The sequence below is a fragment of the Phocoena phocoena genome, chromosome X (assembly GCF_963924675.1).
Source record: "Phocoena phocoena chromosome X, mPhoPho1.1, whole genome shotgun sequence".
NCBI classification, from domain to species: domain Eukaryota; kingdom Metazoa; phylum Chordata; class Mammalia; order Artiodactyla; family Phocoenidae; genus Phocoena; species Phocoena phocoena.
The window spans coordinates 23,362,153-23,434,241 of record NC_089240.1 but is presented as its reverse complement, the minus strand read 5'-3'; the positions used below and the strand labels follow the sequence as shown (position 1 = coordinate 23,434,241).

Sequence of the window (72,089 nt, the reverse complement as noted above, 5' to 3'; positions counted from 1 at the left end):
TCGCAGGAAGTTGCCATCATGACTAGAGCCCTGGGGTAAAGTCTAAGGAAGTAATAGTGTTACCAGGTGTCAGGAGTTGGAACCACCAGTACTTGAACCACAGAGGTAGAAGCTGCCCAGTTGGAGCTACAGCCAAGGAGGAAACAGAACTCTTTATGATTAGTATCTGGTGTACCACAAAAGTTTAAGCTCCTTAGGAGAGGAATCACAGATGTTTTTTGTTTTTAAGACTAAATAGTACATGTTTTATTTTATTTTTTTTTTATTGGAGTATAGTTGCTTTACAGTGTTGTGTTTCTGCTGTACAATGAAGTGAATCAGCTATATGTATACATATTTCCCCTCCCTGTTGGACCTCCCTCCCACCCCCCGTTGTAACTCTAATGCCTAGAATGGTCCGCCATAAATGTGTTGAATAGAATAAGAATCACTTAATCGATAAACTAACTCTTGTGATATTTTAACCACTATAACAAAATTAATCTGGTAGTGTATTCCAGGTATTCTAAACATATTTGGGAACCAGGACCCCTTTTTAGTAACTTATGAAAGTCATGAACCCTTTCACTAGAAAAACGCACATAAACATTAACAGTTTACAGTGATTTTTTGGAGAGGGGGTTCATAGACAGGCTACAGCCCATCCAGGAATTTCTTGTACTTCTAATCTAGAAGCAATAAGATCCTCTCTAGGTGGGTGTGGAATTGCATGGGTGTATTTTTGTTTTCCCAGTATCTGGGACCCACTACTGACATTTAGTGAGAGAGGAACAGGTAATACAAACTTCTCGCAGAGAAAAATTTTCTCACCCAAAATTCCTGTAATAACCTATCATGAATCTCAGGACGTCAGATTAAAATTATACTGGAGAGGAAAATTACTTGTCCATCAAATTCAAAGTAATGTTTCTTCTTTCTCTGGTGACAACGAAATTCACCATGAAAACAGCCTGGTTTAAAAATGGCTTCTGGGGGGACTTCCCTGGTGGTGCAGTGGTTAAGAATCCACCTGCCAATGCAGGGAACATAAGTCCGATCCCTGGTCTGGGAAGATCCCACATGCCATGGAGCAACAAAGCCTGCGAGCCACAACTACTGAGCCCATGTGCCACAACTACTGAAGCCCATGCACCCTAGAGCCCGCACTCCTCAACTACTGAGCCCGCATGCTGCAACTACTGAAGTCCATGCGCCTAGAACCTGTGCTCTGCAACAAGAGAAGGCCCCACTCACAACAACTAGAGAAAGCCCACATGCACAGCAAAGACCCAACACAGACAAAAAAAAAAATGGCTTCTGGGACTACATACATGTTTCATATTTACAAATGTTTAATTTACATAACAGCTGTCACTGAGCCTTGATAAATTTACACACAATAGAATTGTGAATATATAAAACGCAGTATAGTAGTGAATTTGGGGGGGGACTTTGCTAATTACCTAATTCTCCATGGCAGATTATCCCCAAACTTAGTGTTTAAAACAACACACATTTATTATCTCACGGGACCTGTAGGTCAGGAATCCAGATGCAGTTTACATGGGTCCTCTGGCTCAGGGACTACGAGGCTGTAATCAGAGTGTTGGACAGGGCTATGATCTCATGAGAAAGCTCTACCAGGGAAGGATCTACTTTCAAGTTTACTTACATGATTGTTACCAGGATGCAGTTCCTCGAGGGTTGTTGGACAGAGGGCTTCAGTTTCTTGCTGGCTGTTGGTCAGAGGCTACCTTCAGTTCCTGCCACATAAGCCTCTTCGTATGGCATCGTGTTTCATCAGAGCAAGCAAGAGAGAAAAGCCGAGAGAGTGCCAGGTTGAGAGTAAGCAAGACAGAAATCACAGTCTTTTATAGTTTCATCTTGAAATTGATGTCCCCTCACTTTTGCCATGTTCTATTTGTTAGAAGCAAGCCACTAGGTTGAGCCCATACACAAGTGAAGGGGGGTTACACAAAGGCATAAATACCAGGAAGCAGGATCATTGGGAGTCATCATATTGATAAAAGGCTCTGTACCATGGGGATGAAGCCATAAAGGCAAAAGGAAATAAGTGTCTTGAAAAAATTTAAGTTATATTTGAGCTGCTAAACAGTCAATTCTTATATTCCTAGTTTGTTTTTTTTAACAATTGAATTTCCTCTTCATCAAAAGACAAATACATAAATACTATCTAAGATTTCTCTCCATTCTCACTCTAGTAACTCTCACCTTCTCTGTATCTGAGCATTGTTTTAATGGCACATTTAAAAAGAAGAGGTTATGTTTTAAATGTTAAGATAAAATAAACTTGAAAAGTTATTACAGAATAGTTTGACTATCTTACTCCTGGGAGTGATAATATAATTTTACTTTTGAGAAGACCTTTACAACTCATTAGCTTATGAATTATGTATCTTTCATGCAAAGAAAGGAAATGTAATCCTAACTCTTTATAGGTGGGACATCCTATATTTATTTCTCTTAAAACAAAGTAGAGATGCCTTCAGATATTTCATTACTCTTAGAGAATTAAATGGCTTAGCAAAAGCCGACTTTCTCTTCTCAGTAGGCAAATTTAAAAAGCACTTATTAATCCAGGAATCCACGCTCCAACTTGTATATACTTTAATAACAAGAAGAGGAAATTTACATTTTCAAAATGATCTTTAATTTTGTATGTCCTCCATAATTAAAACTGCTACTGTGCAAAAAAGGAGTGAGTGCTAATACTTTATTTTAATTCAAAATGTCTGCCTTACCTGGAAGTATAGGGTTAACAATATTTAAAGCTCTGTATATAACTGAGAAAGAAATTCACTTGCTGGATATCAATTCTAAAAATATCCATCCCCCAAATAAGAGAATGGCAAAGCAGAATTGGACACGTGAGACTAAAGATTCATCGAAAATCATAGTTGGGAGTGAACTCAATTAAATCAATGGGGCCATTGCAACCAGGCCATATATCTCTACTTGGTGAGCTAAAAATCCACATTCTAGGCATTTTTCTAAAAGTAACTGAAAGATTTATAATAGAAGGCTTACTTGAAGTTTAAAATGTGGGGCATTTTTTAGGCTTGTAAGTTGTCTTTGAATGCTTTTACATAGTCTAATTTGACATTGCTTATTACTAAAAGCCCATTGAGCCCCCTTCCCCATATACTGTATACGCTGAAATATAGTGTCTGTAGGTTTTGGTGGCAAAATGGGTTTGGGGAACTTCTCGAATTCTTCGGCAGAAGAATACTGAGCAAATGGCCTGCACAGGAAAAGGTCAAAATAAAGTCCAAGAGAGACAGCTACACACACACAAAGAGAAAGAGAGAGAGAGAGAGAAACTGAGAAAGAAGCATTGAAAATAGGCTTATTTTTTTTTCCAGTTTTGCCTGGAATCATTTCTGTTCACTCCTTGTCAGAACAAGGAAGTCCAAATTCCAGACTTCCCCAGACCAATTACCATGCTATTTTAAATCTACTCAAAGAAAGCAGGAGGTTATGTCCTACATATCATTCTTGCAACTTTTCAGGAAAGGAAATGTAGAAGAGCTGGGAAGACAAATCTAGTTCTTGTTCACTGTTACTTCTAGGAGTTTAAGGGTGAGAAAAGAACACAGGCTGTGTCATCCTTGTTTCAATGAGTTGCCTACTATTCCTTTGTCCTAGGTGGTAATTGCTGGCAGAGGAAGAAAGAGAAGGACCACAGTTTTCAACTTTGCCTTTCACAACCTATGAAGCACATGTTTACCTGTTGATATGGCGATAGATTTTGGCCAGAATTAAACAGGAACTAACCTAAAAAAGAAAGAAAAACAGTGCTACAAGAAGAGAAGAGAGAGGCACAGGAGGTAAAATTAATCTCACCAGTTTTGCAGTAGTTCTTTTTTACTATGCATTGACACCTCTTTCTTTAGCCTTGAGAGTTACCTTGAGCTTTTCTGATGGAACAGCTCTATGCCATGAAAATATTCAGTTCATCATTTCTAAAGTCCCTCCAAACACTCTTTGCAGAGCATCACTGTGTCACATCCATGTAAATAGAAGAAAAAGATTAAATAATTATTTCATCATACCATAGCCCTATTGTTATATTCTGTCTTATAAGTACCTCAACCTCAATTTGTCCAAACTAAATTAACCTTTCCCTCCTAAACCTACCCTTGTTTCTAACTAAAACACATCACCATCCACCAAGTTGGCAATTATTTTTTATTGTGTCCTCACTTGCCCTGATTGCCTTCATTCTAATCGGAAGTTCTGTTAATTAAAACCTTTAAGTGTCTCTTGAATTTATCAATTTCTCCTTACCCTCGCTGCTAAAATTGTAGTTCAGATCACAACCATGTCTCACTAGATTTCTGCAACATTCTATTAAGATGCCTTGCTTGCTTTCCTTCTCCATTCTCCATACAATTCTAATATAGATAAGATACTGCCACGTTCATCCTTTCAAATTTACTTAGTTTACATGATTTTTATGACCTAGTACTTACTTTTCTTTACAGCTGTGGTCCCTTTTCCTCCTGCCCCCTTGCCACCCTCCCACTCACACATCCATAATTCCAATTATACTACAAGATACAACTTAATCATTATTTTCTCTGGGAAGACTTTCCTGATATGTCTATGTTGTCTTGTGTGCCCTTTAAGGTATTTACATTACAGGTGTTTAACTATCTCCCTTTCAAGGCTGAAGATTCAAGAGAGACTAAGGGTGAGCATTCTTAGCATTTACCTTTGAGTCACCAGCAAATTTCCTGGCTCATATTAGGCACTCAATACTGGATACTTGAAATAACTTCCTTTACTGTTCACAAATATCAGTTCCAATTTATTTTATTTATTTATTTTATTTTTTAAAATAGATTCATTTATTTTATTTTATTTATTTTTGGCTGCGTTGGGTCTTCGTTGCTGCACGCAGGTTTTTCTCTAGTTGGAGAGAGCGGGGCTACTCTTCGTTGCAGTGTGCGGGCTTCTCATTGCAGTGGCTTCTCTTGTTGCGGAGCACAGGCTCTAGAGCGCAGGCTCAGTAGTTGTGGCGCATGGGCTTAGTTGCCTCACAGCATGTGGGGTCTTCCCAGAACAGGGCTCCAAACCATGTCCCCTGCATTGGCAGGCGGATTCTTAACCACTGTGCCGCCAGGGAAGCCCTCAGTTCCAATTTTAAATGTCTAATCATTGACAGTGTGTTGGTTTGCATTTAAACACTACCACAATGAATTTTGTTAGTTGAGCATGAAATTCATTCTCTGGTATTTTCAGCTCTTGTATGCCAAAACTTAGAGGCCCACATATTTAAAATTTTATTTCCCAGGTCCAGCCTCAAAAGAGAAGTCTCATTATTATTCTAATCACGTCACAAAGAAAACTGAGGCAAAAAAAGGAGTTATGTGACTTACCCAAGTGACACCCTGACAATCCAAAATAAATCCAGGACTAATCCTCTGAATATTCTGAGTCCAATGTGATTGCTTAGCTCCTGAGTGTGCTCTTTAACATTGATGGGGGAAAATGTATTTTTCAAAACTGTTACACCCTTGAAGATGAATGTTATTTCTGTTTATAAGAGATAGGTAAATATCTTCAAATATAAAATGGCTTTAGATCAGAAACATCTAGCAAAATTTAGAAATTTTTAAAAGTGAATTGGTAACTAAAGAAAACATACAGGAGTTAGGAAACGACTTTGGTAATCAAAATATCATTGTAGGAAACTGTACAACTCAGGGTAGGGTACTTACCCCTGAGGAAAGTGGGTGTCCTGATCCTAGCGTTCTCAGCAATTTAAAGTCCTTTTGTTCAAGTAATAACCCATGAAAAGGTTGCGACTGCACAGATTGACTCTGCTCTGGACTCAAGCTGTAAGTGAAACCAAGCAACTTGACCTATTTTCCCAAGAAAACTAGTTAACAGCAAGGGTATTGAGAAAGGGCAGGATTACCTGGAGCACCGTGGGCTCCTGGGGACGAACCCTTACACAGCACTCACCAACTCACTCCAAATGCCCTCAGACCAGCTCCTCCTCCAAAGCTTCCCAGGCAGGGAGCCAATCCTCAGGTCCCTTTCTCTGAGGTTTTCCTTTGCTGCCTTCATCTCAGGAATGTGGGGAGAGCGACTTCCTGTCTCTAATGCAGTTTTCTCAGGTCTCTAAACAGCTTACCCTTTTGTTATACAGGGACACATCCAAGCCTTGATAAATTTGCATTTAACACCTAGGCACTCAGCTAAGAACAACAAAAAGCCTTCAGTTTCTTGGACCCATTCCCTTTAAAAGGGAGTGAAGTGTGTTAAAGAACACTTTTTGTTGTTGCTGTTCAGGTATAAGATTTGTAAATGAACCAATATGTTTAAATAATAACTTCACCAGGCATCGGTTTAAGTATTTTATATCTGTTACTTCTTTTAATCCCATAACAACCAAATGAGGTAGGTAATGGTTCCACTTTAGAGATGCAGAAATTGAGGCCCAGACATAGTAAGTATCTCGTCTATGTCACATGACCTGGCAGAGCCTCAGTTTCAGCTTGAGGTATCTATTTTTGCGCTTGAGCTCTTAACCACCAGGTCTGCTTCCTCTGACTTACAGACCGGATACATGTGCATATACGGGTGAAATATAAATATGGATGCAGATGTAGATATAGATGAATATAGCTATAGTCACTATATTTATCTTTTGAATATAAAATAAATAGTAAATTACGTCATTGTACTTTTTTCAGTGTGCTCCTTTATTTTCTCTGTGCATTTTCTTCTTTCAGTACCTTGTTGCACTAACTAGGTTTCTTCCTTTCTTTCCCTGAACTGTTTTCTGCGTGGAGATAATTGCTTCTTGTACCGTAAGCAACTGACACTTCCCTGAAATAACTGAAAAGACCTGAGGGACAGATTTATAGTCAGAAGCCTTAGGTGTTAAAATACCCTTGGGACTCCAATTGAGCCTGAACATTAGAGCCCTAGGGAATGGATATGCCTTATCATTTTTCTTCGCTTTCCTTTGCTGATTATTCTTAGTAAATGGCAAAGACTCCTGTAAGTATGTGCCCAGAACAACTTCAAGAATATTGCAAAAAAAGAGGGCATATTCCTCCCCTCATTTTTCCATTGTTGAATTAAAGTGAAGCACAGGCTTATATTCCCAAAGGCCATATAAGTACACATAACATGGAGATTAGATAATTAGGCATGTATAGTTTTAGAATAATGGAGGATTTCTTTAAAGATATTTAGAATTGCTATACATTAGAATGATATTTCTCTTTGAAATATACAACTAGAGTTAGTTGTTGTGAAGAGAGAAAATGCAACCCCCCAAAAGTCAAATTAACAGTCTGTTACAAAAGGGATCGTAAATGCCATGGTAAGGTCAGGTATGTGTGGCCTGAAGAAGACTGGCACTTACCTTCAGATGAAAGAAAGTAATTCAGCATATGTGAACCCTCGTTCTTGCCTCTGCCATTGAACAGAGAATAGTAGAATAGTAAGAAATTAAAATAGGAAGGCTTATTTGAGAGAAAAGGCAAGAAAATGTCCCGCTGGTACAAGCTGAATGATACTAGAAGATATTATATATGAAAGTTATCTCTCTGCCTGGAGGTCTTTAAAATGAAAGCCAAAGGAATAGCTGCTCAGACTAATACAGCCATTTAAGCAATCCAATTCTAGCTGTCAAAGGCATGTGTTTGTGTGGGAGAGAGGAGAAAGGTATCAGTTAGATAATCTCAAATAGAAAATTTTAAAAGGGGCTCTCCATATACAACTGCATTAAAAGAGATGTAACTGGAGAAATTAATGGCAGGCTCCATAATATAATTAGTACAAAGAATGATCCTGTTGAATAAGGAAAAAGACAAATGGCTATAAACCCTATGTTTACAAAGATCTTTTAAGAGTCCACAGTAGAAAGAAATACAGAGAGAAAAAAAAAAAGACATATGGAAAGAAAAAAATGCGAAAAGTAAAAGGGGCAAGATATTGCTAAAGGGGAAACTAGTGTTTCTATTGGACCTTAACACAATTAGAGGCAAGAGAAAAAAGAATTAAATTCAAAGTTAGTTTATCTCTCTTTAAAGCAAAAATTGTAAATAAGAATGTTTCTCTTTGGCGGTGGGGGGGGGGGGCGGGGGGTGGTCAAATACTTTAAGTGAGAGGTACAACCAAGTAGAAGCACTAGATATCTAACTGTTCTCTGTGCTTTCCATTAAAGAGAAAAAGAGGGGGGTGAGGGATAGGAAGGGCAATATAGAGACACATATTTGCTTGTCCCAAAATGCTTAGGATTCTAACTTGGTGATTGTATACCATAGATATAAAACATAGCTTCAGTATCTATTTAAAGAAAAGGAAAAAAGAATGGTGACTTGCTGTGTAGCAAAGAGCTTAAGTGCACAGATTCTTGAACCTGACTACTGGGGGGACTTAAATTCTTTTTATAATGAAATATTTCCACCTAGAATTGAACACCGTTCAATATAATAGAGATAGAGATAGGTAGATGGATGGATAGATAGGTAAATAGATGGAGATTTATATGTGAATAATATATAAATAGATAATATAAATCTCTATCTTTCTATTCACCATCCATCTCTTGCTGCAGGTACAACTATCTATAGTTGAGAGATAAAGCAAGTCTAGAGATTGAGTGCAAGGCATCCATGATCTTGAAGAAATTACTTATTTTTGATGTACCCTGATTTCTGTATCAGTAAAGTGAAACTAATAATTATATCTACCATATGAGGAGTAAGTGAGAGCACCTATGGAGTACTTAGAATGGTATCTGCCACACAGCAAACATTAGCAATTGTTAAGAAATGGTTAATGAAGGAATCTTAATTCTGTGTGTCTGCTATGTACCAGGCTCTTTTCTAGACCCTGGGAACACAGCAGTGAACATCACAGACATTTTTGCCGTCATTTTAGGGTAATCAGTGTTACTGTTAAAGTTATGAATGTGATTCTTGTTTTGAGAGTCTGTTTGTTTTAAGATGGAAAACACTTGAACCCATTTTATTGAAGGGGGAAAAGAAATTACTGCTAGCCATAGTTTAAATATTGAAATCACAGAATAATTTATGGCATAAGAGGTTTCAGGAAGCCAGAAAAGGGCATGATATGTAAAGTACAGGTTAAGAGGTTATTTTTTTTTTCATAATGCTCCCAACTTTATTACAAGGATGTCATAAAATATTTAAGATATACAAAAAAGTGTAAAGTATAATACAATGAACACTCACATATCCAACTCCCAGTTTAAAGATTCAAGCATTAGCAAATGCAGCTGAAGCTCTGAATTCCCTCCCTAATTGTAACCCCTTCCCAATCCCCACTAATCTGAATCTGGTGTTTTATCATCACCAAGCATTTAAAAAATACTTTTATTTTTTAAGTATGTATCCCTCAAAACAAGTAGCACTGTTCAGAGTGTTTTTACACTTTAAGTCAGTGGTATCATACTTGGTTTTTTTCTTGCCTTTTTTGCTCAAAATTGTTGATATTTATCCCCTTTGATGCTGGAGCTCACTGATTATCTGTGTGCCATTCCATCACTATTCTGCATTTGTTCTCCTGACGAAGTACATTTCACGTTGTTTCTACCCCTCCCCCACCTCACTATCACTTTTACTAACAAAGCTGCTGGGAACATTTTTTTTTTTAACATCTTTATTGGAGTATAATTGCTTTACAATGGTGTGTTAGTTTCTGCTTTATAACAAAGTGAATCAACTATACACATACATATATCCCCATATCCCCTCCCTCTTGTGTCTCCCTCCCACTTTCCCTAACCCACCCTTCTAGGTGGTCACAAAGCACCGAACTGATCTCCGTGCTGTGCAGCTGCTTCCCACTAGCTATCTATTTTGCATTTGCTGAGAACATTCTTGCATACCCTCCTTGGATTCATTATACCTTAAACTACAAAATATGCACATGCATGGAAAGCCAAGCCTTTCAGACACAGTTCCTACATAAAGTCATTATTTTCAGAGTGATTTACTATCACTCATGTTTGACCCTTTATAATGGCTCCAAGGTGGATATTTTATAAAAGGATGCAATCCGCAGAGGGATAGAATGACTTAAAAATCAGAATTATGGAACTTTTGAAAAGCCCTGCAAAGTACCAAGGAGTCATCTAATCGAATACCTTCATTTTATAGACGAGGAAAGTGATTCCAGGACAGGGAAGGGGCCTCCCCAGTGGTGAGCACTGGGCTTCAGAGTGGATCCTATACTGGTCTCCACCATTATGGACATACGTGTGAAATTAATATAATATAAATAAATCCCTTGCTTTTTCTTCTGTTCACTAAGACCCACTAAACAATGCACCATGGGATGTGGACCACTCGTAAGTCCTTCCTGGTTGAATTATGACTGTGCTTCCCTTGGTCAATTCAAACCACGCTCTTAATTTTTCAAAAGTCAATTTCACCGTAGCTTTGCTGGAGTCGAAGCAAACATCAGAAGATAAAATAGATTTTCTAATCAAACACAAAAATAATTGGATTTGCAAAGGGAAATAAAATCATAAAGGAAAAGGAGTTAGAACATAAATATGTTTGGAAGAATTTCTCAGAGCAAGAGAGTTATTACAGTTGGGAAACTATGGGTTTCCTTGGAGAAGAGTGAATTTTAAAAGCTGCCTGTCATTTGATGAGATTCCGTAAGAATTCCCTCTTTGACTAAACTTCAGTCAGGCTCCTTTGAGTCCGTCCTCTCCTTAACAAGGCCTCATCCTCGGCTGCAGTCTCTGTCCCACTGGGCCCAGCTCAGCAAGTATTCCCATGCCCTTCATACCTAACCAATTCCCCTTAATAATCTTCCATCCACTGACCCATCCCTGCCCACTGGCTACACCTCCCCAGCTGCCCCTGTTGTATTCAGCGTGGAGGTCAATCTCTCTCCCCTATTGCAGTAGTCTTGAGTAAACACTTCCTTGCCTGTTTGATTTCTGCCTGGTGCAGTTTTTCTTGGACAGATTCACGTCTCAATGCCAGAATGTCACTGGGTCCCAGAGTACAAACTGCCCATAATTAGGAGAACCGTGTCTTGGTTAACCTGAAAAGGTTTTAATTTCTCTGTCAAATCTGAATGACATCCTTGCTGGGTAGAGTAATCTTGGTTGTAGGTTTTTCCCTTTCATCACTTTAAATATGTCCTGCCACTCCCTTCTGGCTTGCAGAGTTTCTGCTGAAAGATCAGCTGTTAACCTTATGGGGATTCCCTTGTATGTTATTTGTTGCTTTCCCTTGCTGCTTTTAATATTTTTTCTTTGTATATAATTTTTGACAGTTTGATTAATATGTGTCTTGGCGTGTTTCTCCTTGGATTTACCCTGTATGGGACTCTCTGTGCTTTCTGGACTTGATTGACTATTTCCTTTCCCAGAAGTTTTCAACTATAATCTCTTCAAATATTTTCCCTGACCCTTGCTTTTTCTCTTCTTCTTCTGGGACCCCTATAATTTGAATGTTGGTGTGTTTAATGTTGTCCCAGCGGTCTCCCGAGACTGTCCTCAATTCTTTTCATTCATTTTTCTTTATTCTGCTCTGCAGTAGTTATTTCCATGCTTTTATCTTCCAGGTCACTTATCCGTTCTTCTGCCTCAGTTATTCTGCTATTGATTCCTTCTAGAGAATTTTTAATTTCATTTATTGTGTTGCTCATCATTGTTTGTTTGCTGTTTAGTTCTTCGAGGTCCTTGTTAAACGTTTCTTGTATTTTCTCCATTCTATTTCCAAGATTTTGGATCATCTTCACTATCATTACTCTGAATTCTTTCTCAGGTAGACTGCCTGTTTCCTCTTCAATTGTTTGGTCTGGTGGGTTTTTACCTTGCTCCTTCATCTGCTGTGTGTTTTTCTGTCTTCTCATTTTGCTTACCTTACTGTGTTTGGGGTCTCCTTTTCTCAGGCTGCAGGTTCGTAGTTCCCGTTGCTTTTGGTGTCTGCCCCCCGTGGGTAAGGTTGGTTCAGTGGCTTGTGTAGGCCTCCTGGTGGAGGGGACTGGTGCCTGTGTTCTGGTGGGTGGGGCTGGATCTTGTCTTTCTGGTGGGCAGGGCTGCATCCAGTGGTGTGTTTTGTGGTGTCTGTGAACTTACTATGATTTTAGGCAGCCTCTCTGCTAATGGGTGGGGTTGTGTTCCTGTCTTGCTAGTTGTTTGGCATGGGTTGTCCAACACTGGAGCTTGCTGGCCATTGGGTGGAGCTCGGTGTTAGTGTTGAGATGGAGATCTCTGGGAGAGCTCTCGTCAATTAACATTACGTGGGACCGGGAGGTCTCTGGTGAACCAGTGTCCTGAACTCTGCTCTCCCACCTCAGAGGCTCAGGCCTGACACCTGGCCGGAGCACCAAGACCCTGTCAGCCACACGGCAGATGAGTGGTTTATTACCAAGGATATTAAAGAACAGGAACCAACAGCCAGATGAAGAGATGAGGTCGAGAACAAAGAAACTTCAGTCCTCTTGGAGTTTGGAGCCCAGCATGGTGGCACGTGGAGGCATTCTGCTTCACCAACCTGGAAGCTCTCTGAAACCCCTACTTTTGGATTTTAATGGTGGCTTCACTACACAGCATGGTTGATTAAATCCCTAGGCACTGGTGATTAATTCAACCTCCAGAACCTCTTGGTTAACCTGAGATGGTCCCTGTGCCTGCCTGACACAGAAGCACTATCACCAATGGTGCACATTCCATTGTCAGAAGGGTCCTGGTTTAGACAATAAATTATATGGCCACCCACATGTGGTGTGAAATTTACTGGCTAAACTGTCACTGAGGACCTTAATGACAAGAGGACCTGTTGGACTTAAAAACGGTGTTACAGCAGCTACAAAGGACACAAGAGAGCAGACTCTTTAAATGAGAACATTCCTTTTTAGTCCTGACTCCCTAGGCATAGTTACGTTTGATTTTATGTCCCAAATTAAAATGTTTCTCCATAAATAAAAAATGATTTTCGTCACTTCGTATTTCAAACATGTTCACCCATTGCCTTTATTATACCTCTCCCTTGATGACTACAGATGGGTTTATCACAGTACATTTTACTAGACATGCATTTCAGAGTGAGAGGGAGGGAGGGAGGAGATAGAGCCTGGGAAAGCCAGTGAGGCACAGGCCTTAGTAAAAACAGCAGAGATAACGGGGAGCACTACCTCGCTCTTGTTCTTCTCCGCTGAGTATCATTAAAGGGCTGAAATGAATTTGCAAAACAATAACTGAGGCTGACACCTGCTGTTGACAGGTGGGAGCAGATCAAAATTGAGCTGTGCTTTTTTACTGCTGTGGACAGAGGGCCAGGCAGGAGGGAATCCCCTACTGCCTCCCACCTGGAAACGCTGCGTTTCTTGTCTTCTTTCCTAACACCAAAGGAGGAGACCCCTCATTAAGGTGAGGTTTGTGAGAAATTTTGAGCAATGGTTTTTGAGTTGGTTTTTTTTTTTGCTTTTTAAAATTTTTATTGAAGTATAAATTCTTTTATTGATTTACAATATTGTGTTAGTTCCAAGTGTACAGCTAAGTTATTCAGATATATATATATAATATATATATACTTTTTTCAGATCTTATCCATTATAGGTTGTTATAAGATATTGAATATAGTTCCCTATCTTATACAGTAAATCTTTGTTGTTTATTTTATATATAGTGGTGTATATCTGTTAATCCCATACCCCTAATTTATCCTTCCCTTCCCCCTTTCCCCTTTGGTAACCATATGTTTGTTTTCTATGTCTGTGAGTATGTTTTTGTTTTGAAAATAAGTTTATTAATTTCATTTTTTTAGATTCCACATATAAGTGATATCATATGATTTTATATTTGTCTGGCTTACTTCACTTAGTATGATAATCTCTAGGTCCATCCATGTCGCTGCAAATGGCAATATTTCATTCTTTTTTACATCTGTGTAATATTCCATTGTATGTCTGTGTGTGTGTGTGTGTGTGTGTGTCTATATATATATATATATATATATATATATATATATATATAGACACACACACACATATATATACACCACATCTTCTTAATCCATTCATCTCTCAATGAACACTTAGGTTGCTCCCATGTCTTGGCTATTATGAATAGTGCTGCTATGAACATTGGGGTACATGTATCTTTTGAATTAGAGTTTTTGTCTTTCCAGATATATGCCCAGGATCATATGGTAGCTCTATTTTTAGTTTTTAGTTTTTTTGGTTTTTTGTTACTCACATCACTCTGTTATTGGTCAAATCAGTCATACAATCAACTGGGTCATTCCATCATTGGATGACTTAAATAATATATATATATATATATATATATTTTTTATACAGCAGGTTCTTATTAGTCATACATTTTATACACATCAGTGTATACGTGTCAAACCCAATCACCAAATTCATCACACCCCCATCCCCACGCCCCCCGCCGCTTTCCCCACTTGGTGTCCATACGTTTGTTCTCTACATCTGTGTCTCAATTTCTGCCCTGCAAACCAGTTCATCTGTAGCACTTTTCTAGGTTCCACATATATGCGTTAATATACAATATTTGTTTTTCTCTTTCTGACTTACTTCACTCTGTGTGATAGTCTCTAGATCCATCCACGTCTCAACAAATGACCCAGTTTTGTTCCTTTTTATGGCTGAGTAATATTCCATTGTGTATATGTACCACATCTTCTTTATCCATTCGTCTGTCGATGGGCATTTAGGTAGCTTCCATGTTCTGGCTATTGTAAATAGAGCTGCAATGAACACTGTGGTACATGACTCTTTTTGAATTATGGTTTTCTCTGGGTATATGCCCAGTAGTAGGATTGCTGGGTCATATGGTAATTCTATTTATAGTTTTTTAAGGAACCTCCATACTGTTCTCCATAGTGGCTGTATCAATTTCCATTCCCATCAACAGTGCAAGAGGGTTCCCTTTTCTCCATACCCTCTCCAGCATTTGTTGTTTGCAGATTTTCTGGTGATGCCCATTCTAACTGGTGTGAGGTGATACCTCATTGTAGTTTTGATTTGCATTTCTCTAATAATTAGTGATGCTGAGCAGCTTTTCATGTGCTTCTTGGCCATCTGTATGTCTTCTTTGGAGAAATGTCTATTTAGGTCTTCTGCCCATTTTTGGATTGGGTTGTTTGTTTTCTTAATATTGAGCTACATGAGCTGTTTATATATTTTGGAGATTAATCCTTTGTCCGTTGATTCGTTTGCAAATATTTTCTCCCATTCTGAGGGTTATCTTTTCGTCTTGTTTATGATTTCCTTTGCTGTGCAATAGCTTTGAAGTTTCATGAGGTCCCATTTGTTTATTTTTAATTTTATTTCCATTACTGTAGGAGGTGGATCAAAAAAGATCTTGCTGTGATTTATGTCGACGAGTGCTCTTCCTATGTTTTCCTCTAAGAGTTTTATAGTGTCCGGTCTTATATTTAGATCTCTAATCCATTTTGAGTTTATTTTTGTGTATGATGTTTGGGAGTGTTCTAATTTCATTCTTTTACATGTAGCTGTCCAGTTTTCCCAGCACCACTTATTGAAGAGACTGTCTTTTCTCCATTGCATATCCTTGCCTACTTTGTGATACATTAGTTGACCATAGGTGTGTGGGTTTATCTCTGGGCTTTCTATCTTGTTCCATTGATCTATGTTTCTGTTTCTGTGCCAGTACTATATTGCCTTGATTACTGTAGCTTTGTAGTATAGTCTGAAGTCAGGGAGTCTGATTCCTCCAGCTCCGTGTTTTTCCCTCAAGGCTGCTTTGGCTATTTGGGGTCTTTTGTGTCTCCATACAAATTTTAAGATTTTTTGTTCTAGTTCCATAAAAAATGCCATTGGTAATTTGATAGGGATTTCATTGAATCTGTAGATTGCTTTGAGTAGTATAGTCATTTTCACAGTATTGATTCTTCCAATCCAAGAACATGGTATATCTCTCCATCTGTTGGTATCATCTTTAATTTCTTTCATCAGTGTCTTATAGTTTTCTGCATACAGGTCTTCTGTATGCAGAATAAACCTAACCTAGTTAGGTTTATTCCTAGGTATTTTATTCTTTTTGTTGCAGTGGTAAATGGGAGTGTTTCCTTAATTTCTCTTTCAGATTTTTCATCATTAGTGTATAGGAATGCAGGAGATTTCTGTGCACTAATTTTGGATCCTGCAACCTTAACAGATTCATTGATTAGTTCTAGTAGTTTCCTGGTGGCATCTTTAGGATTCTCTATGTATAGTATCTTGTCATCTGCAAACAGTGACAGTTTTACTTCTTCTTTTCCAATATGTATTCCTTTTATTTCTTTTTCTTCTCTGATTGCCATGGCTAGGACTACTAAAACTATGTTGAATAATAGTGGCGAGAGTGGACATCCTTGTCTTTTTCCTGATCTTAGAGGAAATGCTTTCAGTTTTTCACCATTGAGAATGATGTTTGCTGTGGGTTTGTCATATACGGCCTTTATTATGTTGAGGTAGGTTCCCTCTATGCCCACTTTCTGGAGAGTTTTTATCATAAATGGGTGTTGAATTTTGTCAAAAGCTTTTTCTGCATCTATTGAGATGATCATATGGTTTTTATTCTTCAATCTGTTAATATGGTGTACCACATTGATTGATTTGCATATATTGAAGAATCCTTGCATCCCTGGGATAAATCCCACTTGATCATGGTGTATGATCCTTTTAATGTGCTGTTGGATTCTGTTTGCTAGTATTTTGTTGAGGATTTTTGCATCTATATTCATCAGTGATATTGGTCTGTAATTTTCTTTTTTTTGTATCTTTGTCAGGTTTTCGTATCAGGGTGATGGTGGCCTCATAGAATGAGTTTGGTAGTGTTCCTTCCTCTGCAAGTTTTTGGAAGAGTTTGAGAAGGATGGCTATTAGCTCTTCTCTAAATGTTTGATAGAATTCACCTGTGAATCCATCTGGTCCTGGACTTTTGTTTGTTGGTAGGTTTTTAATCACAGTTTCAATTTCATTACTTGTGATTGGTCAGTTCATATGTTCTATTTTTTCCTGGTTCAGTCTTGGGAGGTTATACCTTTCTAAAAATTTGTCCATTTCTTCCGGGTTGTCCATTTTTTTGGCATAGAGCTGCTTGTAGTAGTCTCTTCGGATGCTCTGTATTTCTGCGGTATCTATTGTAAATTCTCCTTTTTCATTTCTAATTTTATTGATTTGAGTCCTCTCCCTCTTTTTCTTGATGAGTCTGGCTAATCAATTTTGTTTATCTTCTCAGAGAAACAGCTTTTAGTTTTATTGATCTTTGCTATTGTTTTCTTTGTTTCTATTTCATTTATTTCTGCTCTGATCTTTATGATTTCTTTCCTTCTGCTAACTTTGGGTTTTGTTTGTTCTTCTTTCTCTAGTTCCTTTAGATGTAAGGTTAGATTGTTTATTTGCGATTTTTCTTGTTTCTTGAGACAGGCTTGTATAGCTATAAACTTCCCTCTTAGAACTGCTTTTGCTGCATCCCCTAGGTTTTGGATCATCATGTTTTCATTGTCATTTGTCTCTAGGTATTTTTTGATTTCCTCTTTGATTTCTTCAGTGATCTCTTTGTTATTTAGTAACATATTGTTTAGCCTCCATGTGTTTGTGTTTTTAACATTTTTTCCCTGTAATTCATTTCTAATTTCATAGCATTGTGGTCAGAAAAGATACTTGATATGATTTAAATTTTCTTAAATTTATTGAGGCTTGATTTATGACCCAAGATGTGATCTATCCTGGAGAATATTCTGTGTGCACTTGAGAAGTGTAATCTGCTGTTTTTGGATGGAATGTCCTATAAATATCAATTAAATCTATCTGGTCTGTTGTTTCATTTAAAGCTTCTGTTTCCTTATTTATTTTCATTTTGGATGATCTGTCCATTGGTGTAAGTGAGGTGTTAATGTCCCCCACTATTATTGTGTTACTGTCGATTTCCTGTTTTATAGCTGTTAGCAGTTGCCTTATGTATTGAGGCACTCCTATGTTGGGTGCATATATATTTATAATTGTTTTATCTTTTTCTTGGATTGATCCCCTGATCATTATGTAGTGTCCTTCCTTGTCTCTTGTAACATTCTTTATTTTAAAGTCTATTTTATCTGATAAGAGTTTTGGTACTTCAGGTTTCTTTTGATTTCCATTTGCATAGAATATCTTTTTCCATCCCCTCACTCTCAGTCTGAATGTGTCCCTAGGTCTGAAGTGGGTCTCTTGTAGACAGCATATATATGGGTCTTGTTTTTGTTTTTTGTTTTTTGTTTTTTTGAGTTCACAGGCTTCTCATTGTTGTGGCCTCTCCTGTTGTGGAGCACAGGCTCCGGACACGCAGGCTCAGCGGCCATGGCTCACGGGCCCAGCCGCTCTGCGGCATGCGGGATCCTCCCGGACCAGAGCATGAACCCATGTCCCCTGCATCGGCAGGCGGACTCTCAACCACTGTGCCACCAGGGAAGCCCTGGGTCTTGTTTTTGTATCCATTCAGCAAGCCTGTGTGGTTTGGTTGGAGCATTTAATCCATTCACGTTTAGGGTAACTATTGATATGTATGTTCCTATTACCATTTTCTTAATTGTTTTGGGTTTTCTTTTGTATGTCCTTTTCTTCTCTTGTGCTTCCCACTTGGAGAAGTTCCTTTATCATTTGTTGTAGAGCTGGTTTGGTGGTGCTGAATTCCCTTAGTTTTGCTTGTCCGTAAAGCTTTTGATTTCTCCGTCAAATCTGAATGAGATCCTTGCCGGGTAGAGTAATCTTGGTTGTAGGTTCTTCCCTTTCATCACTTTAAATATGTCGTGTCACTCCCTTCTGGCTTGTAGAGCTTCTGCTGAGAAATCAGGTCGTATCCTTATGGGAGTTCCCTTGTATGTTATTTGCCGTTTTTCCCTTGTTGCTTTCAGTAATTTGTCTTTAATTTTTTAAATTTGATTACCGTGTAGCTCTCGGCATGTTTCTTCTTGGGTTTATCCTGCCTGGGACTCTCTGCCCTTCCTGGACTTGGGTGGCTATTTCCTTTCCCATGTTAGGGAAGTTTTCGACTATAATCTCTTCAAATATTTTCTCTGGTCCTTTCTCTCTCTCTTCTCCTTCTGGGACCGTATAATGTTAACGTTGTTGCATTTAATGTTTTCCCAGAGGTCTCTTAGGCTGTCTTCATTTCTTTTCATTCTTTTCTCTTTATTCTGTGCCTTGGCAGTGAATTCCACCATTCTGTCTTCCAGGTCACTTATCCTTTCTTCTGCCTCAGTTATTCTGCTATTGATTCCTTCTAGTGTATTTTTCTTTTTAGGTATTGTATTGTTCACCTCTGTTTGTTCTTTAATTGTTCTAGGTGTTTGTTCTTTAATTCTTCTAGGTCTTTGTTAAACATTTCTTGCATCTTCTCGATCTTTGCCTCCATTCTTTTTCAGAGGTCCTGGATCATCTTCATTATTCACTTCTAAATTCTTTTTCTGGAAGGTTACTTATTTCCACTTTGTTTAGTTTTTTTTCTGGGGTTTTATGTTGTTCCTTCATCTGGTACACAGCCCTCTGCCTTTTCATTTTGTCTATCTTTCTGTGAATGTGGTTTTCCTTCCACAGGCTGCAGGATTGTAGTTCTTCTTCCTTCTTCTGTCTGCCCTCTCCAAGGCATGCCTTTAAATGTTAATGGAATTAAGTCAACAATGTTAAGTTGAAATTAACTGCTGCCTAAAAAATGAAAATTTATATTTTATAATATAAATATATATAGCACTATACTGAAGAAATGAAGATGGTTACTATCTCTAAGTAAAAATTGAGCAGATTTTAACTCCAAATTATGCTCATTGCTATTACTTATATAACATGGTTGTAGGGTAATTAGTAAGTAGACAGCTAATGTTATTGCTGAAGATCTAGTTAGAAAAAGGAAATAATATGGTCTATCAGGATAGAGATGAAGAGAAGATCCATGAATTATGGAATTTGAAACAAAACTCAAAAGGAGTCTAAGAAGTAACTATTGAAACAGAAGAAAAAGAGGAAAGCATGGCATTGACGGTAAAAGTTTTAAATTTACATGAGGCTAAGAGAACAACATTTCCCTCTTTTCCCCCTCCTTTAAACCCGTGCTGTATGAGCAAAAGATTTTAGAGCTTCCAAGGAAGCCAAGCATATAATGGAGAATGTGCTACTGCTAATAGAAACTGCCTATGGATCCAAGAAAGTATTTAAAGTTGTTCTTACCTCTCAGCATTGGGAAGATAATAGCTGGTACTCCTGCAATGCACACACAACAGGGTGATGTTTTAAGCTAAGAATAAAAAGTTGTAAATATCCACACATTCTAACATTCTCTAAATAGGGCGATCATACACATCCCTCATTGCCCGTTAAAGTTCTGAGTTATATCTGTTTTATCCAAGCTTGTGGAAGATTGCCTTAATGTCCCAATTCTTCACCCTTCTTTTTACCCACATCCTTTGCTTTGCAATTTTGCTATGATCCCCACTCTAGGTGGGACATACTTTCCCATCCCCAAACTCTAGTCTTGGCTATGGACTTGCTTTGGACAATACATGACCGAAACAGAAGCTTGAAATGGGCTGGAAATTTTAATATCAGAAAATTTGGGTTCTTTCAATACCTAATTACTGATGGAAAAGCTGTACTTTCTACCTGACATTTAACCCAGAGATGGGGAAGGAATGTTTGACAGAACATGGAGGAAAACATGTGGCTTATTCAATAAAATAAGTTTTTCATGCAGTTAAAAGCCTAATTAGGAGAATATTGCTTCCTTGGTCACCATCAATAAGAACAAAACTATCTAAAAGAATGGGATTAGGGCAGCAGGGGAAATGCCATATGTATCTTGTAAATTAGAAATATCTCCTGTTAAAACTACCTATCTATTGCGTAAGAGGACTGAAAATAAATTTCAAATTCACTGTTTTTTCCCCAGTGCTTGATATACGGCCTGTACATAGGGGTTGTTATATAACAAAGTGAGGAATAAATAAATGGATTATTGGAAGTCATCCTAGAAGCAATGTGTATTCATTTATGTATTTATTCAATAAATAATTTTTGAGAAACTACTGTGTATCATGCCTTATGGCAGGTGCCAGGCAGTGAGAAAAATAAACAGTAAGAAAAATAAACATAAATCACAGCCCTCATACAGCTGATAGTCTGGTTGCAAAAAAATTTTTTAAATTAAAAAAAAATAAAAACACAAAATAAATGAAGTACAAAATAGTCAGATGATGCTAAGTGCTATGGAGAAAAGATACATCAAAAAAAAACGGATGGATAACTTGAGATGGAGGTCTCTGCAGTTTTAAAGAGGTGGTTAGGGAGGGTCCCACTAGAAAAAAAAAGAGCATTTGGGGGAATTCCCTGGCAGTCCTGTGGTTAGGACTTGGCACTTTCACTGCAGGGGCCCAGAGTTCAATCCCTGGTTGGGGAGTTAAGATCTCACAAGCTGCGAGGCTTGGCCGAAAAAAAAAAGTTTGTGGGGAGTCCAGTGGGCCGATTACCTGGAAGTCCAACTGATACATAAAAGATAAGTAAACTGCCACTTTATAAAAAAAAAAAAGAGCATTTGAATACATTTTTGAATGAGGTGAAGGTATAAGTCATGTAGATATTGAGAAATAGTGTTCCAGGTAGAAGAAAGGGCAGGTACAAAGGCCCTGAGGCAGGAGTGTGCCTGATGTGCTTCAGATATCGCAAGATGGCTAGTGTGGCTGGGGCAGAATAAAGGAGAGACTACCAAGTGAAGAGCTCACATACGTCAAGGGGGCCAGGTCTTACTGGGCCTTATAAACCATGGATAGAACTTGGGCTTTTATTCTGAGTGAGGTGGAAGCAGGTTGATTTGGTGCAGAAGAGTGGGAGGAAACAGCATATTTTAAATGAATCCTCTCTGGCTATTGTGTTGAGAATATACTAGTTGGGGGAAAAGACAGAAGCTGGGGGAGAAGACTGTTACAGATTTCCAAATCAGAGATGATGGTGGCCCAAAAGGACAACACTCCACTAAATAAGTTACAAGGAGAACTTGTAGGGAACAAGCATGTGTGTTTTTCACTAATGATTTTGATGTTGAAAATTTTAGAGCAGGTACATTTGAATAATTGTATTTTAATGTTATTTCATAAAATTAAAAACAACCTTGCTTTTCTCACTATGAAATGTTCTCTCCTCTTATAGATAGAATATTTAGCTATCTAAATGTTCTATATGTATACATGTGGTTTGAGTTACCTATAACTAAAATTAAGAAATGTGTGACTCATTTCTTTATTCTCTTCTAAACTAACTCTGAGAAATATAAAATTTAAGCCCTTAGTTGCCATAAAATGTGGATGAGTTACAAGATCCTTACCTAAAATTATTTTCAGGGTGGAGTCATCAAGACCTACTTCTTAGTACCCTAAAGTCATGGGGAGGAAGCATGACAGAGACAGGCATCCAAAACAGAAGAGGAATCCAGAGTTTTAAGATTGTCTGTCCATTTTGATTTTTGATGCCAAAAGCACAGCTTCTCTGTGCCGAATCGAATCTCAGAGACAGAGTTTGGGGCAAAGTAGAAAAGTACAGCTTTATTACTTTGCCAGGCAAAGGGGGACCCAGCAGACTCCTGCCTCAAAAAACTATATGTCCCAACCCAGTAGGATTTGATAAGGAGTTTTATAGCAGTGCTTCCCAAGGGTGGGGTTGCTGACAAGATTAGGGTGTGTGCAAGGTCTCTGGTAGTCCTGCCTCCTAATCTTGATGAGCTTCTCTGGTCCCTTTAATCTTGCCTCAGGTGGTTTCTTGGCTGCTCCTCCCTTGATTAGTAACTGTTCGAATCTGCCCCTTGGAACTCAGGGAAGGTCATGGAGGCTGGAGTCTTGTCTACAAGAAATGGGGGACAAAAAAAGAGGCCTCCGTGCCTGGGAGCCTCACAGGGCCCCACTCGGTTTCACTTGGTTTCATTTTGAACTGGCCTCAGTGATTTTCCTTCCTCCACCCCCCCACCCCCACCCCCACCCCAAAAAAGGAGAAACATCAAATAGCAGTGATAGTTGGGATAAAAATCACATTGTCATTGTAGACTGAAAAAAAAAACTAACAACCTAAAAGCTGAGAATTTTGTTTTATTCGGTGGACTTTCTGAGGACTTAAACCTGGGAAGCAGCATCTCAGATAGCTCCAAAGAGGTAAGGGAGAAGCCAGGAGATACAGGAGTTTTGTGACAAAAACCAGGTAGTAGTCAGAACATCAAAAGATTACCTTTGATTAAAGAAAACCAGATATTTCAAGTTAAGGAATTTGGTGCTTTTCTATTTATGGGAAGATGCGAAAGTCTGGGCTCATTGAGATCATTCCTTTGATATGCACCTTAACTATCTAGGGCCAGTATCCTGCTTTTCTCCCTCCTAAATCCCTCAGGGTGCACAGTTGGGGGTGGCTGCAGTGGCTGCTGGCTTGATGGCACAACGTCCTTTGTTTACTGATATGGCAGGTGACATTCTTCATCCACATTATAAACATCTGCTGTAACAATTTAGGCATAGCCTAAGAGAAAGCATTGCATATTGGGAACAGTAAAGTGGAGAGTCAGAACTATACAGGCCTACTTTCAAATCCTAGCATCATCACTTACTGCAGAGGTCTGAACCAAATGTTTGATTCAGTTTTGGAGTTTCAAGTTTTTTTCCTCTTTAATATGGTAGAAATAATACCTTCCTCAGGCCATTATTGTACGAGGATTAAATAAAAAATAAATAATGCCTTTAAAAGGGACTTACACAGCTCCTAGAGTATGGCATTTGTTTATTCACATTACCCTGCTCTCTGTAAAACAACAAAACACCAAAAAAATAATAATCTTAAATAGGTAGAACTACTGAAACAAAAAAAGGGCATTGTTCTACTTCCCAAGCCAAATAAGACAGGAACTGAAAAATCTACTGCAGAAATAGCAATAAGAAATTCGGACTTGAGGCTCTTTTAGACTGTAAAGAGATTCTAGTTAACCTAATTAAGATAAAGGGACCTTAATTGGCCTAAGGGAAACTCCCTGTGATAAAATTGCAAGAACACATAGATTTGTGCTGAATGCCTCTCAGAATGGAACCGAGGGCATATTCAGACACTTGACAGTATTATAATTGATGCTAGTAGAAACTTTAATATAACCACAGCAGAGAAAAAAATTGGATCATTAGCATGCATGTCATTATTGTTATTATATATTTGCATATTCTCTTTTATTGAAATAAGACGGGAGCTTTTAACTAGCACACATGCCAAATTTTGTATTAGTCATTTATGAGTTCTTATGTTTAAGTATTATTCATAATTTGTAAATGTTTCTAAACCAGCAGTATCCTGGCACTGATTTAAATTTTCTCATGAAATGATTGTCATTTGCATTCAATTCCCAAAGAGCCCTGACTGTACTGTCCCAGGGAATATTCCTGTACAGTAACCTCCTGGAGGCTACATTGCAAGAGAGGTGTGCGGAAGAGTTTTTCTGTGCTCTACTTGAGAATGGTCGCACATCTCCAATGCTATGTAAAGTGAAGTGATTGTTACAAATAGGACTCTTCAAGTCCAAATGTGCTTGATGCGGCCCAATTCTCAGTTTCTCCTTTGCAATAACAGGGTTAATGTTTTGGGGAAAAAAATTGTTTTTTAAGAAAACTGCAGAAGTTGCTGCTACATCAAAAATCAACTTGGTTACTATTAAAATTATATTTAACAGAATTGCCATATACAAGCTTCTATTTTTCCACTGGCTGTACACAGATGTGGATCTAAAGGAGGAAGTGCGTGACTTTCATCTTCTCTTGATAATTTTATGTTGATTACAAATTATACAGATGGAAGGAATGTAAAATAAAGTGTAATGAAGGCCAAGAAAAGCAGGGGATAGCATACTTCAATGGCTGAGAAAACCAATTTTGTAATCAGAAAGACATGTGTTCAGAGTTCCTCAAATTATTAGCCATATGATCTTTGACAATTTATTTAACTTCTCTCAGTTTGTTTTCTGAAGGACACTTAGTACTCCTATTTCACTAGGTTATTATTAAAATTAAGTAAGAAAATATATAAAAGTTCTTGTCACAGTGTCTTGAACATAAGCGCTAAATTATTATATTTGGTCAATGATATTATTACCTTTCTTTATAATAATAAGCAGTCAAGTTATCATTCCTTAGTTATTGTCGTTGCTATTACTACCATAATTATTAAGAAAAGAAATAAAACAGTTGATCTGTGGTGTTCAATACTCACTTTTGGCTAATTTCAACTGAGTTTCCCTCTGGCCCACTCCTTCCCTAGCAATAAAGAGTGTGGTTATAGAATTGGGAAAATTTGAGGAAATGTTTTCCCTGTTGTGCTGAAAGATAGAGCTTTAGCCTGAGCTGAACAGAGTAAAGGAGTTGCCAGCTCCTTCTTAGAACAATATCCTCTCCCAAGGATGGGTAAGTTAGTGATACCGACATTGGCTAAGCCTTTTAGAGAAGGCCTACCTACAGATCTCTAATCATTGGTAATGGTCTACAGTACACTTGTTCCTGCTTCTTTGGGGAGAGGGTCAGAGTTGGGGGGAGCAGGGCTTGTGGGGGGAAGTGTTTTCCTTTGACACACGGTGTTCGGTGTTGACTTGCTCAGGACATAAGTGATTAAGCTTTCTTTTGTCTAGGGTCCTAAGTCTCCATCCGCACACACTTGATGAGTGAAAATGTTTCTCGGGGACAAAACCTTTTATGGAAAGAGCAGTGCCCTTTGCTCGCATTCCTAAGCCTCCATTGGTAGGCTTGGTGGCATCTCGCCTTAAGTGTAGAACGTTCCTTTTGGGTAGAATCCTGGGGGAATCATAAGAATCATGACATAATAGAGGCTTTCCTAGACAGCAGCGAGAAGGCTCAGTGACTCACTGCTTCAATCACAGCATGGAAGGAGGGGCTCCAGGGATGTGAGTGAGTAGTGGGACTCCGGGGAAACCCTATTGAACTGAGGAGCTGCCGGGGTCCCTGTGGCCATTATTTATCCACCATGTTCTAATTATGATTTTCCCCACTAGCCACCTCAACTACTGTCGCTGCCACCACAGAGCCAGCCATCGTTGAGTCGGGGCATAACAGAAGCAGGGACCAGCGCCGAGACCAGGGCTGGTGTGAAGAGACCGGAGGTCACCATGGTGGGCAACCAGCGCTACGTAAAAGTCTACACCCTGAAAGATGAACAACAATGGGTCATTCTAGGCACAGGGTACATCTCATCCACTTATGAGGAGGGGGCCCAGGCCATGTGTCTGCTAGTTAGATCCAAGTCCGATGACTCACTGATCTTGGAGTCAAAGATAAATCCAGACATGTACTATGAGAAAGACGGAACGTTAATTTTTTGGTTTGAGGCTGAGAACCGTGGTACAGCGATCCATTTCCAGGACACGGCAATTTGTCATAAGGTCTGGAAAGCCATTTGCCAGGTTCACAATAAAGTCCCATGTGTCGAAATGATACATGACATCATGGATGAATCAGAAGCCAAAGAGGGTGATGACTCGCCAAAAACCAGTGAACTGACTGACCTGCCGAACTGCGAACTCGGTAAACTTGGAGAGATTGTTGACTTAGTTACCTTGGGTCTCACCTCACCTGTGGATAAAGAAATCCTGGCTCTGCTCTTGGAAAGGGAGGACTATATTCAAAAACTACTGCAGTTGTTCCACACTTGCGAGAACCTAGAGTATACTGAAGGCTTATACCACTTGCATGAAATTATTAAAGGAATCTTATTCCTCGACAATACATCTCTGTTTGAGATCCTGTTTTCTGGTGAGTGTATCATGGATGTGGTGGGATGCCTTGAATATGACCCTGCTTTGGCTCAGCCAAAAAGGCATAGGGAATTCTTAACCCAAAATGCAAACTTCAGGGAAGCTATACCAATAACAGACAGTGAAATTCGACAAAAAATACATCAGACATACAGGGTACAGTACATTCACGACATCCTTTTGCCTACACCATCCAAGTTTCAAGACAATATTCTTTCTAATCTTACAAGTTTTATTTTGTTTAACAAGGTTGAGCTAGTCAACATGTTGCAGGAAGATGACGAGTATTTGGCTGAAGTTTTTGCACAGATGAGGGATAAGACCACAGATGATGATAAACGGCGTGACCTGGTTTTTTTTTTAAAGGAATTCTGTGTATTTTCTCATCTATTACATTCTGAAAGCAAGTGTGCACTATTCACAACACTGACAGAATTGGGAATTCTTCCTGCTCTTAAAATTGTAATGGGCATGGATGATTTGCAAATAAGGTCAGCTGCTACTGATATACTTGCTGATGTAGTGAAGTATACTCCATTCATTGTCCAAAGATTTATGATGGACGAAGCCCAGCAAAGTGAAGATGGCAAACTTTTCACTAACTTAATAATTGAAAAAATGATCTGTGATACTGACCTTGAGCTAGGAGGTGCTGTTCATTTAATGAGACTTCTTCGTGCTCTACTTGATCCAGACAACATGCTGCCAACGCATAAAAAATGTAAAAGAAGTGAATTTCTAAATTTCTTCTATAGACATTGTATACATAACTTCACAGCACCACTTTTGTCAGCTACTTCAGAAGATATATGTGAAGAGGATAATATAGTTGGATCTGACAAAAACAACAAAAATTGCTTCAATAATTACCAAACAGCAGAGCTGCTTGCCTTAATTTTAGAGCTGCTCACATTTTGTGTGCAACATCACACGTATTACATAAAAACCTATATTTTGAGAAAAGACTTGCTAAGAAGAGTCTTGATCTTGTTGAATTCAAAGCACACTTTCCTGGTCTTGTGTGCTCTTCGCTTTATGAGAAGGATGATTGGCCTTAAAGATGAACTTTGTAATTTTTACATCATCGAGGGAAACCTTTTTAAGCCAGTTGTAAATGCCCTTCTGGATAATGGAACTCAGTACAATATGTTGAATTCAGCTATTGTTGAGCTGTTTGAATACATAAGAGAGGAAAATATCACGTCTCTTGTTGCACATATAGTTGAAGAGTTTTATGAAACACTTGAGTCAATTGAATACGTTCAGACATTCAAAGGATTGAAGATTAAATATGAAGAACAGAAATACCGGAACAATCAACTATGGAAGAATTTGTATCCTGTACAGTATAGTAAGATATTTTGCAGAGGTGCCAGTGTCTTGAAGGACAAGGAAGAGAAGAGTTTTAAAGAAAATATAGAGGAAGGAAAAGCAAGTATGTCATCATCAGAAAGTGATTTTCAAGATCATTATGATAAATCTGTGGAGACTGAAAAAGCAAAAGAAAATGAAGACAAGGTAGATCTTCCCCCCAAAACATCTTTGGGTGGCTCTGAATTTACTTCATTCCATTCTGGTAGTGATGCTAGTGGAGCAGGTAACCCAAACGATAGCAGCATGGTGGACTTAGTGGATTATTCAGATGACGACAAAGAAGATAAAGAAGGTGACCCCCCCCCCAATAAAAAACTACATGTAGCTCATAAAGGCTTAAGGGAAAACGCTTAACATTACTAAACTCTACGTTACTAAAACTCTGTACACATCAAAGCATTAATAAAATTCTGTAACATTAGCTGAAACATCTGAATCCAAATCTTTCTCATGTGAACTTATAACTATTCAATAAGTAGCAAAGATGCTCAGTGTTACCATCTAGGAGAATTTATTTCTGTAAAAATAACCAAACTTCCTAGAATTCAAAAAAAGAAAGAAAAGAAAAAAGCTAACCAGAACCTGAGCGATAACTTCTTAGCAAGAAAAAAAGTCTTGTTTGAGGGGAGAAAACAGGTTGATTATCTAATATTAATGTAGTTCTGTTTCAGGGGTGTATATTAGAAACAACTGTTAACAGTATAACATTATTTGCCCAGTGGTTCTGGCTATTGTTTTCTTTTTTCAGTTGCCTTCTTTGAAATAAAAATTTACATTCATGTTTATGTGGAAAGCTAAGTCAACCGTAATAAAAAATAAATGTTAAGCTATTCACATTTCTGTGAAGATTTGACAAAAATTCACCCTTATGAGTAATTAGAGGGAAGTAACTTTTGGTATGTATTTTCATGAACAAAAAAGGAAGCTGGATTCAAAATGTGCTGTTCTTAACATAATTTTTTGTTTGTTTAGATGAGATGTGAAGAATCGGTCCAGTAGTATTCTAAAATAGTGTTCTCTAAGACCTTGGGAGTGGATAGAAAAGAATACTTCCAACTGCCTAAATTGTGAAAGATACTTGGAAGTCATTTCCTGATTCATTAATAAAGTTGTGTCTGTCTTCAGAGCAGTGGGTAACATTTAAAGTGTAATTTACAGAGACTAACAATTTACAAAAAATAGTGCTGAATGAAGTGGCACTTAATATGTAGAAACCATTTTGGACAGTTTTTTAAGAAAAAGTTACTTGTGTCAAAGTACACACACAGTACATGAAGTTTTTTTTTCTATAAACAAACAGAAATATGAAAGGTGCTTTATTAAAGAGTGAATGCAAGTGAATTTCTAATAATAAGTTGTAACAAAGAATTAAGTGGTTTTATTTTTAGAGGAGGAAGTTAACTGGGTCCATTTTTCCTGGAATTGCTTAAATTAAAGCAGTTTCTCCTACTTGAAGATTTTAGAGTTAATTTTAATTATGACCATGGTTTGAACAAGATAGACTGTGTAGATAGGAAGTATAGTTTTCCAGAAGACAGATATTTCTCTTGTATTAAAAATACCACTTGTTTTGTACCATTTGCTGATATTTATGCTGAGCTATACAATTCAGGAATTTAAAAGTGACCCTGTAATTCCAAAAATAAAAGAGACCATTTTAAATGTACTATTATGCCATAGGAGACACATCTTATGAAAAACTGAGAGATTGTTGTGTTAGAGCTACAAAAAGAGTGTATTCCTAAAACAACAAATAATCATTTCATCATCAAATATAAAGTCTGATAAAGTGTGGACCTCACCTCAGGAGATATAATCAGACATTACTGAGGACATGACAGGGGAATGTTATCTGTAGTACACACATTTACATGCATACACAGCGTTTTATCTGAAAAAATTATACTTAACTCTTTGTTTTGGTGGTAGTAGCTCCCGTTCCTTAGCAGAACAGATATTTACAACCAGACAGAGAAAAACAATTCTTTGGTGCTCTCTCTGCTTATTCTCTTCTCTTCAGCTAGTTTTAATCAGCCATAAAAAATGGACACTAGGAGGAAAAAAAAAATGAATATTTTCATTTCTTGTTGTATTGTCCCCAGTGAGTGTGTAAGGAAAGACGAGGGAGGGCATAGCTGTAATGGGAAGTTAATAAAAGGTAAAAATAAAAACAAGGAAAAAAGAACAAGAAAAGAAAAACAAAAGAGAAAAGGACAGGCATTCTCTTGAGCTGAGCTGCGTAACCTCCGTGAGCCCTTTTCTAGTCACAGCAACTTAACATTAGGGAAACAACATGACAAGCAAAATGGTGCAAAGGCAGATTGCCCATCAGATGGCATAACCTACTATTAAGGGAACATTTAAGAGGGCAGCAAAACACAGACGAGCAATCCTTACTGTCTGCACACTGAGTGAAAAATTGACCAAAATGTTCAGTCTCTGTAGAAAGTGTGTGTGAGACGATACATGTCAAAAATGTTTACTTTCACCTTTAAGTTGTTAAGAAGTAATTTTAAAAGTCCCCTTAAGTGGATTATTTATGAAAAGAAGAAACAGTTTGGAATGGCCTTGTACTTACAACAAAATTCAGATGAGCGTTTTTGAAGAGGTGCCCTGGATTTGTCAAGGTTTCGGCTTTAAACACGTGACTTCCAGTCACCTTTATGGCTTAGTGACTTTCTAAACACACCAACAAAGGGAGGGTGATATAACAGATAAAGCAAAAGCTTCATATTTAGACAGCCCTTGATGACAATGCAGGCTCCGATGCTTACCAGTTCCATGACCTTAGGCAATTTACTTATTTTCTCCTTTAGCCACAATCTCTCCATCTTGTCTTAAAAAATTAGAAACTATATATAAATTACCCAGAACATATTTAGTACTCAGTAAATAACTTTCAAAACTCATTATCGTCATCAGGAGCAGTATAATAATTTCCAAGAAGATGGAGGATAAAGTCAGGTATAAGCCCTTATATCACAAGTTACGCTCATAAATCAATAATCCTATATTCTTGATCAAATTGATAGCAACATGATACATTAAAAACTAATGAGTTCAGTTCTGGTTGGCAGACAAGTCTATGTATATGTATCATGCCTTGCTGAGAAACAACTGAAATAAAGAGCATAAAAGTAGACAGAAAAATAAACCTTCATAGCAATGAAGACAGTTGGGTGGAGTGGTGTCTGAGGTGTTAACCAAAGAGTGAGAGATGTCAGGAGTGAAGGATGGGATTGAAATTAGAAAAGTAGGAGGGAAGATGGGGAGGGCATCGAAGATTTGTAAAAGAGGCAAGAGTCACTGAGCCCGGTTCCCCTTGTCCCATCCCAGCAAGCAGGGTAGTCAACTAGAATGTGTCCCTAGATAACAGCCCGAATGTCCTTGCCCTACAGCCCCTGAGATAACAGGCAAAGCTGAAGGCCCTGTTATGGATGTTGTTGCCTCAGAGTTAAGCCCTTCTCTTTGGGGTGTTGGAGGATCCAGGATGCTGAAAGCTTACCACCCAGAGGTGCAAGTCCGTGTTTTCAGGAGAGAGACATGTTAATGCATGGCTCCCACCCAAGAAGTACAATCTCAAGACCATAAATGGAGCCCATGGAAAGAAAATCTTTACAACTGGCAGGCCTGTCCGGTGGTCCCAACACCAGTCAGGGAACACAGTTTGAGGATGCTAGCAGGTCAGCCTTCAGGTTCCCAGTTCAGTCACAAAAACAGCCTAGTCCTTGTTTTGGAGGGTTTGCTAAGTGCAGTCAATCCAATTTTCTTGTTTGTCCATGCCACCAGCATGGTGGCATGACCTTAGTCCATCCCATGGAATGACTGAGATTAGGAGTCAAATGACATCCAGAGGGGTGTGTGTGATCATCCCCTGCTTCTCCTGATAGATCTCTCAGTAAGGTTAAGGGAAAGGGTGGTCAGAGCTGCTTAGCTGGGGCTGGCAGACCCAGCAGTCAGTTAAACTGAAGACTCCTGCAGGAGTTTGAGGGAGCTGCACCAGAATGTTTCCCTTGGGGAGGAAGTCTCCAGAGGCAGCTCTGAAATGCATGGGTCCTTAATGCCCCTTCCTCCCCTGTGCAACCCTGGGTGCTGGGTTGTTGCTCTTCCTCCGCCTCCACAATACCTGAGTGCCCCTTTGTGGTAACTATAACGTTGCCCCTTTTTCCGTTCATTCCCTACTCTCACCCAAACTTTTTATCTAGAAGGATCAGGTGTGAGAGGCACAGGACATTTATATAAAACCAGAATTAAGTTTGAATCATGTAGTTCCCATTTTTGCCCTGCTGCCACCATGGCTATACCAGCCAGGCTGGTCTGGGGAAAGAAATATGCATCATGCCCCGAAATGGTCATGTCAGAACCCTACCTTTTCAAAAGAGGCCTATATAATTTCCCGTCCCTTTAGTCCGGATTTAATGACCAAATTGCCTTACTCTGATGTAGGGCTTCTCAACGTCACAGCTGTTGACGTTTGGGGCCAGGTCATTCATGGTTGTAGGAGGCTTTCCTGTGCACTGCAGGATATTTAGCAGCATTCCTGACATCTACCCACGAGATGCCAGCAGCACACCCTCAGCTGTGACAACCAAAAATGTATCCAGAGATGCTATATATCCCTCAAGGGGACAAAATCACCCTTGACTGTGAACCTCTAGTCCAAAGATGTGTGGAGCTTAATTCAAGGGCTTGCTTCTCTTACTTTGTGGATATTGGGTCCACATCCAGTAGGCTGAGTCATCTTCTCTTTTTACCCACTACCTGAAAGACCCCAGCACATACAAGGGTCAGGTACATAACATACTTTCATAGAAAGAGAACGGACTTTGATTGGAATCACAGAGATCCCAGTTCTGCTTTTCATTACAAGTGTAATCAGGGCATCTTATTTGACACCTCTAATCTCAGTTTTCTTATCTGTAATATATGGCTAACCACACTGTTATGGCTGAATTGTGTCCACCAAAATCCATATGTTGAAGTCCTAACTCCCAGTACCCAGTCCCATACAAATATATGGGACTATATTTGGAGACTTGGTCTTAAAAGAGATAAGTTAAAATGTGGTTATTAGGCTGGACCCAACTCCAATATAACTGGTTTCTTTAAAAGAAAGAAATTTGGACACAGACATACATACAGAGGGAAGACCATGTGGAGACACAAGGAAAAGATGGCCACCTACAAACCAAGGGAATGGGCCTCAGAAGAAACCAACTCTGCTGACACTTTGATCTTAGACTTCTAGCCTCCAGAACTGTGAGGAAGCAAATTTCTGTTGTTTAAGCCCCCCAGTCTGTGGTACTTTGTAATGGCAGCCTTAGCAAACTAATACAAATATCTAATAAGAAGAAGTTCTGCAAAAATGAAAGAATACATATCTTATGAATATCACAGAGTTATTATGATAATGAGTTCGAAAATGAGATATGACAATAGCAACTCTTTATTAAGTATGTGTTATATGTCAAACACACCTTCTTAGGCAATTTACCTACATTATTTCTAATTTCACAATAAACCTGCAAGGTTGATGTGGTGACCAGGAGAGTGCACTTTGTAGAGAAGGAGAATGATTGAGTAAACTAAAGGGCCTTAGCCACTGTGCTCTGCAACCATTGCCCCTCTTTCTCCCAGGCCGCACTTGCTAGCCAGTGGTTAGCACGGCGTGGGTACTAAAACAGGCTTGTTCCTGGAAGAAGAGAAACTCCTCTGACTGGAGACTTTGACTTGAGGACTTTCTGAAGGCCTTCCTGAGCATTCTTAAACTGCATGGTGATCTAGGATGCTGCCATCATTCTCTCTCTCCGTCACTTGACGTCAGAGTGTATCATGGTCCGACGGCTCTTCCAACATTCTCCAGCTTGCTCTCCATTGCCTCTCATTAGCTTTTCCCCTAATAAAATCCTTACATGCTAAATCCTCTTATGCTGACTGTTTCTTGGAAAACCTGGACTAACACAGAATGTATTTTGACTATTTGACAGGAGAAATAGAGGCACACAGAAGTGTGTTCCCAGAGTTGCATAACTAGTACTAGTGAGACTATTCAGATATGTTTGTCTAACTCCATAGACTGATTCTGCTACATATAACGTGTCTTGAAATATATGGTGAAAGTACTTTAAACATTAAAACCATTATATGCACCTACCATATAATATATATTTATTAATAATAAAGTAGAAATCTGAAATCAATATCTCATGTCTTTGAACAATCTATGCACATAAATAGTAACAATGTCCCTCTTTCTGCTTTACCCACACTTCCAAATGTTAAGCTAACACTGCTTGAATCCTCCTCCATGAAACACTGTACTGTGCAAACCACTGTCATCACACTTATCACAAGAGTTGCTAAAGAGGTGACTGGTGAAATTTTCCCTCTCGCCTCAGAAGTCAAGACAGGTAAAACAGCTAACTTTCCCTGGGTGCTAAGCACCATGCTACTAGATACTTTATATGGGTGGTGGGACACATTGACATTAACCTTGGCGGTCCATATCACCACTTCTCACGCATTTGCTCATGCTAGAATTTAGTTGGTAATCTGAGAAAACTGGCTGGCATAGGGATTTACTTGATGTACTGAGATTAACTTTCAGCCCCATTGAAGAACGGAGGCTGGAAATAGAAATTATGTCCAATTATGTACAACTTGAAATTAAACCCCTTGCGTTTCAGAGTGTGTAGACTGAGTTTCCTAACCACTAGACTTGCACCAACTCATGTTCCTTTCTACCCTTCTATTGGATTGTTTTCATGTTTGTTTGTTTTTCTTTTCCCCTTTATTGCTTTCCAAGGCATTTTTTCAATTCTAATCTGGTAATTAGTTACCTTTAAATTGTAACATGCACACTTTATTTTATAAAGACTAAATTTAATCAGTCTCTCCTTCCCTGGAGTAATTAAAGGAAATTGTTTTATATGCATGATCTCTATAGTATTTCATGTGATTGCTGTTCTGCTATATTTGCCACTTTTAGCTGTTTTCAATGCAGGTAGTATTTGGAGAACACTGCAGAAGACTACTTTGGTTGGAGAGTTACTACGGCAACCCTTCAGAAAAGGAGGACCTTATGGGCTGAGGAGCCTGATAAGCTACCCCATAATATTGGGTTGCTGTACACATTAGGTACCTGAAATCTAAGATCTATCATTCCTACAGTTTGCTCAGGAGCTCATCCTTATCAGTCTGATGAACATGAATTTGGTGTTCAACGGATTTTATATGAATATACTCATAACAAATTCATATTATAGTTATGTGTGTATGTACATAAAATATATACTTTACTATGTAACATTGATAGACATTTACTCTTTGTCTTTTCCATTCTCCCTCCATTTCCCTGAGAATTATTCTAAATTTGCAATAGGAAATTCAACTTCCAATTCTTAGCCAAGCACTTGGAGTGGGATTGACCCTACCCCATCACCAGCCCCAGGGACATATTAGTGTATGTATTTCTTGACATTTGCCACTGTTACATGGATAGATATACAACAAAGACAGAGCAGATGAAATGCATAAGTTCTAGGAATTCTATTCTATGAGATCTACTTGAGAAGATTCTCTTTGCTGCTGGATGTAAATGAGAAATGTGTCGCTTTGGGAGCCAGTGGCAGCCATAATTTGAGAACAAGGGAAAAAACATACTGCAGAAGAAACCAGTAGCAAAGAAGCAAGGCAGATAATTGTATAGAGAGAAATCCGTCTACAACATTAATCCCTAAATCAAGCTGCAGCTAAAGCTTTACTTTTGGATTATTGAATAACCAGAGAAAATGTTTCCTTTGTAATTTAAGCTGATTTACATTGGGTTTTCTATTATTTGACATATTCTGAGAATATTACAGGTGAACTCTGTTTAAGTGTCAAAGATAAAAATTAACTACAATGTTATTTTAACCGCTTCAGGGCACAGAGAAAAAGAATGTCCAAACACTTCAAAAATTGGATTGGAATTTTACTAGAAAAAAAACAAACAAACAAGAAGATTCCCCAAAGAAAATTTTAATTCATATTGAAGCAAGTTCCTAAATAAAATACCACCAGTTGTAACCTATCAGTACATCATGACTATTTTTCTAGTGAGTGAGGTGTTTTTTATATTACTATTACAAATAAAAATATTCATCTCGGGGCTTCCCTGGTGGCGCAGTGGTTGAGAGTCCGCCTGCCGATGCAGGGGACACAGGTTCGTGCCCCGGTCCGGGAAGATCCCACGTGCCGCGGAGCAGCTGGGCCCGTGAGCCATGGCCGCTGAGCCTGCGCGTCAGGAGCCTGTGCTCCGCAGCGGGAGAGGCCACAACAGTGAGAGGCCCGCGTACCGAAAAAAAAAAAAAAAAAAAAATACTCATCTCGTAGAACACTAAAATAATTATAAAATTTAATACCCATTTCTGATAAAAAGTTAACACTTTCTTAACTGTGTGTAGCATGTATCCATAGAGCTGATATGTAGCCAGTACGTACATACTGGTAAGGCATACTAGGTAGTGTACAATTTGACTGGTTGCTCAGTGCTCATTGATAGAGGTCAAAGTCTGTTGGGTAGATGCTGTAGTATGTTTTGAACTTCATTCCATTATACAAACGTCTGTGTTAATGTGTGTGTATTAATGTAAAATATGTTCTATATGTGTATATGAAAATCAGAATCATATTTAATGGTGAATCCTTAGGGAAATATCTATTATAGTCAAGAGCAAGATAAAAATACCACTAACCAGTCATTATTTTACATTGAACTGTTGCTCCTAGCCTATCCAATTAGATAAGAAAGGTAGAAAAGAGAGCTATAAATTTTGGGAAGAAGAAAGACATTATCTTTTTCAGATTTTATTATTGTATACTTTGAAGATCCAAAAGATCTGAAAAACAAAAAGCGAATTCAGTAAGGGTGTTGATTATACAATTAGTAAATGACAGCCAGTAACTTTCCCTTATCTTTTCCTTTAAGCACAGTAGCTACTTAAAATTAAATGTCTATAATAAATATAAGAAATGTGTAAAACCTATATGAATAAAGCCTTAAAGTTTCTTAAGACACATTAAATCCTTTACTAAGATTTTTAATAAAAATCCTTTAATAGGGCTTCCCTGGTGGTGCAGTGGTTGAGAGTCCGCCTGCCGATGCAGGGGACACGGGTTCGAGCCCTGGTCGGGGAGGATCCCACATGCCGCAGAGCAACTGGGCCTGTGAGCCATGGCTGCTGAGACTGCGCGTCCGGAGCCTGTGCTCCACAACGGGAGAGGCCACAACAGTGAGAGGCCCCCGCTCGCTGGCAACTAGAGAAAGCCCATGCACAGAAACGAAGACCAAACACGGCCAAAAATAAATAAATAAATAAAATTAAAAAAAAAAAAATCCTTTAATAATAACATGCCTTGATTTTGGACAGGAAATTAGCATTGTGAGGAATTCCATTTTCCAAACATAAGTTCATTAATGTAATGCAATCCAAGGAAAAGTACTATGAAGATTTCATTTTTTTAATATAAGATTATTCTGAAAATTATCTAGAGATATTACTAGTTGAGAGTAACATGGACTTTTATGAAAAAAATAATGTTAGAGGATGACTTCTACTAGATATCAAAATATGTAAGTCCAATTTAATAAAAACCTTACTGTACTGGTGCAGCAAGAAAGAAACATTTTAGTGAGAAGAATAAAATTTAGAGATATATTTATGGGGTTTCTCATATGCTAAATATGGGGTAAGCTAAGTTATGCAAACATGGTGTTGGTTCAGCAGTCTAGACACTAACAGAAAAATGAGACTTTATCTTATATTATTAAAATAAATTTTACAGAAATACAGTATTTCAAGAAAATAAATCACAAAACTACTACTTCATTTTGTGATTTTACTAATCATAGGTGGTAAAGACTTCTTTTTTCATAATGACAGGAAATCCAAGTGGTGACAAAGGGAAAGACTGATATATTTGATGACACAAAAATGTTCTGTGGTAGTGGGAAATAAGCCAAATATATATCTGTTTTTCTATGGGTTATACTTTCTTTTTTACAATCAAAGAAGAAAAACATAAATGACTAAATTTACTGGTAGAAAAAACATAAATTAGCAGTTCACAGAAAATGAAATACCAAAAACCAGTAAACATGTAATCCTATAGTCTGTGGCAAGCTGAAAAAGATACGCTCCCCCAAAGATATTTACATCTTAATCTCTGGAACCTGTGAATATTACTGTATATAAATAACAGTCTTTGCAGATGTGATTAAATTCAGAATTTGGGGATGGAAAGATTTTCCTGGGTAATACAGGTTGGCCCTAAATGCAATCCCATGTATCCTTACGAGAGGAAGGCAGAGGGAGGTTTGACACACGTACAGAGGAAAAGGTAATGTAAAGGCTGAGCAGAGAAAGATTCGAAGTCTTAGCCTTGAAAATTGGGATAACGTGGCCACAAGCCAAGGAATGCCAGCAGTCACCAGAACCTGGAAGAGGCAAGAAACAGATTCTCTCCTAGAGCCTCTGGAGAGAATGCAGCCCTGCTGACACATTGATTTCCCCCCATGATGCTAATTTTTGAACTTTTGTCCTCCAGAACTGTGAGAGAATTTTTTTGTTTTTTTGTTATTTATTTATTTATTTATTTTGACCGTGCCGCACGGCATGCGGGATCTTAGTTCCCTGACCAGGGATCGAACTCGTACCCCCTGCAGTGGAAAGGCAGAGTCCTAACTACTGGACCGCCAGGGAGTTCCCTTTTTGTTGTTGTTTTAAGTCCCCCAGTTTGTGGTGATTTGTTACAGCAGCCACTGTAAACTAATCCATGCCCTAACAATTAAAAATATAAATTAAAATAACAATGAGATATTATTTTACATTTCTGGGCAAAGATTTAAAACCTTGGTGAAGTATGGTGATAGAAGAAAAGTGGGGTACTTTTATTCTATTCCCCTGCAATTTTGAAATATGCATAGAAAGAAACACAACCCTTGATTCATATATTATTTTCTTGGAATTTTTCCTAGTAACATATTCAGAAACCATGAAGAGACAAATGTACCTTGATACTTACTGCAGCATTGTTTAGAGTAATACATTCTGTAAGTAGCTTAAATGTCCATCACCGAGTGACTAGAATTACACATTATAGCATAGTATGCACATATGTTATATTATTTGAAATGAGATTTTTTTTCCTGAAAGGTTTTTCTTTAATTGAAGTATAGTTGTCTTACAATGTTGTTAGTTTGTGGTATACAGCAAAGTGATTCACTTACATATATATTCTTTTTCATATTCTTTCCCATTATGGTTTATTACAAGATATTGAATATAGTTTCCTGTGCTGTACAGTAGAAATGACATGAGATTCTTTTGTCTCAGTTTCAGCTGAGGTCCTAACACTGGACAACAAAACAATAGTTGCCAAAGTGAGGCACTAGTCCATTTATGCAGTTCACATAAAGAAGTTGTATGAAAAAAGGTTTTGTGACTCACACTTGAGACTTTAAATTGAAGTAAGGTAGAGAGAGAATTTCTTTGGAGATGTTTGCTATAGGACTCTCATACTTCTTCTTATTTCTTCATTACACTACTCTTTGGAAAGAGAGGACAAAGGTGCTTTTCATTGCTATTCTAGTGAGAGGGGCTTTATTTAAGGAAACCAGCTGAAGATTTTGAAAAGTGTCCACTGAAGTTTGGGGAACACAGTGCCCTGGCGTTTTGACTCATACCTGAGAGTTCTAAAGAGGCTGTGGAATTATCCAGAGAGAAAAAGGGTGATATTAGGAGCAAACAGAACTTCCACCTACAGAATGCACAAGCCTGTGAGTGTGTTTTCCACAAATTGGTATGTTGATATGCCATCAGAGAGCTAAAGAGAAAATAGCTTGAAGCCATCTTAGCAGGAACTTGGCCCAAAATAGCTACCTGAAAGAGGGCAGGAGCTCCAGTCTGGAAAGTCTATGGAGTAGCTTACCAGACACCAAGGCACTTAAGAGCCATCACACATCATGCGGATGAATTTCTTAGAAATCCTTAAAATCACCCCAGGAGTAAATAAGCTGTCTTTGAACAGCTGCCAAACCCAGAGACTGCTGGCTGAATATATCTGTACTCTAACCCCACTCCCTTCCTGGAATGGCCAGAAACTATATAGCTAGTTAAGAAAAGAAGAGATGTGGGAGAGAGAGAGAGAAAACTGATTGTCTTTGCAGATATTCCCCCCGAAACCAAGTTAAATCAAACTTGGAGGTTCATCTTGGGAGGTTCATCACACTGAACAATTTATTATTTAAATGAGACAGGCATAGTGTCTACAACGTACCAGAGGACTATTGCTATTAATATCTGAAAGTGACTGGAAAAGTTATCACTATTATCCAAGAGGCAGGCAAGAGAGTCCACAAAGCAGGTAGGACGGTGTCGACTGAAAAAAATTGAACAACCTGAAAGTTGAGAATTACATTTTATTTGGTGGACAAGACTGAGGACTTAAGCCCAGGACGCAGCCTCTCAGCTGTGAGAGACTGCTCTGAAGAGGTAAGGGAAGAGCAAAAAAAAGGTCTTTTTGCGACAAAGACCAGGTAGTAGTCAGAACATCCAAAGATTACCGTTAATTAAAGAAAACCCGGCATCTCAAGTTAAGGAATTTAGCGCTTTACTATGTATGGGAAAATGCAAGAGTCTGGACTCATTGAAATCATTCCTTTGATATGCACCTCAGCTGTCTGGAGCCAATATCCTGTGCTTTGTCATCCTGAGTCTCTTCAGGGTGCACCCTCAGGGGGTGACTGAAGCGGCTGATTGCTGGATGGCTGTAACGTGATAGCTTGATGGCTGCAACATCCTTTGTTTACTGATATGGCAGGCAACATTTTTTCATTGATAATGGCACCATGGTAATGCTTGCACCCTGTCAACCTGAACATATTCAATAAGACTGTTAAAAAAATTAGAGTAAAGTTGACTTCAATATGTAGACCCAGGAAAATACCTCAAAGGTACATTTTAAGTACTGTAACAAAATATAAAATGGATGTAGAAGAATATGAATAGTAAGATCCCATATATGTACTTTTACAAACATGCACGTCTCTAATTGAAGATTTCCATAAGGAAGACAACAATGACGATGAAGACTGGCTGCTATGAGGCTGATGACAAAGATGAAAAAGAGGCAACATATTCTACCTTTTGCTCCTACAAGATTGCCCCTTGCTCTGTTTCCACAGCACCAGCTTATTGCCTCTACTTTAAGAGGCTAGCCAATAAAAATAAAGTTTGTCCAAACCTTACATGGATTGGATACCAAGCACTGTTCCCGCTAATCCTTCTTAGTAGTTCCTTCCCCAGCCTTGGGTAGTGTGTGCTCACGTGAATCTGCTGCTCAGTAATCAGCCGAATACTTAAGAGGTGCCCCCTACAGATCTCCGGGGTTCTCTCTCTGTAGAGCTCCCTCATCTCCAATACTCTTTTCTGAGAATAAGAGCCACCCTGGTCTCCCTGAACTGTCAGCTCCATCCCAGGGGTCCTCCAGTACCCTGCCTGGAAACTCTAAGGCCAAGAAACTCTCTCTCAGGACTAAGCTCAGGCAGTTCTAGGGTCTCACTTTGTTTATGTCCCATCTCTCAAAACTATTAGGTATAAAATAGTCAACAAGGATATATTATACAACACAGGGAATGTTGCCAATATTTTATAATAACTATAACTGGAATATAACCTTTAAAAATTGTGAATCATTATATTATACACCGGTAACTTTTGGGGGGGGGGGGGCGGGTGGTGGCTGCACCACGTGGCTTGTGGGATCTTAATTCCCCAACCAGGGATTGAAACCCAGCCACGGCAGTGAAAGCACCAAGTCCTAACCACTGGACAGCCAGGGAACTCCCTATACACCTGTACCTTATATAATATTGTACTGCAACTATACTTCCATTAAAAAAAAAAAAGAATCAGTGTCCTTTTTTGCCTGATGTTCGGTGTCCTTCAAATGTTCGCTGTTTTGGGTTGTTGCAGGTGAGAAGATGAATCCAAGTCCCACATTGGTCAGAAGTGCGGCTCTAAAGTTTTTAAAGAAGAAACATCAGGCAAACATACACAATAAAATTCTAAACAAAATGTAAAAGGGAGTCAAATCAAACACATATATCTTCCCTCTCATCCAAGAGGCTTTTGAAATGACAAAAAAGAAATCTTTAAAAGAGATCTCTAAAAGTCTTCACCTAGTTAACTCTTCCTTCTGATCTCAGCGCACTCTTTCAGATTCGTTTCCCTCATCTCTCATTTCAAGGCTCTGTATCTTCACAATTCACAGCATATGCTTCAGGTACACATTTATCTTTATGTAAGCAATCATTTGGTTAATCTCAGTTTCCCTTCCTAGAATGTAAGCTCTAGGAGGATAGGTGCCTAGGCTCTTTTTGCTCACTCCTCCCTCCCCAGTGGCTATTTGTTATAGTGGGAAAGAACAAGGAACTGGGTCTGTTAGATAACTTGAAGTACTGCAGGAAGATCAAATGTAGATAGAGTTGCAATGATGGAGAAATTTGAACAGAGAAAAATATTTCCTAAAGATAGGCCATCAAACGTATCTGCTAACATCTTCCCTAGAAGAACTTTGAAAAACTATGCACCCCCCATGTATTTTAAGTGGCACCTACATTTTTCAGCATAATTTGAAATCATTGTGAGGCATGGAATTTCTGATACACTGTAAAAATTGTAACTTATTTTAAAAATTGTAATCAATGGAACTTAAATGTCATTATGAGTTTTTACTCATCATCACCGTTAAAAAAAAATACATGAACAAGATCTTTACATTTGGAGATTCTAGATTTTCCTCTTTCCCCAAATCGTCCTAATCTACTTCACGTCTGAACATAGTTTGTTGATCGCTGTTAATGGACAATTAACAAAAACTTAGAAATAAGACACTTGAGACTACAAAGGAGTTCAAATTGAAGTTAGGTAAGGAGAGCATGTTTTCCTTTTTCTTACTGGAACATTGTCTAAAAGGTTCACTTTGGATTATTTGATTCTTTGGGGAATTTTACCTTTGTTTAGTGTACTATTTGTTATTTATTAGGGTCTAGGCTTGGTGAAGTTACATGTTAACTCTTACAGATGGTATTCGGTAGAGATGCATTATTTCTCTCAGAGAAAATAATCCTAACAATTTATTTTTCCAGTAAGATATTAAACAACTTTGACTCAAACTTAGCAAATGTATTTCAGCTTGCCTCTCTTAAACTGACAACGTAACCACTGTTTGAAATTGCCTTTGAACCAGCTTTCCCACATGCTGTTTTTCTCATTATTTCCCTCATTACTGAGTCAAATAAATATTTGACATGTGTTCACTTTATAACTTTAACTTTGGAAAGTTCTTTTTGTGTAACAGCCTACCCTAAGTAAGAAAATGAAAATACTGAATGTACAAGGATTGAAATTTTAACATGTGTTTTATGCCTGCAGGCACAAGGATTTAAGAGCTAAAATAGGTCTTGTGGATTTATTTTTGTTACAGTGATGGTTAGTATACAATTGGTCAAACAATCTAAGTGCATTGTACATTTTTATAATTATTACCAAATAAAGTTTTATGGAAACTATACTTCATAAAGTATGATAGAAATTACCCTCGTTAATATCTGACAGCTAACATTTAATCTTTTATTAATGGATGGTAAAAAATATTAAGAATTTCACAAGATGAAATGAGTATTGGATGTAAAGGGAATAAATATTTCATAATACGATGATAAAGTAGGTTTTAACTTCGTTATCAAAATCCTGAAAGAAATCACATAAAACTTTTATCTTTGAATTTTATCCAGTGTGTCTTGAAAACGTTCTGTGCTTCCAGTTCCATATGACAGTATTAAAATCACTAACCAGTACTGCTTTGGCTGCTGGAAGGTAATTTTCTTTCTGGCTAATGATCGCCCTTAGGGATAAGTATTGAGAAAAGCTGAAAAGAGTTGCTTATATTCATATGTAGGAAAATATCATTTTGAGCATTCAATATGTCTTACTAAGTCTTTCTTTACTTTTCTTTTGTGTGTCTCCTTCGTAGGAGATGCGTTCCTTAACAAGTCTAACGGAGGCGAGAAAGTCATTAAATAAAAATCATCATTACTCCTACCACTACCCTGTATCACATATCTGAATTCAGAACATTTCATCATGGGGCAAAATACCAAATTTCTAACAGATGGCTCATAACTGAAATATGTAGAAAACGGGAAGATACAGGAAATTTTATATGTTTATGCTTCCTTGATTCAAGTTTAAAGCCGGCTTTCCCTTGGTTGGTGCCCTGGAGATTTTCACACCCTGAGACAATGATCCATAGCAGGACTAAGAGTGGGTGAGAATTGTGAAGAAGACACAGTATGTAATTCTGACATAAAGAGAGAGGAATTCTACTGTGAACTCAGAGCTCTCTCAGTCTAATCAGTTTCAAAGAAGTGTACATATGGAAGGTGACTATTTGGGAATTTATGCCTTTAAAATCATTTATTCATAATTCCCTACCTCCAGAAAAGGTTTGGCTAACCTCCAAGGATGGATCATCTACAAATAGAAGGCTATTTGTCCAAGTCATTCACTGGGAGCTTCAAAGTAGAGAAACACAGAAAGCAGAAGTTGGCCTCTGGGCAGTGTTTTCTAAATTTTTCTCACGATAAGAATCACCTGGGGTTCCTGCTAGGCTTTGCAAATCCCCTGCCCTTCCCTGGAGATTCTGATTCAGCGGGTCTGGAGTGGGACTCTGCAATCTGTAGTTTTAACAAGTGCTCTGGTGATATTTGCACCATCCAAAAACAACACGGGTACACTTTGAGAAAATGTCTCAAGGATGTGGCTTTCAAATTTGGCTTCTCAATTACTGATTTAGGGGAGCTAAAAAAAAAAACCCACCCAGGTGCCTGGCTTACTTCAATTAAGTCAGTTTTCCAGGGGATAGAGCACAGCCATAACTTATAACTAAGACTTTTTAAAGCAGTATTAGGTTCACAGAAAAACGGAGGGAAACATACAGAGATTTCCCATATTCCACCTGCCCCCACACATGCCTAGTATCCTCCATTATTAAAATCCCCTACCAGAGTGGCACATTTTAAAACAAAAATTTTATTGAAGTATAGTTGGTTTACAATGTCGTGTTAGTTTCTGGTGTACAGCAAAGTGATTCAGTTGTACATGTATATGTATTTTTTTTCATATTCTTTTCCATTATGGTTTATGACAGGATATTGAATATAGTTCCCTGTGCTCTACAGTAGGACTTTGTTGTTCATCTGTTTTTTTAAGAGTTTTTTTAAACTTTTTATTTTATATTGAAGTATAGTTGATTAACAATGTTGTGTTAGTTTCAGGTGTACAGCAAAGTGATTCAGTTATACATATACATGTAGCTATTCTTTTTCAAATTTTTTTCCCATTTAGGCTGTTACATAATATTGAGCAGAGTTCCCTGTGCTATACAGTAGGTCCTTGTTTGTTAATCCGTTTTAAATATAGTAGTGTGTACATGTCAATCCCAAACTTTTTACAATTGATGAACCTGCATTGGCACCTCATAGTCAACCAAAGTCCACAGTTTACCTTAGAATTCACTCTTGGTATTGTTCATTTCATGGGTTTGGACAAATGTATAATGACATGTACCCATCATTATGGTATCATACAGAGCATTTTCACTGCCTTAAAAGTCCTCTGTGCTCTACCTATTCACTCTTCTCCTTCTCCCCCCAAACTCTGGCAACCAATGATCTTTTTACTATCTCCATAGTTTTGCCTTATTCAGAATGTCATATAGTTTATATCATATAGTATGTAGCATTTTCAGATTGGCTTCTTTCACTTAGCAATATGCATTTAAGGTTCTTCCATGTCTTTTCATAGCTTGATAGGTCATTTGTTTTTAGAGCTGAATAGTATTCCATTTTCTGGATGTACCACAGTTTATTTATCCATTCACCTACTAAAGGACATCTTGGTTGCTTCCAAGTTTTGGCATTTTTGATTAAAGCTGCTATAAACCCCAGTGTGCAGGTTTTTGTGTAGACAAAAGTTTTCAATTTCTTTGGGTAAATATCAAGGAGCATAATTGCTAGATCATATGGTAAGAGAATGTTTAGTTTTGTAGGAAACTGCCAAAGTTTCTTCCAAAGTCGCTGTACCATTTTGCATTTCCACCAGCAATGGATAAGAGTTCTGTCACCCCACATTTGGTGTTGTCAGTGTTCTGGATTTTGGCCATTCTAATAGCTGTGTAGTGGTATCTCGTTGTTGTTTTAATTTGCATTTCCCTGATGACATATGATGTGGAGCATCTTTTCATATGCTTGTTTGCCATCTGTAGAGACATCACTTTTTAAAGTTCCTCAGATGTAGTGCAAAATCTGGAATGGAGGATGGTAGCAAACTACTTCACACGGGCCAGATCTGTCCCATTGCCTTGTTTTATAAATGTAGTTTTATTGGAACATAGCCACACCAATTTGTTTATGCATTGTCTATGACTGTTTTCATGCTACAATAGCATGGTTGAGTAGTTGTGACAGAGACCATATGGCCTGTAAAGCCTGAAATATTTACTAGCTGGCCCTTTATAGAAAATGTTTGCTTACCACTGCCTCATATTTAAAGCAATCATCGTGGTCCTTTAAGAATTAATTTAGAAAGAGCAAGGGTAGCTGAGGCCTTGTACCCCGACTCAGAGAAACATGGCTGATAGCTTCAGGTTCTCTGTCAATATTGTTCTTCTTTAATAAGTGGTTGATTGACCAGGAAAGGGCTCCTAGTGGGGTCTGAGGGAAACAGAGCAAGGTTTGAGGTAACTCCAGACCTCTACGACACAGAAAAATACTTATTTATGAGATACATGTTTGGGACTGAATTTTACTCATGGCAAACTAGTATATGAATAGAATTCCATTGTCCAAAGTAGAGGAAGTCGGTTAAATACTTAGGTTTGGAATTAATCCATAGCCAAGTTTCCAACTGTAATGTAAATTCTACAGAAAATGTTCAAGTCTATATGAATAAACTGTAGTCTCTGCTGAAGACAATATTGGTTATCAATTTCTCCTGTACTAATCTATAACTTCAACACAATTCAAAATGGGTTTACTTTTATCAATTAAAAATAATTGAAGCAAATATAAAATAATTAAGACAAGAAATTCTAGAGGAAAAATTACAAAAATAGAAATGAAGGGGGAGTTTCACTCCAGATATTCATTTTTTTAATAATGTCTACAATGGAATGTGTTGTTCACTCAAAATAGACAAATCACTGGAATATATTAATATATGAAAAATTCGATTTTTATATCAATTGGGGAAAACAATAGATTTCTTTCATTATCTCTCAAATATCATGAAAAGTGTTCACTAATCACAAGAGTTTGAGAGGAACCGTATAAAAGCTAAATTCTATAACTTTAGGTTTCCAGGATGATGTGTGACTACATAGAGGAAGATAAACAAGGGCCTGGAAATCAATAGATAGCATTTGCCTATGACATGGTCAGTCTCAGACTGTCTAATAAATGATGTTAGAAAAATCTGTTTGGCGTATATAGAAAAATAAAACCTGATCCCTGCTTTAGCAAATATAAAACGATGAGTTCCAGATGGTTTAAAAAGCTACATATGAAGGACAAAATTATAAAGTTAGTATAGAATAATTTAGAAGAATATATTTGTCAACTAAGTTTGAATAAGGCTCAAAAAGCATCAGTCATGAGGCCCAGAAAAGGATTGATTTGATTACATCAAAATAAAGGTTTGTTTTTTATCCCCAATGAGGGACACCCATAAAAAGTCTAACAGATAAAAGATATTTCAACATCTAAAACTGATAAAACATAAACAGAGGATATAAACAGACAATTCAGCAAAGAGGATACCCAACAGGTGAATGAATATATGAAAAGATAATCAAACTCATTTGTAATAAAAAAAAGAAATTACAATAACAAGAACATATCACTTTACATTGGCAAAGAAGAAAAAAATTGCACATTGCGAGTATTGGTGCAGATGTGGATAATAGGAACCCCTGGGTCCTGATGTTGGGTTGTATTGACTGTTGCAAAGCAATTTGTCAGTATTTAGTCAAATTAAAGTTGAATGTACTCTATGATTTAGTTATACCACTAAACCTATAACTGGAAAAAATCCAAATGTCCTCAACAGGTGAAGGGATAAACAAATTGTGAAGAGTCACAAAATAGAATGATATTCTGATACATACTGTATTCGTTTCTTAGGGTTTCTGTAACAATGTACCACAAACTGTGTATCTTAAAAAAACAGAAATTTATTGTCTCACGGTTCTGGATACTGAAAGTCTGAAATCAAAGTGTCGGCAGCTCCATGTACCCTCCGAAACCTGTAGGAGAGAATCTTTCCTTGCCTCTTCTCAGCTTCTGGTGGTTTCCAGGCAATCTTTGATGTTCCTTGACTTGGAGATGCATCACTCATCATCTGTCATTACGTGGCTTTCTTCCTGTGTGTATCTGCACATAGACTTCTCTCTGTGAATGTCTGTGGCTGTGTCCACATTTTCCCTTTTTCAAAGGACACCAGTTGGATGTGGATTGGCACCACCTTGCAGCTGTAGCACTTCAATCTCTGCCTCTATCATCACATGACATGTTCCTCATGCATGTGAGTGTCTCTGTGTCTCTTCTCTTCTTACGAGGACACTAGTCATAGTGGAATAAGGGTCCACCCTACTCAAGTACGACCTCATTTCAACTTAAACAATTACATCTGCAATGACTCTAGTCCCAGATAGAGTCACATTCTGTGGTACTGGGTGTTAGAACTGCAAGATATCTTTTGGGGGGACAAATTTCAACCCATAATACACACTAAAACATGGGTGAATCTTAAAAAACAATTATTCTGAATGAAAGAAGCCTGACAAGAAAAAAATATATATACTGCATGATCCTATTTAAATAAAATTTCAAGAAATTCAAACAAATGTTTAATAGCATAAAAAGGTTGCCTACAAAATGCGTCGGGGGCTGGTGTTGAGGGTTAAAGGATAGCTCATAAAGGGCCATGAGGAAACTTTTGGGGAACTATTCACTTTGAATATGTGCAGTACGTTCAGTGAGAATTATACCTTAATATTTGTTTAAAAATAGGCATAAGTTTTCATATTCCTAAAAAAGCATGAAGTATTATGCATTTCAGGATTCTAAATTTTATGCAGGCTTTGAAACTGTGATATAAAGAAAAAAGGTATAAAGATGTCTTAACTCACAATTTTTCTTTATTTTTTGACCCATGTAGATATGCCTGTATTGGAGGGAAGTATATATTATTTTATTAATAACTCTAAGTAATATGTAATGCTTTTTAAAGTCATGCTGTAATGGTCTAAATGTATATGCCTGTACCTAAGATACTCCTAGCATGTGTCCCTAGGAAAGGTTTGAACTAACTCTAGTCTCATTAAATTCAAATGAATGCCAGGCATTATAATTGTTTTTGCCTCTCAAAGAATGAGCAGGTTTTTTTGTGTGGGTATTAATAGTGGTCCTGCTCTAGAAATTCATTCTTTTTGCATTCTTCATTGCACGGATGCATATTCCGTCCCAGCATTAATGCAACAATCAGGTTAACAGACCATCTATTGTGCTGTTCTGCTTAACCAAAGTGGCAGGAATGGAATCCATTTACACCACAAACCTAGAGAACTTTAAATCCTGTTGTTTTAACAGAGGGTGCTATTTGGCAATGAGTTTGCCCTTCCTGCTTCCCTTCAACTACCCTTAAGGGTTTAGGAAAAAAGGGAAAAAGGGAATTTCTCCAAATCTTTCTGAATGCTCTTTCTGTCCTTTCTCTTTCCCTATTCCCCCCTGATTATTTTGCTCACACACACACACCACCACCACCACCCCCGCCACTTTCTTCTCTCCTACTTTATTGAAATTCCTTCCTCATTAAAACATGACCTAGTAGGCTTCCCTAGTGGCGCAGTGGTTGAGAGTCCGCCTGCCGATGCAGGGGACACGGGTTCGTGCCCCGGTCCGGGAAGATCCCACATGCCGCGGAGTGGCTGGGCCCGTGAGCCATGGCTGCTGAGCCTGCGCGTCCGGAGCCTGTGCTCCGCAACGGGAGAGACCACAACAGTGAGAGGCCCACGTACCGAGAAAAAAAAAAAAAAAAAAAATAGTAAAATGACAAGAAAATGAAGTATCAAAAAAGCACTTTAGGGTTTTGTATTATTATTTTTTGTATTATTTTAAAAAAATTATATCTAAGGTGGTCTAAATGATTAAATCAACACCTTTTAAACTTTCTTGTCATTGTTCCTCTTTCCATACAACTGTTTATTTTTATTTCAGCTTTGAAAATTTCTGGCCACACAAGGCATTTGTTATAGATAAACTCTCTAAATGGTAAGTTTAAAGAGAGGAATTGAGAATAAAAATTTTAGGTCACATCTAATGAATACTGTTTACTTAGTAACATGTTTTACAAGTACAAAAAACCTTGATGATAAATTAGGTTAGGACTTAATAATTTATGTGAAAAATCACCATTTTCTGATGTCTAAAATATCTAGCAATTTATAAAATATTCTAGATACGTAGCAGAATGGAAAATGACTATTAATTCAGCCATGATTTTCTTAACTCTATTTGGTAAGACAGTATAACCTTTTATTTCTTTTGAACCAAAACTAAAATAAAATATCAAAATAACTCAAAAGTTCAAAAATATAATTTCTCTTGGGTTTATAGTTATCTTTGCCAAGTATACTATATCTTATAATATTTCTCATATTTAATATACCTTAGATAAATAATCCAATTTTCCCTCTTTAAGAACTCCTTGAACAGGTGTTAGAATTTTTTTAAGAGTAATTGATCTTTTTATTCAGCATTAAGTGAGTTGTCTGATGAAACTTTATATATAGTACGTTATGTTTTATTTCAGAAGTCTTCCGGATTTCTTTTCTTTTCCTGAGGCATCAAAGAGCAGTTATTAAGGTAATTATTTTTCCCATTTTTTCCTGGTTATATTTCAATCCAACTTGCATGATGTTTCATTCTTTACTAATCTTACCTCGCGGTTCCATTGATTGCTGCCAATTTTTTTTTGGTGGGCATTTTACCCTCATAAAAATGTACGTAGTATACAGCTATTGTAGAGACATACTGTGGTTAAAATGGTGAAAGATCAATGTATGGATGAGCAAAAATGTCACTGAGTCTGAGAGGTCTTGTTCTAGCATCCTGCTTCATATGCCAGGCAGATTTATTCACACCCTCTCCTGAACTCAGTTTGTTCTTATTATAGTATAAAGTCTTTAATTTTTTTAAAAGTTAGTCTATATATGTGTATTTCTCCTGTAGATAACAAGCTTCTTATGGACTAGGTCTAGATTTTACCAGTATTTAGGAAAGCCTTAATAAATGTGTATTGAATTAATGCCGAAATACCTCCTGGTCTTCCTTAATACATATCCATTAATGACACATTTTAATTTTTTATGTTATAAATATATTATTTATAAATATATTATTTATGTTACAAATATATTATTTTCAAATGCATATATTTCCTCTCGTTTCATGGAGTTTTAGTCAGGAGTTGGGGAGATGCATGCGCTGTGACGGCGGACATATTTTAGACAATATGTTACCAAAATGTGAATCTTGAAAATAAGATTTTTTTTTCTAGATTTTTACTTTAAATGTATGGAAAGGGAAAAGGAATATGTTTATAGAGAAGATAAAAGTAAATATGACAAATGGCTTCTTAGGTAGTCTACTTTTCATTATTACTAATCTGGATATGTCCTCTCAGAGAAGGAAATATGTAGTATATGTTTGCAGATGCAGAATTCATTTATGATATGCATAGTGTGATGAAAGTAATGTATGTTTGTGTGTCCGTACGTATATATATGTATATGTGCATATAGCTGTACCTAGGCATATAAGTCATGCAACTTTCCAGTGGCCCAGTGAGTTACAGAAGTTAATCATAGTGGGGTATGGCAAGTATAGTGTGGTTTTGAATTCCACACTCCCCATTTCCTCACTGTGTGCTTGAATAAAGAATATGACTACAGCCATATAGACATACTTTATTTTTCATATCCACCCAGAGAAGATGAGTATGATAAGTTATCATTTTACACATGCACACATCGTATACTCCCTTTCTACAATCTCTTTTTCTACAGTAATTTCCTCCTCACCACCGGTGACTTAGATAGTGAAAAGAGTCACTTTGGGCCTTTGAATGTTTTGGAAAACACAATGGTCATTTGCATCCTTTTGTCTCAGCCCCCACTGCAGGTTAGAGGGAGGCAGAGTGGTTCTTAGTCCACAATCCCTTTCCCAGTCTCACTTTAACTTCCTCCTAACCTTGGACAGAAGTAAAGACCTTATGAATTTGAAGTCCATTGAGATCAGAGAGGTTTAGATCCCCCTTAGGCTAGTTGACTTACTTTCATTCTTTAATTTTTTCTTTCTTTTTAATACTTTTTAAGTCTTAGAAAGCAGATCATGCTGGTATGTGGGGAAATTGATTTGAAATGACTGTAGAGGCTGGATATCAAACACATCCGTTTTGTAGTAAATGGGAGGGAAAATCTGTGAATGATTTCTGAGTCAGCCTGGAGCACAGTGCCACCTAACAGCTGCGCCTAAGAAATAATCAGTATCACAACCAATTATTCTCCTGTTAAATGATGTTAAATTGGCATGTTAATTCAGGGCCACCTCTAATATCACCTTTTGTTTGTTGTTTGTGTAAAGAAAGGGAGCTGACATTTAATGGTCGTCTAATATGAAATGTGATCCGTGCATTAGAAGTGTTGCGTGAGAGAATCTGTAGACTAATTTATGAAACATTGCCATAGAAATAAATAGCTTTCGCACACGGGTGTTTGCTTCCCCTTTATGATGCTCCAGCCTTTGCTTTACCCCTGCCCAGTTCCTCCTTGTCTGCACTTGGCTGGGATTCCCTGACGGCTGGTGTCTGTATTCTCCCTTTGTCCTTCCGGCAGAGAAACAAGGGCGGACTGGCGATACAGGCCACCTAAGGCAAATTTTGGACCCTGGTGGCAGTAGATCCTGTCAGTGATGCGCTTTTCCCGGAGCTGTGCACGGAGCATTGTCATTTCTGCCTGGGGACCGGCTGTCTGACTAGGCCACATTCGTCAATGAGTGAACATATCTCTCGGTTCTCCAGTGTTCTTGGTCACACATATATGGACTGTCCAAGAGGCAGTAGGAATTACTGACAGGCCCAGTCCAACCTCTGTGCAGACCAGTGAATTCTAGAAGGTTGTTACTACCTGAGAGGTTCCCATAAAAATGAATAACCTGGACATTGAAGAGCAGAACTGAATAGGAGACCATTTTGCAAGGGTTCTGACCTGAATGGGGGCAAAGCTGAGTGCCCTGATTTTCAGTATTACTGTACTGAAACAGTGATACTTTTTGTTTTGTTTGAAGGTTGATTTCATTTCCTATTACTCCTAACTTCATATTCAACTCACTGAAAATTTAGACTGAAGTATTTGGAAGTAGCCTCCAGTTCTTTTACATCTTTTCTGTATTTTTTTAATTTTAATTACTTCCACATGACTGGGGTGAACTGCCCTGGTCCTGTAGAGATTGCAAACAGGAATATGAGATTTCTTTTTGTTTTTTTAAGTTTTTTTTGATGTGGACCATTTTTAAAGTCTTTATTGAGTTTGTTACAATATTGCTTCTGTTTTATGTTTTGGTTTTTTGGCCGCGAGGCATGTGGGATCTTAGCTCCCTGACCAGGGGTCAAACCCGCATCCCCTGCCCTGGAAGGTGAAGTCTTAACCACGGACCGCCAGGGACGTTCCAATATGAGATTTCTGATGGCGCACAGGCCAAGCAATGCCTCCTTAAGCAAATTCTTACAGGAACTTAAGAAGAACAGAGTTACCACCACAGTAAGAGTGTGTGAAGCTGCATGTAACACTGCCATTTTGGAGAATGAAGGTATCCAGGTTCTGGACTGGCCTTTTGATGATGGTGCGCTACCATCCAGTCAGATCGTTGATAAGTGTTTAAAACTTGTAAAAAAGAAATTTCTGATCCTAGTTGTTGTATTGTGGTCCACTGTGCTGCAGGTCTTGGGAGAGCTTCAGTGCTGGTTGCCCTAGCTTTAATTGACGGGGGAATGAAGTATGAAGATGCAGTGCAATGCATAAGACAAAAGCAATGTGGAGCTTTTAACAGCAAGCAACTTTTGTATTTGGAAAAGTATCTTCCTACGATGTGCTTGCGCTTCAGAAACACCGGATACAGTTGTTTCAACCAGTGAAAGAGCGCCACCTGATGCTATGGCCTTGGAAAAGAAACTTGAGATGGAACCTCATATACGTCAGCCGTTATGGAGACTTGGTAAATACTAAGTCCAATGAAGCTTGCATAGGAACATTGAAAGGCAGTTGTAGCAGGCCACAGGCTTACCAGAATTAGAGCCTTCTCTCTCTTTCCTGTTATTTTGACACTTAGTAAAAGACTCTAGCTCTCCAATATCTAAAATGTGTGTTTCTATTTGTATCAATTATATCTTATCAATATACAAGAAATTTAGAGCAGTGAGGTGCCAAAATACCCAGCACGATACTTGTATACTTTTAGTGTCATGTAGTCCTTAGAAGGTTTATTCCTTAAGTCATTTCAAACATTGAAGGTAGGGCCTATGTGAACACCAGCTCACGTGATATCTTCCATATGCAAACTGATATATAGTAGGGTTTGTGCAACCATTAATTTTGCTGGATTTGTGCAAAGTCTTAGGTAATTTTGAATTTGTTTCTATAAACTCAATGTTTGTGCAGTTATAAAAGCTTCCATTTTGAAAAATCAAACACACACAAAACTCTTGTTGATAGTTCAGTCTTTGTTGCACGGAAGCACATAGTTTCCAGACAAATAAGAATTATAGCCAATTTGAAGTTTGCAGTTTGGGGTGCAACGTAACAGAGAGGGCCTGAGAAAAGAATGGGCAGGTTAGGGCAGGGGGGCTATATTTCCAGTAAAATTTTTCCAAATGTTTTTAAATTCAGTAAATATTTTTAAAAGGTTAAACTACTTTCTAATTGTAGCTGTAAGTCTGATAATATTCTGGAAACCCTGTAAAGTTTTGTTCCATACCTATTAGAAGTTATTTACCAACTATTATTCAAATTGGAAGTGGGTTAAAATTAATTAATTAATTAATTGTAGTCGGAAGAAGAGTAATAATTAAATTAGTATTACACATATTTTGTTTCAGATAAAGGTCAAAATTCATCATATTTTTATTTAAAGCAGTTCCAAATGATGTGGCTACAAACATTCGTAGGGAAATTAATGACATACCTTTCAAGGAATAAATACATGAGTTGTTTTTGTAAAATAAAAAAAAATCTCATTTTACTAGCTGAAATATTGGGCATTGAATACTTTCTAAACTCTAGGCCGAGAAAAATGCACTGGAACTCCAAGGGAGGGTAGGATACTCTAATGGCCTTCACAAGGTAACAATCTTGTAAAGCATTAATACAGCTTCTTGAAAACTGCAAGTGCGGTGATAGTTGGTAAGGATAAACAACTTCAGGAGCACAAAGGTGAAACTTAGCCATCGCTGCTCCTGGGAAAGAGCGGTCAGACAACTTTTACAGAAAAGGACAATACCTAGGAGGGATGGTGCGGTAGACTGAATTACTGGTCTTATTCCCCACTCTCAATATAAGTATTCTTCCACCCTGTTGCCAGGGCCTTACGGTTGCTGAACTGCATTTCCCTGCTTTTTGAACTTGTATGTGGCCATGTATGTATCTTGCTTTGGCCAATGGAATGTTAGCGAGTGTGATGTAAGCAAGGGCTTGAAATATTTCATCACAGGTTTGCTTGGCCCTCGACACCTCTGCCATCTCCATGAGAAAAAAATGCCCTAGCTATCCATTGCTCCTTTAGTTGGGGTTGCAGAATGATACACATAGGGCAGACTTAAGCTTGATATATTACCTGTAGCTAAGTCCAGTTGAACTGCTAGGTACCAGCTAAGCCAAGCCTAGATCAGCCAAACCCTAAGCCACTGAAAAACTGAAATGTTTTATTATGCAGCATTATTGTGGCAATAGCTATCTAGTACAGTTAGCCTTTCAGCAGCTATTTTTTAAAAGTGTGACATGCAGGGCTTCCCTGGTGGCGCAGTGGTTGAGAGTCCGCCTGCCAATGCAGGGGACACAGGTTCGTGCCCCGGTCTGGGAAGATCCCACATGCCGCAGAGCGGCTGGGCCCGTGAGCCATGGCCGCTGAGCCTGCGTGTTCGGAAAAATTAAAAAAAAAAAAAAAAAAAAAAGTGTGACATGCAGAAGTAATAATTTATGGACCAGCTGAAAACTCTAAAATATTTGATTAATTAATTGAACGTCATTATTACTGTAATGTAATGTACATAGGACCTAGTATGCTTTAATACAAAGTTTGAATTTATTTGAATATCTTTGAAATTGTTTCCTAAAGGGTAAGGATCATTCTCAGTTTTCATTGTATGTAAAAACTTCACACAGTGCCTGATACAGAGTAATCAACTTCATTGAAATAAATGAATTTAGACACTCTAAAGCAATCACCTATAATTGTTATTAACATAGTTGAACATAATCCAGTGTAAAATCCTAGATTGGAGAATTTCATATTTTGTGATCCATACTATGGTCAGCAAGTCTTTGTTTAGTTTTAATATTAGGACCAAAGCCAAAGATAGGAGCTTTACAAACTGTGGTGTCTAAAAACTGATGTACTGTTACTGAACCAGGTCCGTTTGCCCAAGGCACAGTAAGTCAAACGCTGAGATGCCGAGGTTTGCGGCCAAGAGTTTATTCACAAGGCAGCCAAGCAAGGAGATGGAAACCAAGTCTCAGATCTGCCTCCCGGAAGGGGAGGGTGTTGGAATATTTATGGGATAAGCAGGGTGATCTTCAGCGTGGGGAAAGGTGATTGGAGATAGGCGAAAAGGTGAGGAGATTGGTTTTCTGCGCAGGTGCATCTCGGTTACATGCTTCTGTAGATTCAAAGTGGGTTCTCTTAGCATGATATGAGGGAGGAGTTTCTGGCCCTCTGACGTCAACAGGCCATCATCCCACACCTGCGCAAGCACAGTTTCAGGGTCGGTTTCCTACCTGCTTTAGCTGGCTTGCACTGGACAAGGGCTAACTTCAAGTTCCTGTAAAACAGCTGGGCTACCATGAAGCTGGGAAGGTATGTAATTAAAGAGAGGGGAAAAAGAAAGGAAAATAAAATAACTAAAGCAAGCTTCTTCAGTGAAGGCAGGCTACAAGCAGGGTTTTTTTTTTTTTTGCGGTACGCGGGCCTCTCACTGCCGCGGCCTCCCCCGTCGCAGAGCGCAGGCCCCGGACGCGCAGGCCCAGCGGCCATGGCCCACGGGCCCAACCACCCCGCGGCACGTGGGATCCTCCCGGACCAGGTCACGAACCCGCGTCCCCTGCATCGGCAGGCGGACCCCCAACCACAAGCAGGGGGGGTTTTAACAAGCTGTTCCCTTAGCTGCTGTTCTGTAAGACAAGCTCAAGAATTCCTGTTAGTCATCAGCTTCTGTTAACTCTACGGGGCACGTTTTCGGTATTTCTTTCCTTACTCAAATTTAGGATACACTGTGATATTTAACCTACCTACGTATAATTGAATAGAACTAAACACACTAGTTCCTCGTGAGAAATTTTGTTTTCCACATCTTTTCCCTCCTTTTGTTACCGATTGAATTGGGTCCTGCTGCTCACTGCTTACAAAATCAAACGCATAAGCGTTGGTAGAGGGGAAAGTTGTCTTTAATCAGAATGCTGGCAGTCTGGGGAGATGGGGGGCTCAGTGTCCCCAAAGAACCACTTCTGAAGAGTCTGCTTGGCCATGAAAGTTTTCAAGGAACAGGGGAAAGTTTTCTTTAATCAGAATGCTGGCAATCTGGGGAAATGGTGGGCTCAGTGTCCCCAAAGAACCACTTCTGAAGAGTCTGCTCGGCCATGAAAGTTTTCAAGGAACAGGGGGAAGTGATCTCGGTTAATCATTGAGATAGGAGGGTCAGAGTCATGTCATCCCCTACTGCATGCAGGCTCCTCGGGATCTTCCTCTAGATGTTATCTTGTTCACACAGTTGGTCACACAGTTTGTTTGTGAGATTATGGAAGGGGAAGCTAGGGAAGAGATCTGGTCATTGGTTAATTACTTATTCTTCATTCCTACTTCTTTTGGTCTACGGAAAGAACCGACACGTTAGACAAGGTATTGTGTGATTAAAAGATTTGAAAAGTGTGCTCAGGTGGAGATGAGTAGAGCACGGGGGTGCCTGGTTAAAAGTTAGTTACTAATATAGCTTTGTTAAAATGACAAGGAAAGGGGCTTCCTGCTGAGGGCAGTTTCTTGCAAAGAACTGCTTACCCTTTCTTTACCTGAATCCAAAATCCAAAGTGACACCTTTTCCAGCTAATATATTATGAGTGACAAAACTCTGAAAAATGCTAACATATCTTTCTTTTTGATGGCAAATAAGCAAAGTAAAGCAGTAATACTTCCCAGTTGATTCTGATGGGGGTAAATTATAGACATATACATAACTGCTATTTTTGTCATCTGAGTTGACATCGACTACAAATTGACACCAACACAATGAAAAACTGGTCCAAAATGTGGGTCATAAGAGTTTATTGTATATAAATTCTTGCAATGATAGACCTAGCTGTCTTACTGAAAAATAAATCGTAATCTCATTTAACAACACAAACTGTGAATAATTCATTTAAAAATAACGCATAGAATTTCAAATTTAATTTTGCTTTAAATATTATCCATACACTATAATTGGGCATTTTACATATTTTAAGATTTCTTTAATTCAGTTATTTTCTCTTTTCCTTAAATATCTTCGGTTCATGTAAGCACTAAAATTGTTTGGTCTTTCTCTGATATGCTAAATTCATGTTTCCTTCTGAATATAAAATACAGTATGCCACTTTCCAGAATTGTGTCAACCTGTATCATCTATATTATTCTTCCAAAATATTTCATTGAAAGGTTATATTTAAATCAAATATCAAAGACACGTAATATGTCTTTCGGAATTACAAAAAACCCCAAAAATATACAAATAGCTAAAACTAGACACATCTCCACGTCCAGAAATATATATACATATGAAAAAAAACGTATTTTTTCCACATATTTGGCTCAGTGTTTGTGTGTATTAGTTTGAGTTTGAGCTTGTGTTACTTAGGAAGTTGAAAGCGAGTACTTTTTTAAAAAAAATTATTCATGTATTTATTTGTTTTTGGCTATGTCGGGTCTTGGTTGCTGTGCGCGGGCTCCCTCCAGCTGCGGTGAGAGGGGGCCACTCCTCGTTGCAGTGAGTGTGCTTTTCATTGTGGTGGCTTCTCTTGTTGTGGAGCACAGGCTCTAGACGCATGGGCTTCAGTAGTTGTGGCACGTGGGCTCCGTAGTTGTGGCTCATGGGCTCTAGAGTGCAGGCTCACCAGTTGTGGCGCGTGGGCTTAGTTGCTCCGCAGCATGTGGGATCTTCCTGGACCAGAGCTCGAACCCGTGTCCCCTGCATTGGCAGGCGGATTCTTAACCACTTCGCCACCAGGGAAGTCCCAAAAGCAAGTACTTTCAAACTACTTTTCATTAAAGTGTTTTCTCTTTTGGTAGATCTATCAAAATTGTAACTTTGCTCCAGTTACAGGCTACTTTGTAAGACACAAAGATGTGACAATGGTTTAAATGTTGAATCTATGATGATAAATCTGTTATTTGAAGAATTACACATGTATTTTCAGTTTTGAAAAATTTTATGAACCTCCCTTTTCTCCATGCTATCTAACCCTCCAAATAGAATCACAGTTATAGAGCATATACTTATTTAGATCTATAATAAAAATACTCTCTAATTTAAAATATTTCCTTTTACTTCTTTACAACAGTAGTACCCATGTAACTATAGAAGTGTCTCACATGAGCTTTGCTATTAAGAATACAAAAAGAAAGATGATGGATCTTAGAGTTAGGTATTCTTTTTCTGAAATGTTAGTATTTTAGAAAATAATTATATTGAATTAAGATAAAAATCAAATTTAATCTCTTCAATTTTATCTTCAGAAATTTGTATACTCTTCTGATTGAGTCATTAGCTATTATTTTATATTGATACAACTCTATTATGTTTAAGATTATTTGCAAATATCAGAAAGTTTGGAGCAGATAATTCTCTCTGTCTCCCTCTGTCTCTCTCTCTTTCTCTCTCTCTCTTTCTCTCTCTGTCTCTTCTCTCTCTCTCACACACACACACACACACACACACACACACACACATTCTTCATTCCCTTAAAACATTTTTGCCAAGTCATAACATTGCGGTGGTCTATATTTAGACAGATAGTTTTATTCCAGTGCTTTATATGTATATAATGTGCTGTAACACAAAGACAAATTCAATTTTTGTTTTGTTTTTTTAGCTACACAAGCTACACAAGGAATGCCTGTTTATAATACATGAGCTGAAGAGCTTGAACATGCCTCACCTTGAGGAACATAAGCTGTCCTACTACTTCTTTGGCAAATTTAAATGCTGTGATCAAAACCAGCAATTATCTTTCTTTATTAACAGCTATAAAGAGCCTATTTGCTTCCTAAATTGATCTTGGTTTTATTGAGTGCCAAATATGAATATGTTAATGCCTCTCCATATTAGTATAGTATACAATTGCAGTTCTTCTTGAGGAAAAATTAAATGAAATTTTGGTAGAACTATCAGTTTATACACACTAAGTCATATGGAAAATTAACAAATTTACTGGTATCTTTTACAGCTTGCTTTATTGAAAACATGGTCACAATGATTAAATGAGCAAAGATAATGGTTGTACGGTGCAATATCAATTGCCTGTTATTGCACCTACCAAATACCTAAACAGAAGGAAAACATGTAAGCACCATCACTGTGAAACTGATACTTTATAGTCTGAGTTTTGCATAAATTGAGATGGACCTGTCTATAAAAGACAAGTCAGTCTCTCTATATCTGTAGTGAATGCTTACTTGCCTTTTGGGTTAAGCATCACAAAGTACTTACTAATCAAAGCGCAAATTAACGTAGAGCCCTGAGAAGCCATCATATTAAATTCAATTTAATGAAGTTGATGCATATCTCTCCTTTTGGGCTCTCAGGGTTTTTTTCCAGGATTATTTTTTTCTGATAGCTTTATAGAAATATAATTCACACATCAAACAACTCACCCATTTAATATGTACAATTCAGTGGTTTTTAAGTATAATCACAGAATTGTACAACCATCACAATACATTTTAGAACATTTTCATCACCTCAGAAGGAAAGCCCGTACTATTTAGCTATCACCTGTTAGTCCCCTAACCCTAAGCAATCACCATTCTACTTCTACCTCTATATGCCTATTTTGGATTTTTCATGTAAATGGAAATATATAGTATAGTATATTTTGCAACTGGATTTTTTCACTTAGCCAAAATGTTTTCAGAGTTTATCCATGTTATGGGATGTATCAGTACTTCATTCCTTTTTATAGCCAAATACTATTCATTGTTTGAATATACCACTTTTTCTTTGCTTATTCATCAGTTGACAAATATTGGATTTCTAGCTTTCGGCTCTTATGAAGAATGATGCTATGAACAATAATGTGCAAGTTTTTGTGTGGACGTATATTTTCATTTGTTTTCATTCGAAAGTTAGGAGTGAAATTGCTGGGTCAAATGGTAACTGTTTAACTTTTGGAGGAACTGCCAGACTGTTTTCCAAAGTGACTGCACCATTTTGCGTTACCATGAGCAGTGAATGAGGATTTCAGTTTCTCCTGTATCCTCACCAATCCTTGTTATTATCTGACTTTTTGATTATCATCCTACTGGGTGTGAAGTATCTCATTGGTGTTTTGATTTGCATTTTCTGAGGACTAATGATATTGAGCATCTTTCCATATGTTTACTGGCCATTTGTATATTTTCTTTGGAGAAGTGTCTATTCACATTCTTGCCCATTTTTGATTTGGGTTGTTTGTCTCTTTATTATTGAGTCTTAAGAATTTTTAAAAATTTTACTTATACTTTATTTTTTGAGTGAGAAATCATATCTTTATTTTCATTATTTCCAGCCTTATTGAGGTATGATTGACAAATAAAAATTGTGCATATTTAGATTGTATATTATTTTTTAAAGTGTACAAAGTGTTGACTTAGTATACATATATATTGTGAAGTGATTACCAAAATCAAGTTAATTAACACATTCATCACCTCGCAGTTATCTTTTTCTGTTTTGTTTTGCCGTGAGAACAACACATGATTTACTCTTTTAGCAAGTTTTAACTATACAATACGGTATTATTAACTATAATCACCATGCTGTACATTAGATCCTGAGCACATATTCACCTTATTACCTGGAAGTTTGTGCCAACTTTGCCAACACACACCTCCACATTCCCTCACCCCCAGCCCTTAACAACCACCATTCTACTCTCTGCTCCTATTAGTTTGAGTTTTTTAGATTCTACATATAAGTGAGATCATACAGTATTTGTCTTTCTGTGTCTGGCTTATTTCACTTAGCATAAGGTCCTCTAGTGTGATATTGTGATTTCTAATAAGAAATATATATTTGACCTTCATCCTCTTTTCTGGTACAGAGCTTCTAAAACGCTTGGAGTTTCCCTAAGTGAAGAGAACAGTAGAGGTGTCTTTTGTTGTGTTGATATCGGAGGTGACTATTGGAAAGCGCCTAAGGATAGGGGCTGGTTGCCAGGGAAGCCAACCTTGTGATTAGAGGGTTGGAACTTCCAGTCCCACCTCCAGGCCTCGGGGGAGGGGAGAGGAGAAAGGATGGAGATTGAATTCAATTGCCGATGGTCAGTAATTGAATCAATCATGCCTATGTAATGAAGCCTTCATAAAAACCCCCAAAGGGACAGGGTTTGGAGAGCTGCATGGAAATTAGGGGAGAATGGCAGGCTTGGAGAGAGCATGGAAGATCAGAGCCATTCCCACATACCTTGTCTTATGCATCTCTTCTGTATGGCTGTTCCTGAGTTATATCCTTTTATAATATACTGGTGATCTAGCAAGTAAAATGTTTCCCGAGTTCTGTGGGTAGCTCTAGCAAATTAATCAAACCTAAGGAAGAAGGGGGTCCTGGGACCCTCTGATTTATAGCCAGTCTGTCAGAAGTACAGGTAACAACCTGGGCTTGCCACCGAAATGTATGCCCAGAAATGTATGTGGGTGGGTGGGGCAGTCTTGTAGGATTAAGCCCTTTATATGTGGAATCTGATGCTATCTCTATGTAGATAGCGTGAATTGCATTGGTGTGGGGAAGCCTACCAGAACATATGTTGAAATTGGTTCCAGAAATCCAAAAGATGTAGGTTTATCCATGTTGTCACAAATGGCAGCTTATATTTTAGGTACAAATCCCTTATCCAATATGATATCCAAATATCTTCTTCCATTCTGTAGTTTGTCTTTTCATGCTCCTTATAATGTCCTTTGATGTTTTAAATTTTTATGACGTCTAATTTATCTATTTTTTTTGTTTGGATCATTCTCCTTTTGTTATCATATTTAAAAATCCATTGCCAAACCCAAGGTTACAAAGATTTACCCAAATGTTTTCTTCTTTGAGTGTTATAGTTTTGACTTTTACATATAGGTCACTGATTTATTTTGAATTAAGTTTTGTACGTTCTTTGAGGTAAGGGTGTAACTTGCTAGCCAGTTTTCCCAGCAACATTTGTTGAAAAGGCTATGCTTTCCCCATTGAGTGATCTTGACATCTTTATTGGAAAATATAGTTATTTTTAGTAAACAAATTTTACTTATGTTAACATATGTTTATTGTTTATATTTTTATTAAGTAAATAAATAATTTCTCAGTTTTAATTTTTATATCAATAATAATAGAGAAAACCCATATAAACAAAATACCTCATAGATATTTTGTAATTTTGAGTGTAAAGAGATGTTGAGAACACAGTGGTTAAGAACTGCTGGTTTGGATTATAGCAGAGACAGCAGAGTTCTAGAACCAGCAGCTGTAGCAGTGGTTTTCAAATTATGGCAGAAGCAATGTGATTTGAGAACTGACAGACATCTGGAGTTACAGGTTTCTTAGTTGACAGGCAGCTTCCTAATTCTGGTTGTCTGATCTTGACAGGTTCAGAAGCCTCCTTGATGGTCCATTTCTGTTCATGGATTTGAGGTTCAACTATTTTACATTTTTCAGCCTGGCCAATTATTCAGTAATATATATAATACTGTGTAAGTAATCTGTTTAAAAATAGAGTGGATTCTATTCTCTGGCAAAGAACTAGAAACCACATAAAAGTAACAGAGCAGATTTTAAAATGAACCAAATAAAAATCCTAAAATCAAACAAAACTGGAAGAACCTTGGAGAGACAAAACCAAAAACAAACAGAGAGGGGGTAAGGTAAGGGTAAGATAAATAGAATACACTAAGAACTTCTAACATTAGTTTAATTGGAGTTCCAGAAGTATAAAAATAATATTAGACTGAAAGAAATATTTGAAGAAAGAATGGCAGACAATATTAAAAATTGATAAGAAATTCCTACAAAGTCCAAGTAGGATAGATACATAGAAAGGAGCATTGATTAGCAGAAAATGTGTATTTTAACAGAATCAATGGAGACTTGAAGGCAATGGAATGATACAGTCAAAATCCCCCATATTCTTGACAATACAATGGCCATACGTGTGTGTGTGTGTGTGTGTGTGTGTGTGTGTGTGTGTGTGTGTGTGTGTGTATGAAAAATTTAAGCATTCAGATAGGTGTTTGGGTGTTTAGAAATATCCCACTATGATTTCGATTTGTATTTTCCCAAAGAATAATGATGTTTAGAAACTTTATACACTTATTGACTTTTGGGGCCTCTTTGTGAAGTGACTTTTCCAGTCTTTTGTCCATTTTTAAAATTAGGTTTTCTTTCATTTACTTGTTGATTTGAGAAAGAATCGCAGAACACACAATCTTTTCACGCATGCATTGAAAACTTATAAAAGGTGGCCATATATTGGATTATGAAGCCAATCTCAAGGAAATGAAAACATAGGTTTTGTGGAGTTTTTTTGTTTTGTTTTGTTTTGTTTAAAGAAAATGTTGGGATGGGAGTTTAGTAATTTATTTATTTATTTTTGCTGTGTTGGGTCTTCGTTTCTGTTCGAGGGCTTTCTCTAGTTGTGGCAAGCGGGGGCCACACTTCATCGCGGTGTGCGGGCCTCTCACTATCGCGGCCTCTCTTGTTGCAGAGCACAGGCTCCAGACATGCAGGCTCGGTAGTTGTGGCTCACGGGCCTAGTTGCTCCCTGGCATGTGGGATCCTGCCAGACCAGGGCTTGAACCCGTGTCCCCTGCATTAGCAGGCAGATTCTCAACCACTGGGTCACCAGGGAAGCCCTTGTGTTTTTTTTTAACAGTATATAACTGTCTTAGAAATCAATATAGACAAGTAAGTAATCCCCACTATGTTTGAAATAAATTCAATTTAAAATTACCCATAGGTCAAAACCAAAATTACAATGGATATTAGATAGCATTTCAATGATAATGAATTATACTGATAATGAAATTATAATGAAAATACAACATTGCCAAGAACACTAAACCCAAAAATAGAAGAAAGGAAGTAATATACAACCGTAGATAATCAATTAAATGAAAATTGGTTGACTATCTCAGAGAGCTCATCAGAAAAGTGAAGAAATAAAACAGCATAGCTATAAAACATAAAGATGGGAGCATCTTTATAAATTCAGTAGACATCAAAAGAAATAATGGAATGATACTATGAACAGCTCTGTCTTAGTCCATTTGGGCTGCTGTAACAATACCATAGACTGAGTAGGTTATAAAGGTCAGAAATTTATTTCTTCCAGTTCTGGAGACTGGGAAGTCTGAGGTCATGGTGCTGGGAGATTCAGTCTGGTGAGGTCTTGCTTCCTGATTAATAAATGACTATCTTTTTGCTCTGTCCTCACATGGTGGAAGGGGGACAGGGATGAGGGAGCTCTCTGGCTGCTTCTTATGTAGGCACTAATCCCATTTATGAGGACTTCTTCCTCATGACCTAATCTTTCAAGGGCTCCACCTCCTAATATTATCACATTGGAGGCCAGGTTTCAAAATATGAATTTGGGGGAGACAAACTCTATACCAATAAACTGGAAAATTTAGAAGAAATTGGCAAATTATTTTTAAAAATCTAAACTGGCTGAATAGTTATATAACTATTAAATAAATCGAATCAATTTTTATTTTTTATTCTGTTCTTTTTCTTTTTCTTTTTTTTTTTTTGGCTTTGGTTTTGATTGCACGGCTTGTGGGCTCTCAGTTCCCAACCAGAGACTGAACCTGGGCTATGGCATTGAAAGCCTGGAATCCTAATCACTAGGCCACCAGGGAACTCCCAAATCAATTTTTAAAATGTTTTCACGAGAGAACTTTGATCCCAATTTGCTTCATTGGAGGATTATAACAAGCATTTGAGGAAAATATAAAATCAATTTACACAAGCCCTTCCAGGAAACAGAAATAGTTGGAACGGTCTCCACTATTGTGAGAAATAATACTTCTCTGTAAGCAGAGGACATTCTCTCTTCTCATTCTCCCAGCTCATCTTAAAGGGGCTGGGTTTAACCTCATTTTTCTTGAGGTATTGCTTCACTGTCAACCTTTTCTATAGCATGGCTTTGACAATATTCTCCATTACCTTGTAACAGCCCTCAGAGAGATATATTTTGGCTACTAAAGAAATGAGAAAATGTGAGACTCTGTTTATGCTCTTTCTTATCCCTTATTCATCCCAGCCTTATTATTTTTTTAAATTTGGATTTGCTATTGAAGACTTTTGTGCTACAGCCCTAAAAATTGTACACCCATTTTGTAATGCCAGGGAAATACAAATATATTGAAATACTAACTTTGATTTACTTTCCACTCCCTAGTCAAATTCAGTCAATAAAATACTGAGCCCATTAATAATTGGAACAATTCCCTAAGTCATTTTGCTTTGGATATTCTTACAGAAGAGCTAGGAAAAATAAAATAACCTAATAATTAAGAAATATATCACCAGGATTCCTATTCTAAGAGTTGGTGGAATTGTTTTGTCCTGTTCTTACTCCATTGCAGTTTAAGGAGTAAAATTTAATAATCAATCAATGTAAAAATGGTTTTCACAGTTATCTAAGGAAATAGTTATAGCTAATAAGGGACTAACATGAAAAGAATTGGCTGCTATTTGCCAGTATAACCAATGATAAAAATAATGAGCTCTTCAAGTACCTGCTAGTATTAACCCCACAGGTTCTGGCAATGAAATCTTTATAATGATGAGCAGTCATTGTTAATGAAAACAAAGATTATACAGTAGCTTCAGCAAGGGAACTATTTATGTAATAGAAAGCTTAACTTTAATCTAATCAATGAACACCAGGGGTGGGGTTGGGGTAAGGGGATAGAGGCTGGTTTATAAAAGTAATTTATTTGATTTCTCAGGTTCCAGGTAGTGTTCTGGAGTTTGGGGCTGTGTAGCCCTCTATGGATGAAAACAAAAAAACTAATAAGGAATAGGAAACTATCTCTATTTCTGTTAAAATTAGCCCATGACAATAGTATACAAATATATACTTTTAAAGTTACACATGATTAATTAGTTTGGTTTAATTTTGGAATCATGTCATAATTAGAAGACTGGAATCCCTTTCAGAAGCCTCCATACAGAGTTATTCTAGTATGTGAAAGAGTGTAAAATTAGGAAACCATGATATTTCAGTGGATGTCCACAATAGACAGTGTGAAGCAGTTCTTTCTCTAAGGACTTGGATAAATGATATTGAATCCGTCGCAAATTCAATCATTTGTGATTTAATTAACCAGCTTTATTTTTGTTAGTGTGTTATATGGGCACCTGTTCTTCAGGATTAAGTTTCAACTGTAACTTATTTCAAAATAATAGTTTTGACATATTGTGTCAGGACACCAGAGAGTTTTCCTTTATTCTCAGTTTTAGATTCTGGTATAGATTAGTGTAAGCCAATTTTATAGAGGGGAAATCATATATAGAATCAAACTGCAGTACAATTATTATTTATGTGTTTCCAGTCATTCTATATGTTACATGTCTTTACTGAGCTGTATCATTACATAGCTGATGACTTTACAAGATTTTTAAGGTTCTTTTGAACTGTATTGAGTATACCCAGAGTGACAAAGACTCAAATTAAGAATCGTAATATGCTTAATTTAAAATTAAGAATCCATTTTATTGCTAGAGTCCTTGATCAGACGGAACTAATGGAAATTTCAGAACGAGAAGGTAAATTTAAGGTTGAAATCCATAAAAAGTTACGTAACATAGTAGATACTTAAAAAATTTGTATTGTGTGAGCCAGTTGCACAAAGTAAAACACATTGGTTATGCCTGAAAAAAGGATTTTTCATGTGCTAAATAATTACAGTAATTTATAGCTGCTAAATATCTATCCATAAATATGTATAACTTAATTAATATTTAAAATTGAAATTTTATAAACAGTTAAGAATTCATGTCCTATTTTCACATTAAAATATCCTTCTTTGAAATATTATTAATCCTTTTATACTTTCCCTAAGTAATTGGTTATAAAAGAGATTTAAAATGTAAATCTCAACAACTTGACATTCAAGACCATATAAGAACACACACCATGACCTCAGACTGAAAAGTGCATAAGGATTTTGAAGAATGAAATATATCACCTGAAGTATAATTTGCAGAAGGTATAATGTATTAAAGCTGGAAGGTTGCTCGTCTAAGCATTCATTCCAGGCTGAATAGTGGGCTGGCAATGTGTCAGCTTCTGGCAATTCAAGTGAGCCTTCAATCCTCTTACAAGCTCACTTATGGATCTCAGCTCTGGGATATATCCAATTCATAAAGTAGAATAGGTAAAAATAACCTATTATGTCACTGAGCCTGATCCTGCAACCTGCTCAGGAAAACAATCCCAAAAATCTTTGTATGAACCTCAATAAGCATATCTTATACCATCCTACTGGGTGAGAATTTCACTCCTATTCCTCCAGGATGCTTCTATACATTTCCTATTTGCAAGAAATGGGCTTTGGTTAGTATCAAGCTTAGATTTATGAAGCGTCTTCTATTATAAAATCCAATCCCATATAGCTTCTTCCATTTTTGATCCATATTGATGACTTATGAATGAGAATTTCTGGTAAAGCCTTTGATTTACCACTTCATAAGTGAAATTGTGGTTATAGCGGGAGGTGGGAGTTCTTCTAAAGATAATAATGCATATTAAACAAATATTTCTTTTGTTCTAGATATTCTTCTAGAGACTGATTTTAGTACTCTTTCAACCAAAAACATTTTATTTGAAATACATTATGCGCCAGGCATTCTTACATTCTTGTAGGGTTAGAAATTATAATGATGAGTAAGATAAGTTCAACTACTACCCTAACAGAGAAAAGGTTTTGTGGCAGAAGAGAAAAAATTTTTAAAAAATCAACATTTGAGAAATGCTATGGCAGAGAAGTATGGATATTCCAGGAACCTAACAAGGACACTCAACTTGATCTGGATGGGACAGGAAAGTCTTTTCAGAGGAAAATGACATAGACACTGAACCTGAAATTTCAGGAGGATAGTGTTCAAGGCAGAGAAAAATCACCTATTTGAAGAATAAGAAGAAAGAGAGAGCATGGTGCAATCAAATGTTTATACAATTTTTAATCACGTATAATGATAGGAGATTGAATTTATGAAAATGACAGGAAATTACATTTATTTATTTTTCATATTTATATACTGTCTGTATGATATACACTGTTTATCACCTAGTGAGGGATTGCTGTAGCTTACTGTATGCTATTTGCTAATAGACTAGAAAATATACTCTCATATCTGTATCGATAGAGAAAATAATGGTCAATTTAATGATACAAAAGATATGTAGCTATAGATATGCACATACACACGTGTAGATATATTAATCAAGCTAAAAATCTCAAAGTTAACTAGAATTTTTTGCCCCTTTGGCCAAATTCTTCTTTAGTGAAATGCATGATTTTTCTTTTATGATCAAAATATATGACTAAAGTCTTTCAATAAAAGTTATAATTAATATAAACTGATATTTTTGGTTGTATTTGCTCTCCAGAGATCATTAAGAAAACTTGGGAGACAGCTTAAAAGAAATCTTGGAGAACATACGTTCCAGAAGTTTATAAAATATGTGGGCATCATTTACCTGTAATAAATATCCTAGCTAAGTCCTAAGCAGTGTGCAAGCAAATGGCTTTAACTGTCCCCTTCCTGCCGCCCCTTTTTTCTTTTTTCAAGGGTATACTCATCCCTTCATTATATATGGTAACATTAAATGAAAAATATTAAAATGTGACTGAGGATTTTTCAGATGATAAAAGTTAGGTAGGTGTATCAAGGCAATGGAGTGTAAAATAGTATAGCTGAACAACATTCCATAATGCCTTTATCTAGTCAATAGTGTATGCAGTGTTTCTATAGAAACTATTATATCATGTGGCATTAGCAAGTTATATGATTTTAAAATATTTTTTAAAACAAACACTGTATCTATCAGTCAAAACCTTTTCAGAAGACTACAGTGATTTTAATAATAGGATGTTTTTCCATGCCTTTGCTTACTTGCTTATTTGTTGTGGCTAGAGATGGTTCCACCAGCAGCAGTCAGAGTTCTCATACCTCTTCTCTCAACATGAGGCAAGAATAATTTTTTTTCTTGTAAGGTAGAGCCAATTATGGTTCCATTGCCTCAGTGTGTGAAAATTGACGTGATGTGATTTTTTTTCTTTGGTTGTGGTGGTATATATACATGGAATATTTTTTCATTGTGTTCTATAACTTCCAGTTGTCATTCTTCTGACACATAGCATTAAACAAACATTAAATTATTGTCTCAAGTATTTGATCTGAGCGTAATACATCTTCACAGCTGTGGAAGTGACTTTAAAAAGCTATTTTAATCCAAAATAGTTAGGGGAATTTTGGACCAATAATCAAGGAGCATCTCCCTTTCCATTCAGATCTCTAAAGTACGTACTGTGTAAGTCAGTAATGAAAGGTTCAGATTTCTAAGAGACAGGCTCTCAGCCAAAAGGGTTGTTTTATTTTTTAATTAAGTTAATTTTACATGGCAGTTGGTTATTACCAGCCCTGGTTTCCAGCCTTTCTTAACTATTGCACTATTTCAATGATCCTAGCAAAGCTTCAAGACATATATCACCTTATGACTCCCCTCTACTACCTCTTAAGGGCACTTCATAGTAGGAGGCTTGGCCATGGTCAAGCACTATGAAAATGAACAAATGATCTCTTCTCTCACTTGAGGTGGCCTGTCTTATTTTTACCCCCAAATGTTTGACAATGATGACATCCAATTTTATCTTTTATCCTTTCTCTTTTTGGATACTGATCAGGAAGTTTCCACTAGTCAACAAAAAGATATTTCAAAGTAACAAGCGAGAAGAGTTTCTGATGACACACCATTGAACACAGAGAAACATCACATGCTGTATTGCATTTCCTTGTTATAACTTCCATAAAATATCCTGTACACTGGTATGGCTTAAGCCTGCTCTCTAAGTAATAGGCTGGCGATTGTTCGTATTCACGGGAAATTCCTATTCACAGAGCCAGTGGAAAAGAAAGGCCCTATTCCATTTCTAAAATCTCAGGTCCATGTCAAAGAATATGTTTTTAGGGCTTCCCTGGTGACGCAGTGGTTGGGAGTCCGCCTGCAG

The 72,089-nt window shown here is 37.5% G+C and overlaps 1 protein-coding gene and 1 pseudogene across 1 annotated transcript; both read left to right on the top strand.

The window, feature by feature from the left end:
- The first annotated feature begins 26,143 nt into the window (after nucleotides 1-26,143).
- Nucleotides 26,144-35,252, top strand: LOC136142028 (serine/threonine-protein phosphatase 4 regulatory subunit 3B-like). The gene is made up of 5 exons (XM_065900132.1): nucleotides 26,144-27,650; nucleotides 27,810-28,454; nucleotides 31,561-31,682; nucleotides 32,609-32,758; nucleotides 35,166-35,252. Exons 1-5 carry the CDS (start codon nucleotides 26,144-26,146, stop codon nucleotides 35,250-35,252), a joined length of 2,511 nt encoding a protein of 836 aa, XP_065756204.1.
- An 18,803-nt stretch (nucleotides 35,253-54,055) lies between these two features.
- Nucleotides 54,056-54,516, top strand: LOC136142027 (protein tyrosine phosphatase type IVA 1 pseudogene; annotated as a pseudogene).
- Nucleotides 54,517-72,089: the final 17,573 nt, after the last annotated feature.

Bases quoted from the DNA above. Each gene is read 5' to 3' on its own strand.
- LOC136142028 (XM_065900132.1), top strand. From the start codon at position 26,144: ATGGTGGGCAACCAGCGCTACGTAAAAGTCTACACCCTGAAAGATGAA. The intron at 31,683-32,608 runs GTCCGTGTTTTC...ACTCTGATGTAG, and splicing joins CTTACCACCCAGAGGTGCAA to GGCTTCTCAACGTCACAGCT. The intron at 32,759-35,165 runs GTATCCAGAGAT...TTTTCAATGCAG, and splicing joins CAGCTGTGACAACCAAAAAT to GTAGTATTTGGAGAACACTG.